At 42.7% G+C, this 62,706-nt stretch overlaps 1 protein-coding gene across 1 annotated transcript; it reads left to right on the forward strand.

Annotated features, from left to right (window-relative positions):
- Window positions 1-6,762: 6,762 nt before the first annotated feature.
- Window positions 6,763-58,297, forward strand: grin2db (glutamate receptor, ionotropic, N-methyl D-aspartate 2D, b). The gene is given in 18 exon segments (XM_085178013.1): window positions 6,763-7,119; window positions 22,644-22,983; window positions 23,285-23,491; window positions 24,545-24,811; window positions 27,864-28,192; window positions 29,353-29,467; window positions 38,663-38,868; window positions 39,482-39,650; window positions 40,996-41,149; window positions 41,609-41,734; window positions 42,627-42,856; window positions 43,211-43,371; window positions 46,839-46,908; window positions 46,999-47,116; window positions 50,989-51,224; window positions 53,332-55,323; window positions 55,325-56,394; window positions 56,396-58,297. Coding segments are annotated over 17 exon segments (5,889 nt in total). The 5' UTR covers window positions 6,763-7,119; window positions 22,644-22,695; the 3' UTR covers window positions 56,547-58,297.
- The last annotated feature ends 4,409 nt before the right edge of the window (window positions 58,298-62,706 follow it).

Here is a 62,706-nt window from a genome sequence, read left to right on the forward strand (position 1 = left end):
GGAACACTCTTGCTGGGAGGCAACAGTACTAACTGTTGCACAACTGGGCTCCCCAGTAAAATAACTCACCCCTAATGTTATTTTATTAAAAATACTAATTGGTAAAAATTATGTTATAATGTTCAAACAATTCACCACCTGGCACACATGTGAATTATTTTCTCCAATCCATGTTTCTCCCTGCTTTCACTTGGAACTAGGAAATCAAATTCATTTCCTAGAAATCTTGTAATCCCTAAATGACAAATCTTACAGAACTGGCTTGGCGACAAATTTCTTGCCAGTGAAAAGTAAAAACAACTCTTGTATGAACACGCTCCTTGTGGGTAGGAAGAGTCTTAAGTAGAGTTTGTTAGGCTTATTGTGTTGGCTGTTAATCTGCAGGCCAGCCATGTTTGTTTATCACTTGTCTTCTGGGTTGGATTTTCAATAAAACAGCCACAGATGTTGGATCTTCCTAACAGCACATAAATGCAAAACAGTGGTATTCAGATGCAGTGCTTGCTTATCTAGTATAATTACCATACTCAAATACTACATTACCAAGTCCTCGATTGAAAATGTTTTAAAAAAGTATCATGACAGTGGCACTCAGTGAAGGAAATATACAAAAAACAAACAAGCACATTAATACATAAAAAAAATAAAGTGTCAAATGCTGACAGCTGGAGTCATGCACGCGTTCTGGCATGAAAAATGGTGATATGATGACAACATTTCCAATTAATATTTTGCCATTCATTTAATGAATTAATACCCGAATCTTTTTTAACATATGCTATTAGTTCATTAAAAACAGAAGCAAATGTGAGAACATCTTTGGAGAAAATAATCTTAAATGATAACTCTTATTCACCTTTACAATATTTCATCGGGTATTCAGACACCATTTCTGATGTTACCACTAAATAAACAGTGCAATACAAAAGTCTTGCAAAAATTGATCCAACCCTCATTTATTTATATCTTGCTAGGAAAATGGAAAACGGATGTTGCAATCTACTGAAATGTGCAAACATCCATGGAAATACAGTATTTAAGGCAAAAACAAATTTTGTACAATACTAACGAGTTGAAAGTCAATATTTGTTGTGACCGTCTTAATTCTCCAACACAGCCTGAACTCCTTCAGGCAGCTTTCTTATAATTTCTTTAATTAGTCTTCAAGAATAGTTCTTCAGGTTTCCTAAAGGACATTCAAAGCTCTTTTTTGGATGTTTGCTGCCTTTTCTTCCATTATAGGTCAAGATGATGCCTCAATAAGGTTGAGGTCTGCGCTTAGACAAGGTAGACAAGTCCACGACTGATAGTGCTCCACTGTTTGTGTTTGGCATTATTTTCATGTCATTTTCATTACCAATTAGACACTTTCCAGATGGTATTGCCTGATGGGTCAGCATCTGATGCTACTTTTCTGTGTTCATAATTCAATCAGTTTTAACAAGATCTCCAACACCAGTGGCTGAAAAGCAGCTCCAAACCATGACTGAACCTCCACCGTGTTTCACAGATGGCTGTAGACCAGGGGTGTCAAACTCAAATACACAGTGGGCCAAAATTCAAATCTGGAACAAAGTCGCGGGCTAACATTAATATTTATTGAAAAAAAAATCTTCCTCCAGATATGAGAATTAATCTTTTCTTAAGGACTCAAACAAGTTTTGCTTAAAAAACTGAATATGGAACAAGCAAAGCTTAATACTAAACAATATATATATATTAGCCGTATAATACCAGTAGGTCAGCTCTAATAGTAATTTGGTATGGCTTCGCGGGCCAAATGTAATTAGGCTGCGGGCCAAATTTGGCCCGCCGTCCAGAGTTTGATACCTATGCTGTAGACGCTCACTGCTGCACCTCTGTCATGACCTTTGTACATATTGATGACAGTTTGAACCCTCACCTTTTGATTTTCAACTCAGTTCTTGTGTAGTTTTGCATACCTCAGTGTTTTCTCCCTGTTTGCCTTCCTTAAAAATGGCTCCTTTACAGCCACCTTTCCCTTCCAGACCATTTGTGATGAGGCTTCAGTGAACAGTAGATGGATCAACTGAAGGATCAGATGCTTCTCTCAGCTCCTGGGTCTTTGCTGGATTTTTTTTACACTATTTCTTAAGGACGTTACTTTACAATACTACTACTATAGATACAGGTCTGCTAATTCTTTTGTTCTCTACTCGTCTAATTTCCTGATATTTTCCTAATATTTTAAGGGCATGATATGCCAAGTTCAGCAAATAGCTCTCTTGAAACCACTTTGTTGGTACAAAAATATTATTTTATGCCTGTCAAACCGTCTTATCTTTAGCATTTTCTATAGATTTGACCATTATTTAGTCTAATCTAATCTATGACTGAATGATTCATAGGTTAGTGTTAAGTGGTTTAAAAAACAGGCAGAAGGATTGGACTGAAAAGTGACCAAGGTTTGAAAGACCTTAATAAAGCCTGGAGAACTATTGCTCAAGACCACTTTAACTATGTACAGGAAAGTCTGGCTCCTTAGAAGCAAGATAAAAAGAGATAAAGGGGAGCTCGAGACTTTTGCACAGCACTACATTTAGTAAATCTCTAGCTTAGAAGAAATAATTTTCTAAAAATTGAAAGACTTTTGTGTCATGGTGGAAATATACATTTCAAATAATGTGTTTATGCACATTATCTATGCACAGCTTGAAGTTTGTAGTTATTTCTATCTCATAACAGTTCTGTATATTATTCTGTACTTTTTGCAAATGAAAACAGACAGCATACTGATGACTTAATAAAATGCACTGTGTTAAATTAATTGCCCAACAGAATATAAAGAAATATATATATTAGCTTCTCATTAGCAAACAACAGGAAAATGCTGCTCACACTTTAATTACATAAGTGATGATGTAATGTGTAATACATAGTAAGGCACTTTAAATGCATTTTTAGCACTGGATCTCTGATATTTTAAATCTGTTTTGTCACAATATGTTTTATTTATGCAATAAATACATAAACTAGTATTTTTTATGTTGTATCAGCAAAACTTTGCCTAATTAAGGACCCAAATACTTCCTTCACCACAGGTTCTAGCCAGATGTTTTTAAACTGATAAACTGTATGGGCAGAAACAGAAAAAACACAATACATATAAGGTGGGACAACAAGTAAGAACTGGTTTACTGGGTTGTGTCTGATGTGTGCACGTGAGCATTTCTGTGTGCATGCTTGCGCCCCACAGTATTTGACAATGAGTCTCATCTGAGGGAGGAGGAAGAAGGGACAAGAAAATAAGTAAGCTGGTACTATTACTGCCATCTTTGTCATCTCCATCGTAATTACAAATGACCTTGTCACGTCAGTCGGGGGAGGAAGTACGTCAGCCACCAGCAGAAATGGTTAACCATGCCCGGTGAACAATAGCTCTTGAGTTTTCTTTATCTCTTAAGATAATCACCATTGGTATGTTTCCTGTTCTTTTACTGACATATTTTGCATGTATGTAGACACGCAACTGCTAGATGACCGACAAAAGATATTCTGGTTTTGTGGCTCAGGTGGTAGTATGATCCCTGGCTCCTTAGCCTTCGTGTTGTTTTATCCTTGAACAAGATACTGAAATCTAATGAATCTTGAAGGTTTAAAAGTGCTTAGGCTTGTAGTAAGAAAGCACTTTAAAAGCTTAAATGGAGTAGAAAAGCACTGTGTAAGTAAGAGTCCATTTTCTTTATTTTTTACATCAAAGCAGCTGACCCATAGATTCACAATAGTTTGGGTTTCATAATTGGACAGATTGATAATCAATTATTATGGGAAGAGCCTGACCTAGTGGGTTTGATCCATTTCAAACCTCTGAAGAGGTCTGTAAAATGTTTTTACCATTATGAAAGTGAGAAATGTCCATTTTTAAATAGTATTTGAAGAAAACAAATAGAATTTAAGGAGGAATCTTGTCATGGAGTCCACCATACTGAAGGCAATTTCATCCTTGCGCTTCTCTGCATCTGTACATAAACTATATGTGTATTTGTTTGTGTTTTTGCAAGAGAGAGAGAGACAGTAAGAGAACGAGGGAGAGAAAACCTTACTGTTTGATTGTTAGCTCAGAGCTAAGCAGATGCGTAAATAGAGATAGGAGAACCTAGTCACATCAGATTACAGCAAACAGCAAAAATCAAACTGTCTCTCACACTCTCACTCTCCAGCACACAAACACACATATGCGGTCACAGACAGTAGTCGTACCCTGGAAAACAAACAGACATCAGCAAAGCAATGTGCCTCGATTGTGCATCCAGCCTTTATTCGTCACAAGCGGAGAACGTGTTCCCATACTGTAACTATCCAGTGAACACATTCAGAAAGCGTGGGTCTTTGTGTGCTACAGAAGCATGCCGACGCGCATTGAGGAATAAATACAGTGATGATGCATACCATCACATGCCTCATAAACCCTAATGTTACCACTCGAACATCTCCGTAGACCCCAGGCAAAACGGAGAGCCCACCACAGGGACAGGAGGAAAGAGCGAGAGAGAGAGAGGAGCGCACGAGCGAGCTGTGATGATGAATTGATTGATGAATGCAAATGAAGATGAATGCATGTGGCAAATACAGATAACAAGAGGAATATGAAGAGCACAGCAGCTGGTTCACCTCCCCCCCCCCCCCCCCCCCCCCCCCAGCAGAAAATAGGAATAGCTGATATGTATCTAGCCTATTAATACCACGACAGCGACAGTGAACACACCACTAAACCAGATATGGCTCTCTTATCGCAAATCGTATGGCCTAGGAACAGCGGCCACCAGTATTTCTATACCATCTGGAGCCTAATCACTGGGATGGGACAAACAGATCAGCTTCATCGCCTAACATCCTAACCTTTATTGCCATATGGAACGTGCCCTTAAACTGACTACACATCAGTGTGCATGTAGATTAACGAGCAGTGGTTTATGTTCGTAATTGTTTGTCCCCAGCGCAGCATCGCTCCATCACAAAACATAAACATACAGAGTGGAAACAACGTGGTGGGCACTGGTGTGCGTGGAGGTGGACTGCGCATGCTTGTGTTTGTGGACTTAGCTTTATGATATCAGCAGATGTCTCACAGAAGTCTATATCAATATTTGCAGATTAATCAGTTAGTAATCACAATAAGTGGGAAGATAATAAATAAAAGACTTAGTTGCCATCCAGGTAATGTGGGTGAACATGTGTGTCTCTTTTCCTAATTTTACGTGTAGAAAATCCGCTTCTTCACCACCAAAATAAAAATCTAATTTTTCTTTTATTTCACCAGCAGTGAAATTAGTTTTGTGTTTATTTCCCAAATTTTTATCTCTGAGTTTTCTGTCTCGGTGTCAAGAGGTAATGTTTTTCCTAATGAAGTTTAGTCTGTGTGAAAACATTTTGCAGCTCCTAATGACGACACAGATTCTGGAAATAGATTCTGTCTCAACATTTTTCTTTCGCTCTCTTTTTTAAAATGTTGTGATTAACAAAAAATAGATTTTTTCTGTCTGGAATATTTTTGGATTTTTTTTTTTGTAACTTACACCTTAAGATAATAAACCAACACTTTACCAACAAAATCTTTTTTTCATGCACATTTGTGATGATGACTGTGTGATGCAGTAGCTTTAAGACCGATTGCTCAAAGTCTGATAAAGGACTTTGAGCCTCTAGACATTTGTCTGAGTCTGCATCTGCACAACTGCAGTTTGTGTGCACACAGATAATTTTCAAATTGATGATGGCTCAATTAGATGGAAGCGAGGAGTGCCTTCATTTACTAAGCTGCAATACTCGAATACATCAATACAAAGAGACTCTTTCTCTCTTTCTGTGGTTTCTTTTACATGCATGTCTACTTTTCCCCCCACAATCTCAAAGTCTGCTGGAAAGGTTAAACTCCTATCACAGCACCATTTCCAGAGCGATCTGAGACTAACTATTGATTAATGCTGATTTGACATTACACACAGATGAGGACAACACCACCTTCTACATTTAACAAATTAATTTTTGGGAGAGAGAGGACTGTAAATAAAAGAGGGAGTAATTTAGTTTATTATTTACCCCACTGTTTCATTTGCATTTCTCTTTGCAAACGGTTGTGAAAAGTTACTTTAATATAAATGTGTAATTTCAGCTCTCAGGCCTAACTCAGCTGCAGTGTTATGATCCTACTGCATGCGTCTTGATCCTCCGCAAGCCGCTCACACATGGTCACTGACATGCTACTGTAGTAAAGATTTCTCATTCACATGCACGCTTGCGCACGCGCGCACATACATTTAAACACACACTCCATGCAATGCAAAGACGCACCAGGCAGGATGACACTCACATGTGGATCCACAAACGCTGGTGTGGCGCCTCCGTTTTGCTTGGAGAAGCAGAAAGAGGCGATAGGAGGCAGGAGGGAGGGGAAAAAAAGGCAGGACGCGAGGGAGGGATGCAGGGAGGCAGCCGGTGATGGATGGATGGAGGGAGGGAGAGAGGGAGGGGAAATGCGGAGGGACGCAAGGGAGGTGGCGATGGTGGTGGTGGGGCAATGAGAGGGCTGAGTGGTTCTAGTAAATATTTATATTGCATTATGATACGCGCGACAGTGAAAGAGGGAGACGGGGAAGGCAGAGAAAGGGGGGAGATATAGAGCGTCCATCCCTCTATTAATTTTATTCCGGACCGCTAAGTTTAGCATTCAACACGTGTCGCCAGTGATGGAGAGAGGGAGGGAGGGGGGGAGAAATCGAGAGAGAAAGGGGGGAGAGAGAGAGGTTGACGGTTGCTAGGTGACGGGGCGCATATACTGAATTTTAACAAAAGATCGGGGAAAGAGGGAGAGCTGGAGAGGGAGAGAGAGAGAGAGGAGAGGAGAGAGGGAGGGAGAGGAAAAGAGAGAGATCAGAGAAATTGAATACATGTAGAACATATATATATTTAGATATATATTTTCACAGCGCGCGTGTCTGTGTGTGTGTGAGTGTGTGTGTGAGTGTGTGAGTGTGTGTGTGTGGCGGCGGCGGCGGCGGCGAGAGGGGGACACCCGCAAAACGGATACCTCAAAAAGGAAGGATGTGAAAAAGGATGGAGGGACCCAGGAAAAGAGGGGGGACAGGCTGCTGAAAAACAGTAAGTACATTTATTTTAATGATATTTGTAATGCGGAGGCATCTTTTCTTTTTCTTTTTTTTTTCGCTGCTTCACTCCACGCACACAGACTCTGTGCTGCTGCTTAGATTAATTGCGGCTCGGGCAGTGAGAGGGTGCTACGCGTCATTGAGACGGGGATAGCGGGCTCGGGTGTCGGCATCTGTGCGGACGCCGGTGATGGAGAGATGGATGGATGGAGATGTGGAAACGGCCGGCGCACCGGGGCTTTGACCCCTCTGTCATTGCTGCGCCTGAGAACTCACAAGCACCTTAACGCATATGTTCCTTACAGCAGATGGGATAGATAGTCTAATGACAGACACAGACACACACGCACAGGCACACACACACACACACACACACACACACACACACACACACACACACACACACACACACACACACACACACACAGTTTACCGGTAGTTCAATTAATCATATGGACTAAACCTTTAGGCTATGATTTTGTCTGCCAGGAAATTTCTGTGCATTATTAATAAAGACAGAGTTTGGGTTCCGTTTAAGTCTTCAAACACCGGCGCTGGCTGCAGTTTCCCCCTCACTTTGCTGCGGATGTATTAATTGACGCGATCATATCTGTTGATGCTCATTTTGTCGGGCTGCGTGGTCAGTGTCAGTGCGTGCTTGTGTTTGTGTGTGAGTGAGCGCGTCTGCTCGCTCGTCTTGCACAGCTATAGCGCTAAGCCCGCAAGATTGCCGATCAGTTTTGCCTCTTGATCTATTTATATCCCGATACGCTGAATATTTGGGCGTATGGCAGCGCGCAGTTATCCCTCTGTTGCCACCGAGGAATCTTCCCCCAACAGGCTGACTTGCCTCAAACATTCTCAGACAGCTGGAACAGGCGGTTTTTTCCCCTCTCTCTGCTTTTTTTTCTTTCTTTGCCCAGCTGCGTAAAGGTGTATGTGAGAGATTTCACTCTGTATGTACATTTTCTGCACCTCTTTGGGTGCCCAAATAACTTTTGTTTTTGCCTTATGGTACTTTAATAGAGTGAATAACAGGCACAACCAACACCATCATCATCATCATCATCATCGGTCATTTTCTAGAAAAAAAATAGGCCTTGGACCAAAGAGACCACCAATGGAGAAGCTCATGCTGTTGACCTGTAAAACGGAGAGGCACAGTGTTGCTTCTATTACAGATTTGCTGCAGTGTTTGAGAGTGGCAATGCATTGTGAGGCCAACATTTATCCTGATGGAAATTGGAATTAATGTGTTTGTTTTCCCCGTTTCTGTGGGGTGTTTGGTCTGTCTCTCTCTCTCTCTCTCTCGCTCTCCCCCCCCCCCCCCCCACACTCTCTCAGCTGAATTCTGTAGCTGATATCCATTTCAATCAGCTCTTTCACCCACAGGTGACGTGCTCGGTACAGTTTATCACTTTGCCTCACAAACCCTGTGAAATCTACGCACAGGCGTACTGCAGCAGTGTGCTGCCTGCACTGCTGCCCGTAAAGTGTTGCCTTCAGTCTCAGTAGAGCCCCCCTTCTCTGACGATCTGTCGTACAGTTGCCCAGAGAGAGCTGTACTGTACCAGCTGTGAGTAGGGGCAGGCAGGAGGGGAGGGGACGAGGATGAGAGAGACAGCAGGTGTGGAGGGGCAGAGAGAGGAAGACAAGGATGAGAGGTGTGAGGACAAGGGGGAGGGGGGTGGAGGAGGGATGTGAGCGGGAGAACTGGGCGAGAGATTGGGAAGGCAGGAAAACGAGGTGGAGAGTAAGAGAAGGAGTTGGTTGGAACTGAATCTTGGGGGGGGGGGGGATTGGAAAAGCACATGAGAAGAGATGAGGAGAAGCAATAGAGTCAACATTTGTGTGCTTGTTTTCTTCAGCCCCTGCTCTTCATCAATTTATCAATTTCATCTCATTGATTCTTCGACTCTGGCACAGAAAACCTTCAAGCTTAGCTCAGTCCCTGCTTCGCTTGTCTCTGCACCCCCCAGTTCCCCGTTCCCTATCGCCTCCATCCTTTCCATCAAAACTCTCACCTCTGCAACCTGTAACTTCCGCTGCAAGGTTTCCTGTCCCCCCCCCCCCCCCCTTCCTTCTGCCCGCCCTATCATTTGCTCAACGCAACGTTAGTGGATGGTTTCCTCAATTCTGCCGCCCACCCAAACCCCTCTCCCAGCGTCTGCACACGTGGCGCCCAGTGTTCTTTTTAATACCACTAATTAAGGTAAAGCTCGTTAGCATAGAACATCAATTAGTCTTTAACGAGATCAGAGGCCGCTGTTTTGGAGCGATTACTGTACTCTCCTTTCTCAGTCTTCTCCTCTGGACACTTCTTTGGGTTGTATTGATAAACGTGTTGCATATTCACTTTGGCCTGCAGCAGTGCAGCTCAGAATTGAATACATGTGGTTGGGAGTGGGCTGTGAGATGCCCTTTTTTGATGAATTATCTGACTGTCTTGTGCTATTTTCATTTGAAAACCCTTCTTTGGCTTACCCGCAGCAATAAATAAATCAAACTCATTAAGGACAAATCTGTATCTTCCTACGATAACACCTCTGACTGGTGCTCATTAAACAAATCCATATAATTTCAGGAAAGAATGCCCTCCATTGAAATCAGCAGGGAACACAATTTATCAAACTGACTCTTCTCTACAGTTTCAATTGATCTAAAGTGTAAAATTGGATACTACAGTCGTCAAGCTTTTAATGCCTAAAATCACTTAAAACATTTTTTTATTAATGATGCAGGTGTTTAGAAATTAAATGATGTTCAGTTATGGCTTAAAAAAGAAACTGCCACTCAACACAAGACTTACAACTAAAAGTCAATTTAATAAATCTGAATCTTTTCAGGAAGTGCCATTGTGAAATTTTGCACAGTTGAGATAATAAATTAACTGCCTGCACAAAAAATAATAAGACATCTTAAAATTTCTATCATTTTAGACCTTTTAAAGCAAAAACATATTTAAAAAAAAATCCAAAATGCTCTCGCTCCAGCTTGTCCAGTGTCTTTTTTTCCTTCATTGAAATTCTGGGTATTTAAAGACAGTAACACACGTCACACTGGACAGGGAAGTTTATAAATCGTTAATGAAGGAGTCAGGCTTCATTAATGAAGCTACAAATAGGTACATTTAGTAGAGGATGTTTATTTATGGCTTTATTTCTAGCAAAATTTTTAAATTTTCAGTTAAAATCAGTAAAAAATTGGAGTATAGTAGTGATTCCAATATATTCAAATTTAATCTGTGTCTGCTAGTCAGATTTAACAAAACAACCTTTTTGGTAAAATCAGTGCAGGTACCTCAAATTTCTGCTGATTAGCTCCGTTACAGCTGCCAAGCTATCAGTGACAACTCAACCAATCTACTAGTAATTAGCTACACAAGTAACATTATGATGCACTTGATTGTGACAAGTGCGAGGAAAAACACAAAAATCATCTGGTTGCACTGGTTCACCATGTTTTAGAGAGCGACGTCTCCCAGAATAAGGTATTTGGATAAACTTGTAAATGAATTAGTAGCTGTTGATGGAAGTGGTGCAAATATAGCTTTCAATATGATTTAAAATAACTGGAAAATCCAATACAGTAGTACAGTATCAAATCCTTTATGCTGATAGAGCTACATAATTGTGTCATTTTAGTAGAGTGAATTCAGAGGTGCATTCAAATACCTGGACTATATCACCTGTATAGTCACCTAACAAACAGATGGGAAGTAGAATCAAGTGGACAGGCTGGCTGACAGACACACTGATAAACAAAATCACACAGACACACACAAAACTGAGGGACAATTTAGCGTGCACTCCTTGCACAGTGTTGTCTAACAGGTGTGTGCACACACTCAAGCAGGCATGCACACACACACACAAACCTGAGCCAGAGCCCCGCGGCTTGTTTTGGGAATACAAGTCTGGAGGCAGAAAGCAGGCACACAGCTTCACATGGCTGCATGCAATACACAGGCACACAAACTCTCAAAAAGTACATTCAGGGAGAGACCCATGGGTATGCAGTCAGACACACATGCACACACACACACCAAAGCATACCCCAGAAATACACACAAAAGGAATACTGGCACTCAAACAGACACAAACACACAGTTTTGGATGAGAGAGGACCTTGGCCACGAGATGCGCACATTTATACACTGTATATATACACTTGTGTGCACACTGCATTGAGACACATGCGCACACACTGACAGACACAAAGAGGAAAGGCAGGACGAAGAAAAGTAATGAAAGAAGATAAAGAGATGTGCAGGAATGTTTTGCGGAGTGCAGCGTTTTGCAGCAATGTGGTGCGGTCCTTCATGATGATGGATGGGGCAGGAAATGACAGCATAAGTGGTTATTAAAAAGAGGAAATGGGGGCATTTATAAAAAAAACTACGTTAGGCTATGTCTGCAGTCCATGTCTCGAGTCATCCTGAGCTATTGTGTCATGCCTTCGGATCTGTGAGTCTTCCCCGAGCTGCATGCAGAGCGAGCTTTGTTAAAACTCAATGTCATTCTCCTTTCAAAGAACTCAGGAGCTGGCATTTATAGTAGACTTTGTACAGTGTGCGATTTACAAGGTGCAGGTCCCAGGTGCGAAGTCAAACTTGTTTTATTGTCTTATCACTTCATATAAAAATAGCTTTGCACTATTTTTATGTTAAGTTTGAATGTGAAATTCCTCCATAAACAGGTGCCAACCATACAGCTGCTGCAAATGCAAATATGTGTGTTTGCACCTGAGTGGAATTTGCACAGTGTGTTATCTACAGTACAACAAGGAGGGGAAGACAAGGAAGGAAGAGGGAATGTCAGCGCAGAGATGGAGAAAAGGCTCTGATGAAGATAGTTTGATGTTGCTGTGCTGTTTTAATGTGCCTCATCTCTGCATAAATAGCTCCAGCTTCTAAAACTGGCCGTGTGATTTGAGACAGTTCTACAGACTCTCTCCTGCTTTTTTTTTGTTTTTTTGACACTGAAAAGAGTGAAATGTACAACGTGCACAGATGCTGTTAGCCTAACTCAGGATTACAATTAATTTGTTTTCATTTCAGGTTGCGATTTTTCATTATTCCTCCTGAATATTTTCTCACATCTAAGTCCTCTTTAGTTTATCTCTAAAGGTAATTAGGACTGAATGCCTTCTTTTCAATTATGTAATTGCAATTTGAATCTGATGTGTCAAATGAGCCAATCAACCACCGTGTCCTTAAGCTACCCTTGTTCGGATTCATCTGGGCGATTGTTATGTGATCTGTCCCGTGGTGAACTGTGGCATATACTCTATAAAAGACTGCAGCTTTGGGAAAAGAGAGACACTTGTTCACACATTTTGCACGGAGCAGTATAGGAGACGGAAAGGAAATCAATTCTTGGCACTATATGCTCCATGTCATCTATACCCAAATATTAAGTCAGCTGTTTGCAGCTCGAATCATGAACTGTCCAGGGCAATGTCACTTTGTGAAGACTAGTTTTTGTGGGATGTGTGTGGATCAGTGTTCACTGTTATGCTGTCATTAGCTTTTAATTTGACTCAGTATTATCACTGACTCAACAAAGATGAATCATCAGTCATATGTTAGTCATGCCATAATGGTGGAAAAAGTGAGTAATGCGATTTTTATTAGAACCTTTCCACTCAGACCAGATGAATCACATTAAGACTAGTTTTTCTTTTTCTTGTGATAAAACACACTTTCACGTGAATGCTGTTTTAACACCTAGAGGGTGTTGAAGACACTCCCCAGTGGCAGTGGCCTCCAGAAGGATAAAGTGTTCTGCCACAACACTAAGGGTCAGAGTTACTAAATTGGGCAACAAAGCGCAATCCCCAAATAGCACTGATAGATGTGGTTAGCAGGTTGTTCACAAATGTTGTCCTGTTTTCTAAACAGAGGTGCAATCAATTAATTTCAATACCAACCGCCAAAAATAAGCTTTAACTATTGGTGCAATTAGGGTCATCTGCACAAACCTCTGAGTTTCCACCTTTTACACACAATCTTGTCACTGTGCTCTCTTTATAATACAGAGAGTGCTTCTTTTTGTATATCTGGCACTCAGAGTGGTCAGGATTGTTGTGAGGAACATGTTGAAGAGCCCAAGGCACTAACCTGAACTCCAAACTCTCCAAATATCCAATCTGATCAAGCATCAGTGGGATGTGCCATCTCTGTCTCCCATCCTTCAGTTGTGTTTTGCTGGCACAATAAAAACCTTCATGATATTGGCTGTAACTTCATTGTTGTGGATTAATGGTGTTATTTATTTACATGTAAATTAGGCACACAGGTCTTGAGAGTCACACAGTTCACTAGGAAAAAATGTATATTCCCTGACTGTTTGGTGAATAATTGCTGAAAGCTGATGGCAGTCACTGTGAAATTGATTGCTGAAGCCAAACGCCCAGTCGCTTGGTGAAACTGGTCAGAAAGAAGAATATGGTGCACCACAGAAAACATCACTGCGATCGCTTTGCTCACTGGCAGGTTGCTCGTACTTTGCAAAGTCTGAGCTGACTTACAAGCTACTCATCGAGTGCTTGTGTAAAGTGAGACGTAAACTGCAAATGAAGACTATTTGCTTTCTAAGTCAACGTTGTGCCTTTTGAAACATGTTGGTTGCAGCAATAAGGGACGACTTTCACTTTTGCAAGCTTTACCTGCACGGTGAGTGATTGCAGACAAGTTCCTTCTTGGGGTTTTTTCTCCTCTAATAGCAAAAGCACAGCTGTCAGAAATTTTTGATATCTCATGACATGAACCATTTTCTCACTGCTTATAATTGCATTCTGTAAACGATAATATGAAATCTGCTGAAAGAGCTGTGGCCATCTCAGCCTACTGAGCACATCTCTGATGAGATACCACAGCTTCATATGTCAGGACTTTAAAAAGAAAACAGACATTTCATATTTGTTACTGTGAAGCAAACACCATAGCATTAGTGAACTCCGAGGGTGAAGAGAACACAGCGGGGCTCTGACATCCCCTTCACTAACCTCTCACCACCTCTTATTATTGAAAATCATCCTGAGTCCTGTAGACTTCTGCGGTAGGTAGGCGGGTAACTTTTGCAGTCAGTGAGGTTTGGTTAATTGGTGATTCTAAATTGGTCATAGGTTTGAATGCGGGTGTGAATGGATGTGTGTCTCTCTGAGTTGCGACAGACCGGTGATCTGTCCAGGGTGTACCCTGCCTCTCGCCCAGTGGCAGCTAGGATAGGCTCCAGGCCCCCTGTGACCATGATAAGGATAAGCGGAAGAGATGGGATAGATGGATGGATTCCGGTGTTGGGTTCAGAGGGGTTTGCGGTTACGTCGTAGGTTGCGGCATAGATTTCCCACTGAAGCTATAAATCAGAATAAATGTTTGCTGGTCTTGATCTTTATATTCTTCTCCCCTTGCTGGTTAGGGTTGCTCTGTCTGCGTCGGAGTACATTTCCTGATCCACCAATGTTCAGACGATAGGCTGACAGAAGTGTTGCTAACACCTTTGGTTATGAGCGCGGGTGGGGCCAGATGTGCTGTGAATGCAACTCAGACCTGCATCTAATATTGTTACGCAGCTTCAAATTCAAGAAGAAGGAATCCAGCTTGATTCAGCAACATTTGGCACCTTCCTTGGAATGAGACAAGCTTAATATTTCTCCCACTTTAAATTTTCCTGAACATTTGGACGCATGTGTAAGTGTCACAGACGAGCTATACACAATCACCCGTACGTGCAAACCTTGAGCATGCTCGCCTGCTTGTGCAACTGTGTGCGTTGGCACTTGCCTGTGTGTGACCTTGTACAAAGACACAATAGTTATCAGTGAAGGTTTCCCACACCGGTTTAATCTGTTTATCCCCAGAATAAGATTGTGAATCATTACTATGCAGAGCCAGGTGCTTTTTTCTGCTGTGAGTCTTGAGCAGCTTCCTAGTTTGTAGTTGTTAAAGAATGTTTCACCTTACAGGTCCTGAAGGGCTGCTGTGTCGGCTGCTTTTCATCTTGCTCTTTTAATTAGTGACTGATTTAGATCTGGCTAGGTGATCCCAGTGTCTGGCCAATCAATGAGGGAATTAATGGAAGCAAAGCAACAGTGTGGCTTTGCGACTACTGGTTCGAGTTAGAGTGGGAAAATAATCTGTTTAGCTTCAATCCTTAAAAACGTGGTATTTGTTCAATGCTTTAATGCGACGCCGCTAAATGGCGAATATTCCGAGGCTTATTTCGACCGCCTCATCACGTATGCTGTGACTCCTTCATCCATTTTGTTCCTAATTTCAGTCTCAGTGCTTGTTAAAAACATCAATCAGTCAAGCATTTCATTCATGAATGTACAGTATGTTATGTAAATGCTCAGTATGAATGCATTTTTATTATTAGATGCATTGATAGTGCTCTAATATTGAAGCTATTTTCCCTAGACCGAAAGCCCTGGGAGTTTCTGGATGCAGGTTGTGCAGTGAGAATTTATTCCTTTTTAAAACAAACGTAATAAGATAATCCCCCAGACTGTGCGTTGTAAGCACATCTTAAGAGATTTGAGGGGGGGAAGGAACTACAGAAAACAATTTATATGTACATTAGAAGGAGTAAATTATATGATATCATAGTCAACCTGGGAAAAGAAGGGAGGGCCAGGCACCAGCACTGCAGTCCTTTGCTGCCTTTTGTGTTGGGAAAATGAAATACCTTTGCTCCTTTTACCAGCATTAGCACTGGACATATAAGCTATGTAGTCTCCCTACAAAGCTAGTATAGGCCATTTAGGCTTATTGAAATAATGCTTTGTAAGGTACAAATTCCAGCTGCAAGCTCCCCAGACGCTGGCCTTTCCACATGAAAGTTTATGACCTCGCTGGTATTTATGTCTGAAAACTCATGAGAGTAGTAGATCATTTGTTGCCGATGTTTACTGAATGGATGTGTTGCTTGTGAGTTTGAGGGAGGGAGAAGATAAAATAGAGAATAGAGAATATTTCTGTTCATCATTCAAACACAAATTGATTTTGTTTATGCAGACTGTGCAGCTCAAAGCACTCTGTGTGTGAGCTTGAAATGCCCCGAGGATTAAATGAATGACGGGGTTGAAAGATAACACATACACACATACACACACACACACAAGATAGTTGTGTTTTCATCACTTCTTAGGACATAGCACTGACTTATTTGCTGTACATGTACCCTTAACCTAAACCTAAGTACTACTTGGACAAAACATAATTCTTAAACTAAGGATTTATGTTAGGAGGACATGCTTTTTATCCCGAAAAGTGAGGCAGGATCTACAAAGTATGACCATGTAAACAGATTTATGTGCCTGTAGCTTCACTTATAAAACACACACACACACACACACACACACACACACACACACACACACACACACACACACACACACACACACTCAAGCACACACACAAAACCAAAGAGAGAGAGGGGGAAAGCAGGAGAGTGTGGATAATTTAAGATGCCTAGGCTTTATTACAGAGAAAAATTAAAGGCCATGAATTTTATCAGCTGATTTTTCCTCTCGGGTTACGTGAGTTAATTTTTTTCTGAGCATTACAGCAATTACCCGGCATGTGCAGGTTCATAATAAGCAAAATCAAAAGGCATTCTCCACTTAGGTAATTATACACTCTGTCCTGAATGCTGCGAGTTAGAAAGATGAGATGTGGATAATGTCAAATATTTCAATAATGATCATCCGTAATGGATGTGATTTTCCCGTCACTGCTTTGTGTGTCTGGTGTGCCAGAAACCACAGAGGGTAAGACTAAGACATTTTCCTTTTTGTTAAAAAACGAGGTCAGTGAATTGTTAGTGCAACACTGAGGCAGGGTCCAAGGTCAGCTTCATCTCATTTCTATCAATCCATAGAGGGACGAGAAACAAGGAGTGTCCTCCCATTCAAGTAATGAAAGTTATCCCCTGAATGTACAGAAGTGGAGCCCAATTAATTGACACGGTCTCTTGGCAGGAGAGTTTAATCCGAAACGTAAAAAAAAAGAAAAAAGCCTGAATTAAAGGCAAGATCCTCTGAACCTCGGAGTGAGGTGCATTTTGTACGACCACATGGAAGCTTGAAATGTCAGAATAAAATGCCGTCTTGCTGTGAAGAAACATCAAAGTGAGATGTCAAGGTGACTGTTTCATTTTGTTCTTCCAAAGGGTTACGAAATATGAAAAGGACATGTGGAGACTACCTGCCAGACACAAATGTTTGGCATGAAGAGCCAAGGGGAGATTTTGCTTTCCCATCTCACATAGTACTGCAGCTTATATGAAATAATATCATATACAGTATATAAATTTGCATTTTGTGGGAAGACAAAGTAGAGCGGCGGCCTTGAGACTTAATATCGAAGAGGTTTTTTTTATTTGATAAAGAGGCCAACTCAATTTATTTCGCATCTTCTATATCACCTAACCTTAAATTTAAACAATCCATATGCAAAGCTGTCTCATAACAAAAGCAACATATTGTGATTTGTCTTTCCTCTTTGAGGACCTGCTGAGCTGATAGATGCCTGTGTGATTTTTTTTCCTTGAATGGCTTATGATAGTCACAGCTCTGCAAGTCCAAGCAGGGCAGCTGTGGCTGCAGCAAGCTTTACTACTGCTGTTTACAGCCATGCAGTAGAAACACACAGAGCACTGTACGCCCTACTGCTGCACGCTGAGCTTCTTGTCGATCACTCTGCACACTATGCACAATGGGAACAAGAGCCGCTCGCCTGCCTGGTGGCTCTTCTACTCGACAGGGATCAAAGAGAACGAGTGCGATAGGGACAGGGAGAGAAATGGGAGAGAGGAAGTAAGTGAGGGAGGGAGGGGAGGAAGCAGAGAGTGAAAGAAGCGCAGGACAAAGACGTGCGTGAAGGGAAAGAATGGGGAGCGATAGAGGAAAACAGAGGGAAAGGAGAGAGGGCAGGAGAGTCGGTTACAGTGGCATGCTGCAGAGTGAGGTGGTAGAGAGACTGAATGAATGAATGAATGAATGAATGAGAGGATGAATGAACGAGTAAAACACCAAAAAATCCAAAGTGACTCAGTGAGACAGACTGAGTGCGTGAGTGTGTGTGTGTGTGTTAAGTGAGAGTGCATGAGTGAGTGGATGAACAAGTGCAGCAGGACAGAGAGGGAGGGGGGAAGGGAAAAAGAGAGAGAGAGAGGGTGCGATATTGGGAAGGGGGGAAAGAGAGGGAGAGAGGATCTGTTCCGTCAGAGAGGACACACTCCAGTGGCTGTGATTGAAGTATGGGCCAATTAACACGAGGAGCATTGAGCTCCAGCTGCACTCTTCTCTTCATTCCTCCGCTCCCACACACTGCCATATTATCCCCCACAACACACACACACACATTGATACACTCACATATATGCACACTATGGACACCACACTGTGCTGGCACTTTATCTTATCTTTTAGTACAGTACAGCTATGTACCAAAGAAAATTATCGAGGCTACACATGGCCGTTTTCTCAAGCACATTGTCGGGCTTAAATGTGGACAAATGAAAAAAAAGGAGATGAATTGAGTCTTCATCTTCATGAATGTGTGTTTCTTAACCTAGGCACTTAGAGCGAGAAGCTGCAATCTCTTCTAATAGAGTATAGCACAGTATTTATTAGATTGCATATATTTCAGATATGTTTTTTTTGTGTGTGTTGGCTGTGGAAAATGGCCTAAGCTGATTCAGTGCAGCTCGTGCCACAGGCAGCTGAGAGCAGGTCCATTACTCTGCGTGACAGCAAGGAATGAAGCAGCAGAGCCTCATTGTGGGCTAAACACAACGCTGAACACCGCACTTCCGCAACTCCACACTGCACAAACTCCAGACTACTCAAACTCCCATCCCCGCTCACGTTTCCCAGCAGATCCGATGCAGCGCGCGGTCTGGCACGCTGCCTCCATTGGAGTTCAGTGTGAAAGGGGCTCAGAGAAGTGTGGATGCCAGCAACTGACATCTACCCAAGAGCTCCCCACCTCTCTCAGGACGTGCTCTTCTACAGTCACCGCAGGCGCTCGAGCATACAGGAGAAGGGGGAGTAGGTGATCTTAAACATTGTGATTGTTTCCCTACCATCGCACTGACACCAAGAATCAATTTCATTTTTGTGTTCGGAGGCTATACAAGTTTTTTGGTCCCTTTAGCTTTGGCAGGAGTAATATAGGCTTCGCTGTTCTCCTCTATAGAAGGATGTACTGTACCTTCAAAGCTGATTTGCCTTCAACTGCACAAAGCTGCAAACCTATTTTGATATTTCACAGACCAGGGAGAGAGTTTTCGCATAAGCTGCACATACACTCGCCATTAATTCCTATAAGTAATGATTTGAAATGGCAGCGAGCGCATTATGCAGAGTAAATCAAATGTTTAAGCAGAAATGTGATAAGATGTGTTTTGATTGTGAAGTACTGGCTGGCAATTTTGGAAGAGAAAGATGAGACTGGCTTGCCTGTGTGAATTTTTTCTCTCTCATCTTCTTGATTAGCTGTCTCTGTCGGCCTAAGAATATGCTCTGCTCTTAAGTACCCGGTAAATATTCCTGAAGGTGTTTTTAGTTTGCTTCTAAGAGTCACTGGCATGTACGCTGGCTTTCTATGGTGCTGTAAATGCCACTTTCTTTGTTTAAAAAGACAAACTAAACAGCCTCAGCAGAAAAAAATTATAATAATTAAACTGTAGCTACAGTAAGCGGCTTATTACAAGATTGATTGACAAACGGAGAGATCAACACTGCACAGTGCACATAGTTTTAATGGAGGCGCTGATGTAATGATTTAGAGAGCTTATAATGATTGAGGGGCCATGATGAATTTAAAGTTGTGGTTAGGTTAAAAATAAAAAAAAAAATCAAAGGAAGCACTTTTCCATAAATTCAGATTTTCCTTTCAAGAGATGAATCCGTTACATATTTATTGCATCTGCAGATGACAGACAAGGACCAGACAATTTACCTAATAATGCACACGTGTTTAAGAAATGACTCTACAATAATAGATAACTTGCCTTTAATGACTTTCAGTAAGAAACAGAAATCTATACACCTTTTGATTAAGTGATCCCTGGATTGTGGGCAGCCTCTTGCCAAGTACATTTGGAGTATCCAGCGCTCGTCTGGAGGAAGCTCCAGGGGACTGAAGAGGATGTTTTTTAAAGGGGGGGGGGGGGTTATACTAAAATATAAGAGAATAAAAAGCATTTTAACTAAGGATTAATTTACGTTAGAAAATCAAATGGAACTGTAATCTCTCACTCGTTCTCTCCCACTCCTTTTTATTCCTCGCGTGTGTGTCAAATGTAAGCCTGCTTTTTTTATTCAGTCTGCAAAATTTCACAGATCGGAGGAAAATCATGAACTTATAGTAAGATATATTTAAATGAGGATTTATTTATAATTAACTTTATTGAAGCACGCCCCAGTAAGATGTTGCAGTTTGCACTTTTGATAACGGGCAGAGTGCGCTGTAAGAAATGTGGATGCTGAATGTAGTAATGCGCTGTTCGCGCTTCCAGCGAGGCTCACCAAACGTGGAATAGCACACGCTGGCTGTGCAGTGCAATGTAAACACCTCGTGAGACTGAAATGCGGTGACAGCCCTAACAGTTAATGGCTGTGAGCTCGGCACCGTAGAATACATCTTTTCCAAATGAAATGATGTACTGTATTCCTGCAGTTCCATTTCTGGCTTTCTCATTTTCTACCTTTGTGCCCGTCTCCGTATGTCCTTTCCTACCGCAGCTTCCTTACCTCAAAAAACACAGAAACCAAACCAAAAAAAAGAGGAAAAAACCCAACAAAGCCCTGTTTTCCTACCTCTCCTCTTCATTATTAGCTTCTCCTTTTCCCTTTCCTCTACTAACAAGTTTGTCTCCCCCTATCTCTCCACATCTCCATCTCTTTTTCTTACCCGTTTCTATCAGCCTCCCTTATTCACCCTCTCATCCCACTGCTTGCTCTCTCTCATTCTTCCTTTTTCTCTCTACTTCCCCACCACACACACCCTGTCACTCAAAACAGAAGGTTTGGCAGTACATTTGCCTAGGCCAGACACGTATACACATCCCAGTGATCAATATTTCTTTTCCTGCTGCTCTCCCCTGTCATATTTTACACCACCTCCAACCTCCCCACCCACCTTCGCCCTCCCCTCTCCCCCACCACCGTGTGGCCTGTTCCTCCACACAGTCTCTCGCTCAGTACATCCTAAGTCATATGCTCCGAATATTTACAGTACTTTTCATTCCTATTCATTGCACAGCTCTCTCTTGTGGCTGCTCCCTATCTTTCATTCCTCCGGTCCTTCTTTTTCTTCACTGCTGTCTTTTTTTATCCAAAAGACTGATCAGGGTCAAAGAATCGGCAGACTGTGACAAAGAGAGGCGAGTCGGATGAAGACAGAGCGAAACAACATAGAGGGGAGGATAGGGCAAACAGAGGCACAGAGAGGGAGAGTTACTGTAGAGAGAATATTATGTCAGAAGGCCCCTGCTAATCAATGCAACTGTGCCTGGTACCTGAAGCCATGAAAAACTGGGAGAAGAGACGGGAATGTGAAAACGGCAGAGCACAAGAGAGTGGGCCGAAAGTGAGGAGGACGTGGGGAAAGGGAGGGAGGAGGGAGGGAGGGCAGCTGGCACCAGGAGCAAATTGAAAATGATTTGCTGTGTTTTTTCTCTTTTCTTTAGTGAGAGTGTGCGTGTGTGCACATATTAACCCTGCTATCTCCCAGGTAGTCATTATCTTTCTGTGTGGCTGTTTGCGTGGATGTGAGCGCGTACAGTCATGCATACTGCATTAACCCTCATATCTCTCTATCATTAAGGTGCTCTACAGGCGCAGTGCTGCTATGAATTTATCTCAGGAATGTTTGTGTGGCTTCAAACGCTTGCATGCTTGTGTATGCGCGTGGACGCGGTTGCGCGTGAGGGCGAGTGTGTTTACAGTTATCTTAATTGTTGTTATCATTCATGCAGCACAATAACCACCTCCGCCCCAATCTTTGTCTCTGTCTGCTATTAACTCTCTCTCCCTCTCACCCACCTTTTCTCTAACGGCCAGTTTCTATTTTTCCTCTTATTGTTCCTCCTCAGCCTGCAGCCTAAATAGCACCCATTTCATCTTCTCTCTGTCTTCCTTTCTTCTCCGTCCTTCATTGGTTTTTTTTCTTATCCTGCATCTTTCGTTCAGTATTTTCTCCAACCAAAACTAACTTTCATTACCTCATGATTGGATTCAGAATTTGTTTCCCAGTCGACTGTATGAAGTCTCTGATCACTTTCTCTCTCTTTTTCTCCCCCCGTTCTTTCTTCTACAACTCTTACTTATTGTGTCCTTCTTGCCCTCTTCTTTTTCTTCAGTTTTTCTTTATTCTCTAATTTGATTTGATGTCCTCTGTATTGGACATGATAGAAAAGTCTAACTTAATGTCTTTGCTCTTGCTTTTTTCCTTCTTCTTCACCTCCCTTTTTTTCTTCTCCTTGCTGTCTCTCTTTCTTTCAGGCACCCTCTCTTAGTGCGATATATATCTGCCTCCCCCCCTCGGCAGGTTGCCATGGTCGCCATACCTACTCTCTCTCTCCTATTGGTCCTGGCAGAGTGGGCAGGTCTGGTGGACGCCTCCCCCCACCTCCTGCTCCGGCCGAGTCCGCGGGAGCGTGATGCAGGGGCCATGATGAACTTCAACATCGCCGTGATCCACGCCGGTGCGACAGTGCAGGCGGAGGCGGCGGTGGCGGGGCCTGGGGGAAGGGTGCTCTATCCCGGCTTTGGCCGGGTCTACGGCTCCCTGGGGGAGAGCGTGGTCACCCAGTGGGGCTCTGCTAACGTCATCTGGCTACAGGTTTGACACTGTCTCCTCTATCTAGTGCTTGTTCAGCTTTACTTGAAGGAGGGGAATAACAATGATGATCCATTATTCATAATCACTCATTATTTTAGCTGAATAGGCAGCACATTGCTGCTGTGTGTATAGGCCCTGCTGAATGAGCAGGGAGCTCTGCTCCTTGACCACAACTTGTATGAGGAGCCAGACATGCCATGAATACTACAGACACCTTCTTTGTGACTAAGGCAAAGTCAAGACACACTGACCCACTGTCTTTTTCTCTCTGTCTGTCTTCGTTCCTCCCTTCATCCGGCAGGTGAATGACAGTAGTCCTAAGACAGTACTGTCCCAGCTGTGTGAGCTGCTGGCGGCGCGGCCCCTGCAGGGTCTGGTTTATGAAGAGGAGAGGCCCCCTCGCACAGCTTGGGGACCTTTGGCCCCCATGCTGGAGTTTGTCTCTGCACAAACAGGACTGCCCATAGTGGCTGTAGGAGGGGGAGCGGGGCTGGGGAGGATGCCACAGGTAGGAGGAGGGAGGTTGTAATTGGGGTAGGTGAGGAGGTGTTTGCGACTTGAGTGTGTGTGAGATAAAGTTAGGAGAGAATTAAAAAATATATATATATGTATATATATATATATATATATATATATATATATATATATATATATATATATATATATATATACAATCTGGCCAGTGTCCCAGATTGTGTAGCTGCAATTGTGAGAAAAAGCAGGCAAAACAATCTTAGTATGATGTGTCGCACACTGAAGCATCTCGGATTGACGGGATTTTTAATGGACTATAAAGGGAAAACTGGTATCCCCATAACAACAATGTCACAACTTTGCACATCCTGTTTGTGAAGAAAAGGTGCCAGGGAAGTGCCTGCGGGATGGAGGGCAAGCTGAAGGTCAGGGTCACTGATCTGCAAAAACTTTACAGTGTTTGATCTGTAAATGGCACCAACTGGGGCTATTGCTATGCCTGTGATGTTTTGGGGAGGGAAGCAGTGAGCAGACACGAGTGTGTATGTCAGTGAGTAAGGATGTGTGTGCAGACTGTACATTTTTTTTTTTTTTGAATTACATGATTGTGTATACATCAGAGAAAACTAGTGCCAAATTTCATCACCAAACAGGGGGGGAAGAAATAAAAAGCAGTGCATTTGTGCTTACAAATAACTGTTTTAACCATTTACTCTTGAGGAATTAAATTGTAGCACTTTGATGAACTTCCTTTGAAGCTGTACCCTCGCCTAATCCTCATTCCCTCCCACCTCCTGCACAGACTTTTTAGAAACACTCCCTTCTGGATGTCATAGGAGAATTCGTGCAACAATCCAAGCTGTTTTAGCCCTGCGGCGGAGCGATTGCTGCTGCTCTGTAACAACTACAAGCCCCGTGATGCCTCGATGTTGTGCATAAAGATGGAGCAGTCCAGGGCATTGTAGTTCTTTTTAGTAAAAATGTTGTTTGTTAGTTACTCATGCTAGTGCAGCTACAGTTTAGACACAGAGGGGGAATTTTAAAGTGAGATTTTTAACCACATCTGCCACTATCTTCCCAAAATTAGGAATCAGGTTCCGTCTTTCTCCAGTTCAGCTCCTCTACCGCACTCCAATTAGAAGTCATCTTTGAGGTGTTGGAGGAGTACGACTGGACCGCCTTTTCCGTGGTGTCCACGCGCCACCACGGCTACCAGGATTTCCTGTCTGTGGTGGAGGGCCTAACGGACGGCTCGTTCATCGGATGGGAGAAGAAGAGCGTGGTGATCCTGAACGTGACCGACGACCCTGGGGGGGCACGCACACGCAGGCTGCTGAAGGAGAACGAGGCGCAGGTGAGACAGGGGGGAGGGAGGAGGGAGAGGGGGAGGAAAGGGGAGGAAGTGCTGCAACTATCATTGGGGGCCCCCCTTTCTGACAGGTGGCTTCCCAGCTTTTTCCTTCCTTCTTCATCTCTCCCTCTGTCCCTTCACGTCTCTCTCTCCCCTCTCTCCTCTATCCCTCTGTTCTTCTCTTCCCCTCCCATCTTGCCAAAGCATAAAGAGTTCATCGGTACAGCGAAAAACCACGAGTCGGTCTGACTTTGCCGACTGGCTTTTGTGTGGCATTGTATGTTCTGTGGTGATGCAGAGCGCTGAAGAAATCCAGCACTTATCGTACAGTTTTCACTCGTTTTCCTTTTAAGGAGCTTTAAGGTTAAAAAAGTGGACAAATGTCTTATGCCGTGTTCTTTTTTTGGTGATTTCAGCCTGTCATACTCGTTACTGTATGAATAGAAACTGGATTGTAAAAACAGGACTGTTTATCGTCTTAAAAAAACAATATTTAGCCGCACAGAATGAGTTTGTAATGAGCGATCAGTTAGCGCGCAGCTGGTTGTTGGAAGAAAATGACCGTAACCGATTTTCTTTTTTCCTTTTTCTAATTCATAATTCATCCATTAACAAGCTGATGCTACACAATTGCTTCCCATTATGTAACTCTCACTCTCTTTATTTTGGCTTAAACTTAAACTGGCTTTAACTTAAAATATCCAAATATTACAAGAAAATCAATCAATTCTAAAGCTTATGCTTCAAATTTTCTTTGACTTATTAATCTCGACCAGGATGATTTGTGGTTTTGCTTTGTACTTCCGACATGTTTCATTCCTTTGTACATCCACACATACATCCACTTTCATCTTTCACTCACATTTTTTTTATACCACCAACCTCTCTTAAGCCCCCTTTTAACCCCCATGATCGTCCTGTTCAGATTTGTTACTAATGTCCGTGTTCTTATGCCTACCCCACCTCCCCTTCAAAGCTCCCTTTCTTCCTCTCTGCCTCCCCTCCTGTGCTTCTTTGCCTGGAGACAAGCTCAGTCTCCTCTGCTGCTTTGCTTTTCACCTCCATCTCTGTATGGCTACCACTCATTCAGTCGCACATCCCTCCTGCTGCACGTCTTCCTGGCCCCAGACTCTGCTTACCGTTGGCTCGTTTTAGTCTGGGTCTCAATGTCATCGCTAATGTCCCAGAATGGCTACTGCAGCATGTGTGTGTGCGCGTGTGTACATTTGTGTCTGTAAGTGTGTGCATGTGTATTGGATTCCTTAGGCTCCACTCAGCTGGTGTCACTGTTAATCTAACATACCGCCTGCGGCGAGTTGCCTATACGGAGAGCTTGCTTTTTAACCTTGCTTTTCATGACAGCTCCCTTGTTTTAGCTTTTCTCTATTGCGGCGGCTAATAAATGCTCGTGACTGGCTAGTGATGTTGTGTGTGTTTGCATTGCGTGCTCTCTCTCTCTGTCTCTTTCTCTTTCTCTGCGCTACATTTATGATAATGTCTTCCACATTGTAGATGGCCCCGTGCAGGTCTGGGTCAATTTCAGCTCGGCTCTCTCGCTGTCTTTCATTTGTCCCATTCCTCTTCCAGCTTCTGCTTTGTCAGTGTTTCTTCTGCTCCTTCTGTCTTCATCTCGCTCTTTTTGTCTGTTTTGTGTTTCGCATCCTCATTTCCTATCTTTAGATATTGTGTGTCTTTTTTTAACAGCTGATTTCATCCTTCCTTCTCAATTAAGTCTCCCAATCTCTATCTTCCACCCTCTGTCTCCCTCCTCCTCCTCCTCCTCTGTCACTCTCATTCCCTGCCTAATTCACTGGAGGTTTATTGGCATACAGGCAGGATTGTTTTGCCAAGCCATTACAGTTCAAAATTCAATGAAGGCGCAATTCTCAAAATGTGCTTTCAGTCTGTTTCCCTGACACCCCCCCTCCTATTGCATGAAAGAGTTGTCTTTCTCTTTTTTGCCCTTCAATTCTGCTTTGTCTCTTTTTTTCAAGCTGTAGTTTTATTTTTGGTTTCCTCATTTATTCTAAACACGTCACTTCTTTTTTGGTATTTGCCCTCACTTTTTTTCTTTGACTTCCTGCTTCCAGATTCTACTTCCTCTCTCCACTTCCTTCTCTCTCCAGTTTCCCAGTAACCCCTTACAAACCCTGTCAATTTCATCCCTCCTTACCTCAGCATTTGCAGCAGGGCGCTCATCCCGTGTCACTTCTGTCTAGCTTTAATATTTTTTTCTCTCTTTCTTCCCAGCCCCACTCAATCATCCAAACCCTTCTTTCACAAACATCTCTTATCTCTCCAGGCACTGATTTCACCTAAATATCATCCTTTGCTTTTCTTCTCTAACCCTCCTTCCCCCCTTTTGATCTCCAAGGACCAACTATTCTCTGACTATCCTCCTCATCCGCTCATTTTGCCCCGGTTGTCTCCCGTCGTCTTTCTCTATCCTGTTTTTTAATAACATGTCAGAGCTTAACCTCTTCCCCCTTGTTTTCCCTCAGGTGTGTTTGGACTTTAACCGCCACCCCTCCTCCTCCTCCTCTTCTAGATCCCCACCTCTTCCTTGCCGCTTCTCTGCTCCACCGCTTATAGTTGTTTGATTTTTTTTCCTTTCCTTGTTTTACTTCTGTTTTTATTAACCATAAATGTAACTTGTTTCATTAGGCCTAAGCTCATCAAGCACTGACCTTTACTGCTACGCACCTCTTAGCACACATCACATGCTGCCCTGCAGTCTTCCCTCTTTTTAGAGCGCCTGCATCCCTCTTGAAGTCTAACACCCGACTTCCATGCACCTTATCACATCAGCTTACAGCTATCGCTCCTCTTACCTCATCCAGCATCCTTGTTATTTGCTGATATGGCCTTTTTTATCCAACCTCCTCCCCTCCCATTCAGGTACACCTCTTCTCCGGCTCTATCTTTCTCCCCTTACTTCTCCCACCCTCTGTCTCTCTCCACGTCTCCCCTTTCCCCTCCTTATCTCACTAGTGTGTATGTGTGTGTGTGTCTCCCCTCGTCCCTGTTCCCTCCCTGCCTTCCTGCTGTCCTCCAGGTACGTTTGCTGTACTGCTCCCAGGAGGAGGCTGAGCTGGTTTTCCGAGCTGCCTGGGCCGCAGGTCAAGCCGGAGCCTCGCACATGTGGTTTGCTGTGGGACCAGCCCTCTCCGGTTTGGGCATGGAGAACCTGCCCCGGGCTTTATTTGCTGTACGGCCCCAGGGCTGGAGGGACGAGCCCCGCCGAAGGATCGCTCGCGGTGTGTCGGTGCTGACTCATGGGGCAGTGGCAATGCGAAAGGAATACGGAACCACGGGCGGGCCAAACTTTGTCACCAACTGCATGACGGATGCCAATCAGACCCAGAGACTGCGAGGCAGGATGAGGTGAGAGAGATATTGGGGAAAGAGTGAAGCTCTAGAGAAATGAGGAGGGGAGGAGGAGAAATATTAGGTTGGAGGGTACAACACAGCTGGCAAGCTCCAGACAAAATCTTTGAAATAGGAAGGAACAGAAATAGAGATGGAACATGGTTTAGTCTATGAAAGGAGGTCTGGTTCTTCGCCAGAATGAGCTGGAAGATATATGGGTGGAGTTGGTAAATTCAGTGTCAGAGAGCAGGCACAAAAGGGATATCTGAATTTGGAGCTGGCTATCATCCATGCAAAATAGATGTTGTTGGTGCGTGTAGTTGTGAGTTGGCGAAATTACCACAGCATCTGTAGCAAGCAGACCATGTCTCATGTATATTAATGAACTAGCTTTAATATATTCCTCGTAGGCTGTACAAACGCACAAGCAGCACACTCTTAACAGGTATCTCAGGTGGCTGTGGTTGCCCCGGTTCATATATAACATCAGTCATTCTCACTCTATGTGCACATTGAACACAATATTGTATGGAGAGAGTACTCTAAGTAGTTTCCAAACATGAAATTGATTAGTTTATTTGCTGTAATTTTTTTTGTAAATGATCCTCAGCACAAACGGTGAGGCAATTATTGGGAAATGATTAATGGATTCTCCGCTGTTTGTTTATAAATTATGTCTAGGAACAGAGCAGAAAGATGTTTTCGTTTCCATTTTTTTTGCACCGCTACCTGCTGTTCACTGTCTGCAACTACAAGCTGCTGTTCCATATGAAGCTTTCTGTCATGCATTACAGAAAAAAAAGAAACGCTCTCATATTTTGTGTTTTGAAGCCAGCAAGATGACATAAGGAGACAATTAGAAAGCCTGTCCTGCGTGATTACCAGACAAACTATAGAGCCCGCAGCCGATGCCGAGAGCAGCAGTTGTTTGACTTCAAAGATCCTGACAATTCTGTGTGTCTGATCATTTGTCTGTACATTTGATTAACAGACAAGCCCTGACTGTCACCACAGAGGATCTGTGATTTAGTTTCAAGTGAGAGCAGGGCAGGCATTCTGTTGCATCAAACACAAGTGACGTTTCTTTTCTCCTCATATCTTTAAGATGAATGTTAATTCATTCGCTGATATTATGCGCTTTCTGTCCTCTCCCCTTCTGCCGCTCTTCAATGCAGATATTTCAGCAACATCACGCTTGGTGGTCGAGATTACTCTTTTAATAGTGACGGTTACCTGGCCAACCCCTTCCTGGACGTCATCTCGTGGACACCTGGACGTGGATGGGAAGATGTAAGGACATGACATAACTTCTTTGAATCTTTTATTTGCAGATTTATTGAGGTGTAAAAGGATAATTGGTTTTTTGTTGACAGTCTTGAGACTACAAGTAGGGAAAAAAACAAAAGCTCTTAGCTGCTGACCCCCAGAGCAACTGGTTTTTTTGCTGATTTGAGCAAAATGAATAATATCTCTACAGTATGCGAGCAAGTAGAAGAGATTCATGTTCCAGTAATAGGCACATAAACTTGACAGTGAAGATATGCAGGTCACAAAGGTGCATGCTCATGTGAAGTTCACGATTTCGCTGTTGGTGCCTCAGGAGAGAGAAGCTGGCTGCTGCTGACCATCTGACTGCGCTTTGTGAACGTGCACACTTGCTGTACTCTGCCTGTTTGGTTAATGCTGCTTATTCAGTTCATTTCATGGTTACAGTGCATTCACGTAATACCACAAACAAGCTTGCACACACACACACGCACGAACGGACACACTTATTACTCCGTAATGATCGGAGCATTGACAAACATCTAATCATCATCAAGTTTGATGATTATAATTTTTTGAATTCACCTATTAAGCAAAACATGCACGCTCTCCAGCTTCTAAAATGAAATTTCCTGCTTTTTTTTATATATCACTTTAAACTGAATATTTCTCATGGTTTTTGTTTGGTTTTCTTTGGTTTGACCAATAAGCAACAATGGCCTCCCCCCATGACCACAGGGAGGCCATATTATTTGATAATTTTACTGAAATTGCTTCAAAAGGCACCAATAGAGCTCCAGTTTAGCGACTTGAATTAGTTGTTTTGAAGTTGTTGGAAAGGGGCATGGAAACATATCGCCATGGGAGTTTATGAGGATTGACTTGAGTGGCCGCTGGTGGCAAAGGTTTTATTCTTGGACTCTAACAGAGCAGTGTTGCATGATTCATGTTTCAAAATAATCCCTGTTTATCTTCAACATGGTCTGCAGTCCCACAGTTCATCCACTGTCTGAAACAAGCTGTTTTAGCTCCCTTTCCTTTAAGCCATCGTTCTGTTTGCCCCATAAAGAACAGACTCTGATGAGCACCACCTCGTTCTCTTGCTGGTGTGGCGGCTCTGGAAACAAACTGTAAACCTACCAAAAAATACCAATTCCATTCCACAAAAAACTAACTTTGCAAATTCGTTCCCAGATGTCAGTTTATATTTGAGCATGAATCTAATGAAAATTAAGATTGGACTGCAGCAAAAACATTTCAGTATTTAATCATGAGCTCCTTTTTTGGAATAAATAAATGGAATCACCTGACACTTTATTAGTTACATCTTTCTGGTGCCAGGTGTGTTGCCTCTTGAACTGTTTTAATTCTTTGTGGCATAGATTCACCAAAGTGCTGGAACCATTTCTCTGAGATTTTGCTTCATGTTATGATGATATTATTGTGCAGTTGCTGCAGATTGGTTGTGCATTCATGATCTCACATTCCTATTGGATTGAGATCGTCATATTCAAGAATCATTTAAGAGATCATTTAAGCTTTGTGACATAGCTTGTTATCAAAAGATGGGCACACTGTGCTCCCCATGGTCAGCAACAATACTCAGGTAGGCTGTGGTGTTTAAATGATCCTCAGTTGGCGTCCAACCTTTGCCAATAAAGTATCCCCTATATAGTCACACCACCAAAGGCCTGAACCATTGGTACAAAGCAGGATGGGTCCATGCTTTCATGTTGTTTATGCCAAATTGTGATGCTACCACCCAAACGTGGCAATCAAAACTCATCAGAGCAGTCTCCTATAGTCTAATTTTGGTGAGAATGTGCAAATTGTAGCGCCACTTTCCTGTTGTTAGCTGACAGGGGTGGTCTTCTGCTACTGTAGCCCATCTGCTCCAAGGTTCTGTCTGTTGTATCTTCAGATGTGCTGTTCTGCATATTTTGGTTGTAGCAAGTAGTTACTTGAGTTACTGTTGCCTTCCTATTAGCCCGAAGCAGTTTGGCCATTCTCCTCTGACCTCTGGCATCAACAAGGTATTTTCACCCAGAGAACTGCTGCTCACTGGATATATTTTCTCTTTTTTGGACTATTCTCTGTAAACCCTAGAGATGTTTGTGTGGGAAATCCCAATAGAGGAGCAGTTTCTGAAATACTCACACCAGCCTTTCTGGCACCAACAACCATGACACTTTCAAAGTCACTCAAGTCACTTTTCTTCCTCATTCTGATGCTTGGTTTAAATTTCAGCAGGTCGTCTCGACCATGCCTACGTCCCTAAATGCACTGAGATACTGTCATGTGATTGGCTGATTAGATATTTGCAGGAGTTGTTGAGCAAATATACCCTAATAAAGTGGATAGAGAGTGTATGTAGCCGATGACTGATGTTTCTATGTGTCTGCATATGATTGTACTTGAGATTTAACATTTTTATACACGTAGTAACAGCTGCAATTATAGAATTATCAGAATTATAAGGTTCAGTAAAGCTACACTGAAATATTCCCATTGTCTTTACAGAAAGTATATTAACAGGCTATTCAGTATGATCATTAAGATCAACATTTCAGTGATATGTTAATTATATCTCGCCATTCTCACTCACTATTCCCCTAGATGAAACGCTTTGTCTTTTATCTTTAATGAAGCAAAAATCCAGCTGTATACTGAGCTTTGTGAACAAACAAAGCTCAGTATACAGTCTGTGCGACTTTTGTCTGTTGATGGCCTTAAAAAAAGAAACTATATCTTAAGTTAAATGTAAAGTATTCTAGCTGATGAAATTTATTTATTTATTTTTTGCTTAACCTCCAAAACTCATGAGTATTTCAGAGTGGTGAACAAACTTTTCAAGTTAGACTAGAACTGTGTGCCCGACAGGAGTGTAATTAAAATATCCTCAATTTGATGTCATCCAGGTCCTAGAGTAGAAGAAATTGACTGTTTAGAGCAATTCTAATAGTGTTTATATATGTGTAAATTTATATATGTATAAGAGAAAATAAGTAGAACTATAAGAGAATTTTATTCAAATGAAAATGCAGTTAAACATGTTTATTTACTTTATTCTTTGTCCATTCACAGAAAGCGATTTCTTGATGTTGTTTAGATTAATAGTTGCTGATTTGTTTTTTTTCTAAAATAAAGTGAAAATCCGACTTAAATAGTCCTTAAGGTTTCTGGGCTTCATCTGCATCTGATTGTAGCCTCACCATTGTTTTGTGTGCACATCTACCGAGCACCTGTACGCCTGGCGTGTCATGCATATTCTATAAAACAGCATTTGTTCAGGAATCCTTAATACGAAGCCTTGTCACCTGTTGGGGATGTTTTCCCTTTAATGCGCTGGGATTTTCCCCTCGTCAGTGTCAGAGGAGAGAGAACGAGGCTCATTTTCACACACACACACCTGCCTTTCTTTCCCACACTGCACATGCATAAAGACACAAAAATCTCAGAACATTAATTCTGCGACTGGATTCAATTCTGCACAAATACAAACAGCAATGCACCAACATACGCTCACACACAACCACAAATACACACATTGGTGGTTCTCAGCCTCCTGCTGGTTTTAACAGCCCACCAGAGTCCAGTCTCAGCATGTCGTAACATGCTGACTCCTGCCATATCCCTCAAATCCCTTTCAATTAGAAGCTCCTGCGCTAGTCCTTTGACTCTGCAAACGCAGGGTGCGAAACTCGCCCACATACACACATGCTTAGAGCTCACATGCAGACATCTACGTATGTGCACACAAATGAGAGAGCATAGAGTATGCCTACACCCTTCTTGCACAATCCTTATTACACACACCCACACACACACCCTCAATAAGGATAAGACGCCTGCATCTGCCTATTATGCACATCCACGCTGTTGGCTCTCCCTGAATATTTAATGTTCTCTTTACAATGACTGCACCATTACCTAGAGCATGGGAGCACCCAGCTTAGCACACTGAAACACTGCAGACTAGTACTGAAGGTTGTCCAGTTTTTGCACGGCTTGTTTCGCATATGAGAAAAGCACAGAGATACAGATTACTAGAATGAACCTTTATTAATGACAATCAGAACTGCTAAAGAAGAAGGTTTGAGTTTAAAGTGGCTCCCAGTTCCCGAACTTATGAATATATTCAGCAATTTTAATTTTTTACGTTTTTTGGCTGGTCTTTTTCGGACATTTGCGCTTTTGCCTTTTGGGGTATGTGTCTTGTAGAAAGTAATGTGTTCTCCCATAAGCTTTGTCTGTTTTCTCTGCGTTTCCTGAGTGTGTTTTGATTGAATGTCTGCTGTGGAGCCTTGGTCGAAGTGCTGTCGAAATACAGTCATTGTTGTCACCGCCTCCTCTTCTCTGCCAGTGCTCGCATTATACAGACAGGAAGGCGGCACAAAGCTGTCAAACTTTACAGTACTGGCCTGCTAAAGCACTCACATTTTCATTTCTTATCTTTTTTTATGTGACTGTGTGTGTGTGTGCGTGTGTATGTGTGTGCGTTTAACGGCATATCTTCTTGTTTGTGCATGTGTTTACAGTTTCCATGTGCACTTTCTATTAGGTTGTGTCTTTTTCACTTGTCACGACACTTAGATGTGACTTTTATTGGGTGATCATGCCGGGAATTGTCAAGAGAGGCAGCTAGAGGAAGTTTCACAAATAAACTCACTGTTCCTGGGTGTGGTTCATCCTTGTGCTGCTTAAGAAGTGTGAATATCCCAGGCACCCAGGCAGAGGCATCCAGTCCATCCCGGCTGCATTGCTATAAATAATGCTAAGAGAAGGAGACAACGATGATACTAGTGAAAAGATGCTTGATAGACATTTTCAGGTCGATAGTGGACACAGAACAATCTGGTCTCATAGCTTCATGTAAGATTATCAAAACGATTTATATAAAAAAGATTTATCAAAAATAAAATGTTAGGGCCAGTTTTTTTTAAATTAAAAAAAAGTCAAATGAAAGCATAACTTTGGCTCCAGGCTGTTAAATGTCCAAGATGTTAAAGCTATGGATTTAAGCTCAGCACAGTTAGCCCCATCTCAGTAAAGCTCTCCTTCTATTTGAAACTTAATGGCACCTCTGATTGAAGTCAAGTTTTTAACCTTTTTCATATGGTGTTTTATTTATTCATTCATTTATTTTTGGAAGTCGGATCATGAGTAAAAAAATAAAAAATAAAAAATCCAGTCAGAGTTGAGGCTGGACATGTAACAAACCGATCGAAACCAGTCCTGTGAACTTGCTGCATCTGGCTAATTTATCAGAGCAAAGTTTGTATAACATCAGAAAGACACTATATCAACTGATAAATGACATCGTGAAGGGTGATACTGTTTAAGGGCGCCTTTTAAAATTTCCACTCAGTGTGTGAGTCTTCTGCTGTTTCACCACAAGTGTGAAAAGACAGGTGAAGTAAGGATAACATTACTTAAGTCGTCAACAAGCTTCCCAAGAAGAGTTAATCCATCAAAATGCTTTATTTGTGATTGCAAACTTGTTTAGTTTTAACACTAAGCCTTAGCATCATGTAGTGTACTCCTGGAACTGGATGCAAACCTTGGTTTTGTCTTTCCTCTGAAACACAGAAACAACATGTGCTTTGGACATCCTGATTTATAAATTAAGCACATTTTACTCTACTAAACAACTCTAACAAAACATGGACTTCGGCTGTGTAAACCATGATGTATTTAATAAGAGAATTTGTAAGGCAGATGCAGAGGGTGAGTGGAGATGGTCTGCAGGCAGTTAGCTGAGGAATGATGTTAATTAAATAAGTTAAAAGCACAGAGTTGCATCTAAGGCATTTTAAGACATGAAGGCTTTATTTTCAGGGGGGGAAATGAAATTTGTCATTTTAATGAACAGAGGTGAGTTTTGGCAGATTTAATCAATGCCAGGAGATGGATTTTAATTGCTTCATTCTACTCAGAACCATTACCATGAATAATGTTCTTATTTAGTTTAATGTCTGATTTGACATGATGTAAATTATTAGTACAAACATATGTGAGTAAGAGCTGCACCCTTTGCACAACCACAGATTGGCCACATGACAGTAAATATTAAAGGCTCGGTTTTCTAAAACAGAGTGAGTGAGCGCAGCATCCAGTATAAGTTATTAACAGTAAATATGATTACAGCCTTTCACAAAGTGCTACCTTTATGACCCCTTTAAGATTCAGTTTTTATTGAGACTGTCAAACAGATCTTCATTGTAGCTGCAATCATCTGGTGCCACTATTTTGTGTGGTTGCTGCATTGGATTGTTTTTTCTGTCTTTTTTTTCTATTTTTGTAATACAAGAATTTCAGAAAACAAGCAAGCCAACAAAAACTACAGATATAAGTGTTTTTAATAAACATGTCTCTGTTGAAGGGCTTTCTGAGATTCTTTGTTTTTATGCTCTGCCCTCTGGTTGTGATAGGTACTCTATTACTTCATACAAGCATACATACAGTTAGGTCCATAATTTGTTGGACAGAGATAACTTCTGTAAACCACAGCAGTGGATCCAGCCATCGATATGTGATGGAAGTGGAGACTTTGAGCTTTAATTCAAGGGGTTTTTGTGATGAACACTGGGCAGAGTGGACCCAATCGCAGGATTTAGAGTGGTGAACTGGAGTGCATTAATTAACAGTGAAATACCAGGGTGATACATACAGATAGTGATCATGACCTACTAATTTTATTCAGGTGTGTTGCAGCAGGGACACGTTTAAAAGTTTCAGGACACCAGCCCTCGAGGACTGGAGTTTGACACCCCTGATATAGAGGCTTCTGAGGACAACGCTGGGAGAGCGTTGCCCATAGTGAGACTCTGAAGCGAATGTTTGAAAGAGACATTCTGGTTTTTATTCCAGTCTATGTTTGGGTTATGGTGTCTCGACCAGGTGTGACTAACTTCGAGAGGAGTGAGAGGGGCCTCAAGAAGACAGACAAAGTTGTTTTGAGTTGTTGCCAGAGAGAATGAGATGATGATTTAAGATGATTTCTGCTGATTTCTGCTGGAAACATGAGCCTGGGTAGGGTTGAGCCATTTCGCTACTCGCTCGCCAGTATCCCTACTACTACTTGCGAGCGTGGTCTTTTGGGCGCACAGGACAGGCATAAATGAAATGTCCTTTCACTCCAAAATAAAGGCACTCGCCAGCTGAGAGCTGTTCTGCGAGGGAGAGTCGGCCCGCGCAAGTTGCACGGGTTGTTCCTCGTTGTCTTCACTAACGCTCCATTCCTGGTAGCAGGTGCGTTCAGCCAGAGGCAAACCGCAATGAGTCCCGTCCATGAACACAGACACAGAAAATCAAGCACAGAGAGAAACAGGAGGACTGAAGGGGCCATGACAGATTTACAAACATTTTGCATTAATTTTTTAGCAGTTACAGCCATTTTTATATAAAATGAATTGTTGACTGTTTTTAATACTTGGAAAAAAAAACAGTAGATTCTCAACATTTTTATCAAAACTCTATAGTAAGTGTTCACATAAAATAATATTTGTAGTACCACCTGTGCCTTTAGACACTTTTAAAATGAACTAGTCTCTTTCAATAGTAGTTCTCACAAACTGCTGAATGTAAAGGCACCATCTTGTTAAAACACAACTAGAGTTCAGCTTCTTGCTGTAAAAAAAATCTTTTTTTTTTTACAAACCTCTCTATCACATGTGCTCAACTGTTGACCTGCAGAAGAAGAACGCCATCTAAGTTACTGCTACTGTGCCGCGTGCATAATTGCGAGCATTTATTTTACAGGCTGTGTGAGTCTGCAGGTAAATATTATAAACTTCAGATAGCGTATTATTTCTTTCTTTTAAATTATTATTTTTTTAAATGGCATATTATTTCTAAGCCCCTCAGCCAATACTTATTTTTGACCGACATTTCACTATGATTTTTTGTTGTGTTTGTGTTTGTTTTTTAAATATTAAAGTGCTCTAAAAACCACTGCTGAGAATAGACATGCAGAAACTATTTTACTGTGAATTAGTCTGTGTGTGGAAATGTGACCATTTGGTCCTAAAACACTGCAGTCCGCTCTGCTCACTGTTAAAAACAATGTGGCTGTGTGTGTGTACCAATATGTGCACCTCAATGTGCGTAACTCGTACTGGGTACTCTTCCTCTGTGATCAAGTTACTGGGAATAATAATAATAATTTGCAGTGAATTATGCCTCAATGAATAGTCCCAATTTTTTTAATCAACACTTTAGTTAATACCAGCAGCAGCTTTTTAAACAGAAAATCTCAGCTGTAGCGCAGACCATTATTAAATCTCGTCTTAAACTTCATGAACAGTATTTTCTGAATGAGAAGTCCTTTCCATGCCCCTCCTCAAGCCAGCTAGACATCAGAGAGATATCTCGGGAAAGTCCAGGAAAGAAGCAAAGCAGACCGATAACTGGAAGTTAATAACAATTCATGATCTGACAGGAATGAAACTCGGCCGTGAATTTCGGAGAAAGGTACAGCCGCAGTCTTCAGTCAGACATTGAAAACTTCACAGTGCTACTGGGAAACATCCACAGGTGCATAAAACACAGCCTAACAGAAATACTCTGAATTTCTAATGCAGATTATATGCACATGGACACACATAAATTTATAAAGTAAATGGGAAAGAGAGTGAGTCTAACACAGTTCTCTGAAATATTTTGTTACTTGTTAAGGTTAATTCAACCCTCCTGGCCAATCAGAATCCAGACTTAATTTGAGATAACTCATGAATGAACTGGAATACTGCCATCTTACACCTCTTGCTTGTCTGCCAAGGTCACACATTTTTATCAGCCTTTCAACCAGATGCCCAGATACAAGATTAAAATCAGCCCTTGCTTCCAACTTTCTTGCAGATCGGTGAAAAAGACAACCCCAGAAATGGGCCTGAAAAAAACCTTAAAGATAGCAGCGGTTTGAGCCAAATTATCTTCTGAGATTAGTGAACATTTTGTTTCCAAAAATGGTTACACGAACTGATTCTGTTACACATTTGGAAAACGCTTGTTTGAATTACTTGAAACATTAATCCAAGTCAATTTAGCTTTTACTTTCCAACAAGTCTTGAGACAATGTGAATATGACCTGTCTAAGTTTTTTCTAATGCTTTTAATTCTATATGGAAAAGATTACGTGCTTATTTATCATTATAACTAAAGGTCTTATGCACTAGAGTACTGCACTTCCTCTAATGTTTCTCTTGTCTGTTCCCCTAGGTAGGCTGGTGGGAGAATGGCGTGCTGAGGTTACGCTACCCAGCCTGGTCCCGCTACGGGCCATTCCTTAAACCACCCGATGATGCCCAGCACCTGCGTGTTGTCACACTGGAAGAAAGGCCATTTGTCATTGTAGAGCTTGCAGACCCTGCATCTGGAACCTGCATCCGTGACTCAGTTCCCTGCAGACGACCCCTTAATGCCAGGTTTGAAAGCCTTGAAAGGAAGAGGGAGAAATGTAAAAGAAATAACTCATGTATTTTATTATGTATGTGATGTGATTATCTTTTCCATACCCTATTTTTGGACACTTTCATTTCAAAGATGGAGGTACTTTGGGAAAAGAAATAACGGAGGGTAATCTAATTGAAAGGAGTACTAGAGACCGCTTTATTTACTAGTGTTTGGAATGGAGTTCCTAAGCTCTCATGATGCCATCCAATTGAGGTGACATCAGTCACCTATCAAAACTGTGGTCTCTTCACTCCCTGGCCGTAATCAATAACAGACTGCTCTCCAGAGGATCAGTGGAATGACTCAGGGGTCTGGAATCAGATATGACCACAGTGGAGCTTTATGGTTCATCAGCTTCTGAAGGGATGACAGCACCTATCCTGCACAGGTCGATCAAACCTGTCAACAAGTGCTTGGCCACAGTACTCCATTTTTGTGACCATATCCAACTGTCTTCCTTTCCTTTCCTTTCCTTTCCTTTCCTTTCCTTTCCTTTCATTTCCTTGAAGATTTTTGCCTTTAAAGTTTTACTATGATTATTTTTTGCTATTATCTTTTACTCTCTGTGCTGTGTCTCTTTCATAGTGCCATCCATGAGGGTGTGGCTCCAATGAAGCAGTGCTGCAAGGGTTTCTGCATTGACATCCTCAAGAGATTGGCCAAAATTGTCGGCTTCACCTACGATCTTTACTTAGTGACCAATGGGAAACATGGGAAGAAAATTGATGGGGTTTGGAACGGCATGATTGGAGAGGCAAGTCTTTGTGAGTGTGTGTGTCTGTAAGCCCGTGGAAGCTCCCGGTTCTGCCTGTCTGCCTTTGTGAGCAATGTGTTCTCAATGTCGCTCCCGTATCACTTGTGCATGTGTGAAAAGGGTGTGTGTGTGTTTGTGCCTCTGCATATTTGAGTTGCATTTTCGGTGAAGTAGTAGCATTCCTCAGTGTGTGGTCTCGCGTCCTGGGTGACCAGTTAAACGCTAAGTGTCACATCAATCGCTGTGAGAGTTATGGCCACTTAACCACTGCTAGCAATCAGACAGCTGTCATTTATTACACACTGCAGCAGGCATGCACACACACACACACACATTTTAGGACCAAATGGAGAGAAAATAACTCACGCTTAAACAAATTAGAAGGACAAGCATAATGTGTAACACATGCAGTGAGCTCACTCTCCTACAAACGCATCCCGACAGTGTGTTATCTGCAGAGACACATCCTTAGTCACAAATGCGCACACACAAACACACACTCTGTCAGATACCCCCTAGCTGGTAGTCCTTGATATTTTCATGGTAATATAGTTCATGATCCACCATCAAGTAAAGATACAGAGATGCTGGCAAGAAAATGAAAAAAAAAAAAAGGCATGCACAGACAGACAGAAAAGCATGCACACATCCTCACACACCAGCCGAGATCGATACGGGAGCTGCTGTTTCATTGAAGCGCCCTGCTGTTTCTATCTTTGTCCCAGAGGGAACTTGCCAAACGCCAGTTGTCACAGGTTCCAAAACAGTTCCACTGCGCTCTCCTGCTCTATCATTTATAACTTGAGCCCGTCTGTCGAATCTATTTTTTACATGCAAAAGGGCAAGCGAATTTTGTTTTCTCAAACTAATGTCTGTCTTTTGATCAGATGTTCCAAAGCCTGCCATTCTTTGATCAGGTAATCCAGAGACTTGGCAAAGTTGAGAGGAGGGTGCTTTGCTTTCCACTTCGCTTCATTTTTCTGCTGATTTGCTCTGAAGAGCGAATGTGCCATGTCTAATGTAGATTAACATTTCACTCATACAATCAGCGGACACAGCGGTTTTCAGGTTTTTGCTAGATGGTGGCAGGGTTGAGAAGCGTCCTAGCTCATTTTGTATGCTAAAGGGATGCTGAAGAGACACGTGTTCAGTATTTGTACAAGACCGAGTTTCTCATGCAGGCAAATTTAATGATGTACAAAGGGTCAAGGTGTGACTTGTCAGCACCTTACCTGAAAACCTTCTGGACTGAAAAGGATGGGCTTTGTCTAGCTGTAACAGGTACATGATTTATTCATAATTACAGCTGATTTATTTCTTAGCGCTGCTCTTTGTCTCCCTTTAGGTGGTGTACAAGCGGGCGGATATGGCCATTGGCTCGCTGACTATCAATGAGGAGAGGTCAGAAGTTGTGGATTTCTCCGTGCCCTTTGTGGAGACGGGGATCAGTGTCATGGTCTCCCGTAGCAATGGGACTGTATCGCCATCAGCTTTCTTAGGTAAGAGGCTGTGTTTGTGGGCGGCGTGTAGCTGATGTACAGAATCTAATCTAATTGTGGAGCGCTGAGTTTGCATAAAACGCCCCAGCCTTTGGTTGCTAGTTCTTTACATCAAGATTAGCCATTAGTTTTTCTTAGGTTCACGTCTTCTTAACTTTTACTTTCACTCCGTCAGCAGACTCCAGGCTCCAGCGGGAGAACAGTGTTATGGGCCTATAGACTGCATTGAGATGATTGTAAAAAAAAAAAAAAAAAAGAAGAAGAAAGAGAAGAGAGGGTGTTTATGGGCTTTTGGAGAATATATTTGCTCCAGTGGTTTTTATTTCTCTGCATATATAGTCTCCATTATGGGCTAGATTTATGAAACATTCTTGTTTCTTATACTGATAATGACAGTTACGATAATTTAATAATGCAATAAGAGTACAAAAAAGTGCATGTTTTTGTTTTTTTCCACAGAGCCCTACAGTCCAGCGGTGTGGGTGATGATGTTTGTCATGTGCCTGACCGTCGTGGCTGTGACCGTCTTTATTTTTGAGTTCTTCAGCCCCGTAGGCTACAACCGCAGTCTCCAGACCGGCAAGAGTGAGTGATGAGTCCAAGCTGTCTGTGTTTTCCAGTGTGATTAATGCATCTCTGTGAAGTCCATCACTGTTGCCAAATGGATCAAAAGAACAAACATTAAACACACTCCTGGAAAACTGGTTCAAAAAAAAAATCTTAGTCACAATGATCTTATGAAAGCATCTGATTGTTTTTTTGTTTTTCGCTGTCTCGTTAGTTAGCTGTTACATTAGATGGGGAAAAATCGATGTGTATTTTGAATCAGCTGCCATGAATCTTTAGCTGTGAGTGTAGCAAAGAGGAAATTATACCTACAGTATACTGAACTCCTTCCAAGTATTCTCAATACCGAAGAAGCCATTTATTATTCAGCAGCATAGTTTGTACCCCTGTGATATTCAGTATGCCTGATGCCTTGGTCCAATACCCAGCCTGGCTCGCCTCTTTTACTGCATGATTGCTGTGTTCTACATAAATTTACTCCTCTGTCATCCTCCCATATATCCCTCTTACTCACTCTCGCCTCTCTTCTTCCTGCCTCCTTTATTCCCGCTGTGTAAAGGCAGGAGTGTTTGAGTCCTTTTGAATAGTGTTTTTGCACCAGGTGTTTTGTTTGATCGTGTAGCAGATGAATTGATATCTGCCATCTACGTAACGTATAGGCGCCACCTTATGAGGTTTGTTGTCAAAAGAAAATCTGCAAGGTTTCCTTTTTCATATGCTCTGAGGCTGTTTTTCATTCAGACGCGTGTAATTTGAGTCAGCCGCGTCATTTACAGATGCCTGTGAATACACTTGTGCTGAGTACCGGCTGGATTACTTCCTAGAAGTAAATATAGTGTTACAACTGCTCTTTTTAAACTGAAAGGTCTTCTTTTTAATTCCTTCTTTTCTTCCTTATCTTTCTGGACAGAGGCTGGAGGGTCTACTTTCACTATAGGAAAGTCTGTCTGGCTTTTGTGGGCCATTGTCTTTAACAACTCTGTGCCAGTGGAGAACCCAAGAGGAACCACAAGCAAGATCATGGTGCTGATTTGGGCCTTCTTTGCTGTCATTTTTCTGGCCTCCTACACTGCTAACCTGGCTGCCTTCATGATCCAGGAGGAGTACATTGACACAGTGTCAGGCCTCTCGGACAAGAAGGTACTTCATGGCTTGAATACTGATTAAGCAGAAAAAGCAGAAGGAGAATTAAAGTCTTAGAGTGAGCTAAATCCCATGCATTTGAATGTTAAATTGATTAAAGCGCAGGAATTTAGAAATGAATAAAATCTCATTTAACAGAACTCAATTACCACAGTTCTCGAATACTTAAAAGACAGTCCTAAATACTAATTTAAGTCCACAGACTGCTCTCTTTTCAAAGATTTGACTGCGCATGGAGTGTTGTAAGTTAGTCTGGAGAGTGGACAGAAATAGGTCAGACAGATTGGTGCACAGCCTGGTGTGTCTCATGCCCCTTCCGTCTCCCTCCCTCGTCTCCCTTTGCTCTGCTAGTTTCAGCATCCCGAGGAGCAGTACCCACCTCTGAAGTTTGGCACGGTGCCCAACGGTAGCACAGAAAAAAACATCCGCTCCAACTACCCAGACATGCACCAGTACATGGGAAAATACAACCAGAAAGGAGTGGAGGATGCCATACTGAACCTCAAAACCGGGTCTGTCTGCCATGAACCTTTACCTTTGTCTTACTCCACTCCTCTCCTTACTTACTCCTCTCTCTCACTCCTTCATCCATCCGTAACTGCCTATCTAAATAGAGTAGCAGGGACAGGGTAAAAGGAGGGGCGCAGCCTGTCCATCACAGGGTTAACGTGGAATGACACATCCACACCTGCAGCCAATTAAGAATCACTCACATACTTGTCTTTGGGCTGTAAAAGGAAACCAGAGTACCTTAAGAAAACCCGCACATGTGCAGATACCCCACTCAACAAGCAGACTGGAACCCAGAGCCTTCGTTTTGTGAAGTGACATCCACTGGGCCAACATGCCACCTGGTTTGCACATGTGCTCATTTTTGTAAAATGTCCTCAAATTTAACATAAAATTATTTGCCTAAGACTTTAAGGGGACAACAGATAAATCAATATATATTATTACATATCAAAGTAAGTATACAGTGCTCTGAAAAAGGTTTTGCCCGCTTTTTTTTCTTTTTGTATATTTGTCACACTACATATTTGAGATCATCAGACAAAGTTTAATATTGGGCAAAGACAACCCGAGTCGATGCAAAATTCAGTTTTTGAATAAAGATTTAATTTATTATGGAGAAAAAAGCGATTCAAACCTGCCTGAGCTTATGTGAAAAAGTAATTTCCCCCCTTGTTAAATTATAAAATAACTGTGACTAACCACATATTTAGAAAGCTGGATTGGATTTCACTAGCCACACCCAGGCCTGATTACTGCCAGACCTGTTGAATCAAGAAATCCTTTAAGTTGAGCCTCTCTGACAAAATGAGGTAGGCTGAAAGATCACGATTCAAAAAAGCAAAAAAGCACTGTGTCACAATCTAAAGAAACAGCTGGGAAACAAAGTCACTGACATCTATCAGTCTGTAAAGGATTGCACCACCATTTCTAACCACTGTAAACCACAGTGAGAGCCATTATCCACAAATGGAGAAAACCTGGATGGTGGTAAAGCTTCAATGGTGAAAAATGGCATCCGTGTGAGAGATCCCAGGAAAAACTACTGTTTGAAAAATATTCTGTGGACTGATGAAGAAAAAGTTAAACTTTCTGGAAGGCTTGTATCCTGTTACATCTGGTGTAAAACTAACACAGCATTTCATAAAAAAGAACATCACACCAACATTCAGGCATGGTGGTGGGAGTGTGATGGTCTGAGGCTGCTTTGCTGCTTCAGGACGACTTGCTGTCATTGAAGGAACCACAAAATCCTGAAGGAAAATATAAGGCTCCCTTCGTGCAATGAAGCTCAAGCACACTTAGATTATGCAGCAGGAGAATAATGGGAAATACACTAGCAAATCAACCTCTGAATACCTCAGAAAAAGGTTTTGTTGTGGCCCAGTCAAAGTCCAGACTTAAATCAGATTGAGATGCTTTGGCACAACCTTAAATCCTTCCAGTGTGGCTGAATGAAAACACTTCTATAAAGAAGAGTGGGCCAACATTCCTCCACAGTGAAGTGAAAGACTCGTTGCCAGTTACTGCAAACTCTTGATTGCAGTTCTTGCTGCCAAAGGTGGCACAACCAGTTATCAGGTTTAGGAGGCAATTACTTTTTCACACAGGGCCAGGTAGACTTGGATAGCTTTTTTCGATTAATAATTGAAAACCTCCATTATGTGTTTATTCAGGTTATCTTTGTCTAATGTGATATTCTGTTAAATATTGTCTAAAATTAAAATGAGTTGGATGCTCTGAAAGATTTAAATGTGCTAAATATGCAAAAAATAAGCAAAGATGAAGGGGGCAAATACTTGCCCGGTATACTTAACTTGATTTTTTCGATCTTTTTTACTGCACTTAGATTAAGCTTAGATATATATTATATCATGAAAATATTCTACTACATGGGATATTCAGCAGCTGTTGTTTATCTTTAAATCTCACCAAAACAGAAAAAAAGGCCAAATCAGTTTGTTTCCTCAAGACGATAAAAAAAAAAAACAAGCTTTTTTTCTCCAATTAGTGAAATCTTTTAGTTAATGTTACGTCAAGATCATGGAAAGCATGGAAGGCAGGAGACCAGCAGCGAGATCCTTTACAGAACAAAACAGGCATCGGTAGCCATGGATGATATTTATAATTCAGAATATCACAAGTGGCATGAAATGGAGGAGGTGGTTTGCAAAGTGGTTTGCAGAGAAAACAGCACTTCTGTGCAGGCTGAAGCATCTCAGATAGCGTGTCCCAAATTTGCCAGTGAGATGTGCAGCAGGCCAAACAGCTGTGCTATCAGCTGATGGGAGTTTGAGCTGGAGTCAGTGGCCTGCGTTTGCATAAATGCAGGTTCCTCCTTGACCTGGGAAGCTACAGCTGACATTCAACAAATCCGTGTGTTTGAAACGCCTCTGGCACGTTTGTTTGCGTCGGACGGAATGGAAATAATTGCAGCAATGAACGACAGCAGATATGACCCGCTGTCACTGTTTGCTCCGGGTTTTTAATGTTCTCCGTCTCACACCAGCAGGCCATCACACACAGCGGCATTCTTTTCAACTCCAGCTAACGTTTCACATCTTTTGTCACACTTCATGCTTTCCCGCAAAGATTCTCTCACCTTTACTCTTTCCCTTTCTCTCTCCACCTTTGCCGCTATCTCCACCCACCCACGCAGTGCAAACAGCATTTCCCTCTTCAGTTTCTAGTAGAATCTCTATCACCCGTCATGTGTTGGATAATCCCAGTTTACTTTATCCTAAGCTTCTGTCACCCCCCCTCCCCCATCAGCCCCCACTGAATCTTGCCTTGACACCGCAATTATAACTCAGTGTTAACATGCAAAAGAATGAGGAACACCTGCTTTTCTCCAGCAGCTTTCTCTTCTGCTCCTCGGTACTTATCTTTCCCTTCTCCTCTTCATCTGCCCTCCTATGTCGCCATGTCTTTTCTTTCTCCTCCTTTTTTTTGGTCCATTCTTTCCCCTCCCAGTGTGCTTTCTCAGTGTGTCTGTATTTAAACTTTATAATCCTCATCACTCTCTAGCTCTATCCCATGTCTTTTCCCCCCTGAAGTGTGTAAATCTCTCCCCCCTCTCTCTCACTCCCTGTCACAACGCTCTCCGCACCGTATAAATCCCCATCCTCCTCGTCCCCTCCGCCGCCTCCACCACCATCCCGCTCCCTCTTACCCACACATCTTTTCCTGATCTCTTCCTTATTTTATTCTCCTTGTGTTTTCACTCTTTCCGCTGAACCTGCTTTACTATTCCACTCTTCTTCCCTTTTCTTGTCATGATTTAACTTTTTATGCCCTCTCTATCATTCTGTGCGCCTGTCTGCTATATATTTTTGCACCCTAACTCTCTTCCCAGGTACATTGCGGCGCTATACCTTTATATCCCCTCTCTTGCCTCAGTCAGTCTCTCCATCCCTTTGCTCTGTCTCCCATTAAATGATGAATGAATTCTCCCTTCATCCCTTTACAGGAAACTGGATGCCTTTATTTATGACGCTGCAGTACTGAACTATATGGCTCGGAAGGACGAAGGTTGTAAGGTGAGGACTTTTTACTCACACGTATGTGCATGCGGCATGCATCCACCTCGGTGGTTTTCTCAAGTTCTGCTCGTTGTCCTCTCTTTCAAGGTGATGACCATAGGCTCGGGGAAGGTTTTTGCCACCACAGGCTACGGTATCGCCCTGCACAAAAACTCACGCTGGAAACGTCCTCTTGACCTGGCCCTGCTGCAGCTGGTGGGAGATGGTGAGGACTGTGAGGAGGGGAGGGGTTCAGATGAAAATAATTAGGACAATGCAGGAGCAAAGAGAAGGTTACAGTAAAAATGAAAAGGATAGAGAAACGAGCCACAGAGTAGCACAAGAGTGTGGGGTGGATGGAGGACCCAGGGGGTAGATGAATGAGAGGATGTGGAGTGGTGGACGGGGGGAGTGTAAGGTGTGTGGAGAGGCTGAAGGCTCTAAGGTGTTTTGATTGTGACACAGGGAATAAGAGTGTGTAGGAGAGGGCCGATGGCGCTTTTAAAGAGGTTTGCACATCTCTTTATTGGCCAGAGGAGAGGAGGAGAAACAACAGAGCAAGAAGAAAATTGTTTTGTTTGTTTGTTTCTTAGCAAAAATGACTTGATTGTGTTGATAAATGTCTGCCTCCCCCACTGTCTCGCTACTCTCGTACAAACCTGTCTGAATTTCTCTGGCTTTGCTTTTCCCCCTGTTTGAAAAGATACCAGAAAAAAAAAAAAGATTTACTTGTGTGAGTCACTGTTGTAAAAAAAAAAAAAGAAAGTCACAACTTGTGTGGTGGTGACAGATTTATACCTATTGCAGATTAGCTGAAACTGACATACAAAGTGAGGAAGTGTGGCAAAAAAGTGAAAAGAAACACCTGAAAATGCTCTGAATAGGAAAGTAAATCAAGGTATAAAAAACAACTATCATTAAATAGAGATGTTATTATTGCGCTTTGTCTACTTTACACACTCGTGATTAGCACATGAGAATCTGTTTTTAGTCGTCGGTACACTAATGCTTGATTGTCATTTTACACAGTCCGCCACACACGTTTATTGTCTCAGTCGGATGCCGCTTGTTTGGCTTTTTCTCGTGTTTTAAATCAGCTTTGCTTATGGCGTGGCGGACAAAGCCCTTTAGCTGTTTCTGGCATGCAGACGCTTTAGCTGCTTACACACTGATAATGCCAATTTGGTGCCAAGATCTATTAAATAAGACTGGCGTCTGGAGCTGAATAGCTGGACCTGGAAAAGGATGCGAGTGTGTGTGTGTTAGCTAGAAAAATAGGGAGCCCAGACAGCCTTGACATGCAGTGTTTGTCATTTCTTTTAATTCTTGATAGATTTCCTTGTCCTTGCTTATGTTCATTGTAGCACAAACCCTTAACAGCTGTGCACGCTGGATGGATCTAGTTACAGGGTGGTGTTGAATGCTGAGAATTGTAGTTGTAGGAAGGCATTATTGGAGTGGATTACTAAGGAAGAGGATTAGTTTGTTTGGATGCGGAGAGCAGCAGGGGGTGGGGTGGGGTGGGGGGCTCGCATTCAGCGTGCCCTCAAAGGCTGCATCTCAACAATCGCCCTGCGGCTCAAGGACTCAGCGTCGCACCTTCAGCGGGGCTAAGTCGTGTCACAGTGTTACATCATTATTGTACCATGCTGTGTTTGAGTGCTATCATTTTTTTTTACAACTGAATTAGAGGATAGCAGAGCACCCGAGATACTTTCCACTGCTTTCTCCAATGTGAGCGCATTGTTCTCCTTGTTGCCACCTCTTGTGATTCATACCACAGCTTTAAGTGCTGGTCCATTGATCTCACTACAACGTTTTTTCGTGATAAATCAAAACTGCTGAGTAACAAGATTTCCCTTTCCCCTTCTTATCAGATCCACTCCTGTATTTTGCATAGTATCATGATTTTGATTCTAATAATATATTATTCAGTGAGTAGATATTAAAAATGTGAGAAGCTGGGTTTTTAGCTCTTGGCTGGCAGATTTTTAATTTTTTTCCCCCCAGAAATCTTGCAATGAATGCAGAGAGGTTTGTCATGTTGCGATAAAAGCATGGGATTGTACGGGTCATGGTTTGCTGCTCAACAGCTGTGGAGCTCAGTGTCTCTGGACATGTCTGGCATCATGCCCCATCTGGCACAGTGCAAAATGCAAATGTACACTTGCACATTTACATATGCACACTCGCCCACACACTTAGACACACACACACAAATACAGTTTTCTCTTATTAAATAATGTCTTTGTGGTGCGCTGCCAGCTCCGTGTTTGCAGTGTCGTCAGCTCTACCTGACCTGACCTGCCAGAAACGACATAGGTAGAGTGTGGATTTGACACACCTGTCAGATTTGGCAGACCTGAGCTGGCTGTGACTTAGAGGCAGAGACAACCGCCATCATAAAGGTCTAAGGGAGAGAAGAAACATGCACATTGAAAAAAGAGTCCAATTCATGAGGGAGACGAAGAAGCACAAGATGAATCACTCGGAGTCAAATGGCAGCAGAGCCAGGAAATGAGAGCGAGAGATCGGAGAAAGCATTCAGCTGAGACTTGTGAAGTACAGGACACTTGTGGAACTACCTGTTTATCTGCACCCTCAAGCTAGATATTTGATGTTTCCAAATCGGGCTCCTGTTTGGACACACAACTGCCACTGAAGGTCAATAATTCCAATGTGAGAATTCCAATTCTCCACAGTGGGGACTACATTATAGAGTTAAAAACAGACATTGTGTCTAAAAAAGTGTGAGCATAAGATAAGACAGTGAGTTGTTACCTTAAACTGCCAGCGGGCTGCAGTAGCAGTGTGTCCATCTGTTGATGTAGCTGGAGGCTACGGCCTGTTGGCTGATGATGTTCTACAGGAGACACATTAACCAGTTCACACAGATGACTGCATCAGCTTCATCTAAGCTACGCGAGCAGGGCTAATGATGGCGCAAATGAAAAGGCAAAAGGTTGAGTTTTCGAAGAGAAGTGCAGTGTTATGACTAGATGTGTGACTTGTCAGCTTTTAAACTCTGCTCTTGCTTTTCATTTGAAATAGTTCAGAGTGCAGTGTGCAGTGAAGGCAACTTCATACCTGGTTATCGCAGCACTGCTCATCGGGCCGTTGTTATTAGTGTGACAGAAAGCTCTCATTATGACTTCTGTTAGTCATGATATAACTCTAACATGAATCATGCACCGCATCTTGTAAATGATCAGCACTATGGTTACATCAGTAACCCCTGCAGACAGTCACACATTTAGCCTGGAAACTCAGATTTGTTAAGAAAAGATATAGTTATGGGTAAAAAGTTGGTTCTCGGTAGGTTATTAGATGGGGATCTTAAAACCCCCTGAGCTTACCACCTGGGTGAGGATCCTGACCATCCCTCCAGCACAATTAACTGATTATGATCTTCTCTCCCCGTCTCTGCCACTTTCTATCAAATCTCTCTCTTCACATTTTTCCTCTTTTTCTCTCCTCTCATCCTCTTCAAGCTGAGGAGCGTTCCACTGTTTGTCATGATGACACAATCTCACACAGTCCTCCATCTCTGTTTTCCTTCTTGCAGCCCTCTCTAACTCTGTCTGTCTCATTCTCCCTGACACGTTCGTGGACGGAGAGAGAATGCCGTACCTTCTCTCTCTTTCTAAGGCTCCCTCATTACCTCTCTCACACTTTTCCATGCTCGCTCAACCTATCCAGCCATCTCACTGTGGCTCCTGGTCTCTCTTCTCTTCTCCTCATTTACTCTGGGTTACAATGTTGAGATTAGGTTGTCGATGCCATTTTGCTTCTCAGTGCTTCTTCATTGTTTTGGACCCTCTCTCCCTCTCCCTCCCCCTCTCTGTCTCAGTCCCCTTTCTCTTTGTTGTTTTGGACTCTGTTCTTTGTATTGCTGACCTCTGACCTTGAAGAGTCACCTTGGATAATGGGCAAAAAACAAGCCTACAGACCTGTACTTCAGTGCTTATCTATCTGTCTGTCGGTCTGTCTAACTCCTTAAACTAACTAAAATCCTATTGTCTCTTTCCCTTCATTCCCTCTACTTTCACCCGTTACCCCCCTTCTCTTCTATCCTTTATCCTCATCCTTCCCTTACAGATGAGATTGAGATGCTGGAGCGCCTCTGGCTGTCAGGTATCTGCCATAATGACAAAATTGAGGTGATGAGCAGTAAACTGGACATTGACAACATGGCTGGGGTCTTCTACATGCTGCTGGTGGCTATGGGCCTCAGCCTGCTGGTGTTTGCTTGGGAACACTTAGTGTACTGGAAGCTGCGCCACTGCATGGCCACTAGTTCTGGAAAATTGGACTTTCTCTTGGCAATCAGCAGGGTAAGTGTTTTCCCCTTCGTGTGTGGGGTTTTTTCTTAATGTGCAAACATGTTAAATTTCTTACTGTTTTGAAGACATTCTGGCTGTCAATGTGTTTTATGTCCATGTGTTGACGGCCATTTTCACCCTGAAAACCTCTTTTTGTGCTAAATCTGGCAACATGATGGTAGACAGAAGGCTGTGCTTGTCACCATCTGAACACACATGTGTAAGCATGATCCTGTGTGTGACCTTTCCTGTTACTAAGCGTGAGTGTTAGAAATTGTGAGCTTTGGGGTCATTTCAATTCCCCTCTGTCAATTCGGGAGATTAATTGAAATTCAATTCTGCTCACATACTGGATATCCTCTTCCTCTGACAGTGACCTTGACAGAAACAACCCACTCCATGTATGTAATTATTGTAGCTTCACTGACAAATTATCCATTTCCCACTACTGTGGTCTCAGTTTATGCATTTATGAATGCATTTTATTAACTGTGCAGCGCACAGCTGTTCTTATAAATAGTAATGAATGTAAAACTGAAAACGGCAAATTTGCATTTCTTTAAAACACCGTAAGTTTATGGATAGCTGTTTTATTCTTACGCCCTCCATTCTTATTCTGTTCTGCTCTTCCTCGCTCCTTCATTATCTTTAATGTAAGCTACATATACAGTAAAATACTGTGCCTTTTGTAACTTTGTAGCAGTCACTTTTAGGGGGTTTAGTCAAACAGTTTGCAATGTAAACTGCCATCTTTCTTGAGGTCCTCACCCACAGGAGCATTTTCAGGATTTTAGAGTAAAGCAGCAAAAGCAAATTAGAATATTTAATCAGAAATAAAATCAGTTTAGCAAATTGGCACAGAAAACATTGGGCATGATTTTCAGACTGCACCCCTGTGTGCTATTACAGATTTGCTAAGTGAAAAGTGATGATGCACAAGTTTTAAAATATAATTTTGTGTTAGATAATTGTTTTGCAAAATGTGGGAAAGAGTATTTAGACTTGTATTAATAAAAGTTATAATCCTACTTAAGTATCTTAATAGTGCTCAAGTTTTATAATCAAAATATATCGAAAGTACCGAAAGTAGTAAAGCTCATTATGTAGAATGGCACTTTTCAGATTACTACATATGTATCTATATATGTATTACTGGATCACATTTATTGATCATTTATGTGTGTATACATCTCACTGATTTTCCAACTGCTGATGATTTAATTGCTTATATATATGATTGAACTTACTTAATATGGCTGATGTAAAATTGCAATGATTTGAAAAATAATAAGAAACTAAAGGTTTAAAATAAATGATATGAACTACAAAGTATAATATTTTTATCCAAAATATAGTGGAGTAAAAGCAGAAAATAGCACAACATAGAAATAGTTAAGTACAATTACAATAAACCTTTAGTAAAGTAGTCAAATGTAGTCATTTCCATTCTGCCTGGATCTGTCCATGCTGTTATCCAGTGGTGTTGGGCATTATAAGATTAACAGCAAGTCAAGTGACATTGGAGGGGAGCTTTATTGCTATTATAGCGACATAATAAGACACTGAAAAGAAGCAATGTAAAAGTGGAATGCAGAGCGTGGATGTAAACGCTGAAGTGGGTTATGGGACAGGCTACCCTCAGGAGGCTTTTGTGACAGCCATGGTGGAGAAATGGAACGCTCACTTGATCAATAAGCTGCTAAGCTACCAGATGGTAGCTATTGGAATGTTAGCCAAGCTTTCTGGTGAAATTCACAGTTAACAGTTTAACATATTTTTGCGGTGTTGTGGCAAGCATGTTGGTATAATAAGAATTGAGAAATAGCTTATCTGGGTGTTGAATGGAATGCTAATTAGCCATGTGGAGGTGTGGCGTTTAATACCTGATTAAAGCATTGCTAATCTAGTGACAGCTTAAATGTTTAAAGATGCTTCAGGTGAGGAGGTATGAAACAAAACGTAAATTTAAAAAAACAGTTACATCCCTAATATACTTACATTTATTCCCTCTTCAAAGCAAGATTTAATTAATTATGTCCTGATTTTTATTTGGGAGAATACATTTGATTCTTTAGCCTTTTAAGTGACTAGTTTTGTATTTGTTCTCTCTTTGTCTTAGGGCATGTACAGCTGCTGTAGCTTTGAGGATGAAACGGCAACAAGTGGAGCTAAAAGTCTGCCAACGCATCACCACACAGCAATGGTTACAGTTCCGTCACAGTCACATGTTGTCTCAACGTCTTTGACCAACCCAGCAATTGCAATGGCGCAACAGCAGCAACAACCGCAACCGCAGCAACCGCAGCCCGTGTACAAAACACCTCTACCGGGCTCTCCTCCCACCGTGGTGCATTCTGGGACAGCACTGGGTCCAGCTAACACACCGATAGCTGGTGCACCCCTACCTTGCTCCACCTTCCTGCCACGACCAGACCGCAGACTGGCTGTGGTGGATCGTTGGAGGCTGCCCAAATCTGCTACAGCCACCAACCCAATGGCTGTAAGGGGGGGTATCAGTGACATGGGACCCTTTGCTCAGAAAGTCCCACCAAACTGGGCTTCCACTGCTGGAGGGGCTGGGGGACTTGATGGTTATAAGCGTTACTATGGTCCCATTGACCCTGAGGGACTGGGGCCCTGCATGGAGCAGCAGGCAGGGTCCCAGACCCCCAAGACTATGCCCAGGGGCCACCCTCAGCCCCCTCCAGCCAGTGTGGCCTTCTACTCAGAGAAGGGCATCGACCATGGGGTGGGGAAGAAGGTGGTAGGAGGTGGCAGCGGGGGTCAGGGGAAAGGGGCTGTTAAACCTCTGGGCACTCCCAGACTGCCTCCTAAGAGTCAGGCACCTCTACCTCCTACACCCCCGCTGCCACACCCCTCCCCCCCTCTCCCCTCATCCTTCTTGAGGAAACGAAGGCCCAAGAAGCCCAAAGAGTCCGGGGGGCCACTATATGAGAACATTCTGCCCCTAGGGCGGAGGGGAGGAGCACGAGATGGTGTGAGGGAGGGAGTAGGGAGGAGGGCACGCCCCCTCTCTCCCCCACTCTCACTTCCTGTACCGGTACCCCTCAGCCCCTCCTATACCCCTCCTTCTCCCTCTGCATCCTTGCACTATACATCCTCGTCCTCTTCGTCAACCACATCATCCACATCCACGTCGTCATCTGCCTCATCTTCTCGCTCCACCTCTCCTACTTACTCTTACAGCTCCTCCAGGAGCACACGGGACAGAACTGGAGGAATAGATGGAGAGGATGATGATGACGATGAGGAGCTGACAGAAGAGTCAAGCCTCCTCCTTGGGAGGGGAAGAGAGAGGGAGCGCTCAATCATCCGGCCTCGTTCTCTCAGTCACGGCCGCCTGCCACCACCCATACCCCCCAGGAAACCACGCACGTCCTGGGGTGACAGAGAAAGGGAACGAGGGAGAGAAAGAGGTGGGAGCCAACTGTCTCAGCTCCAAGAGTGGTGGGCAAGCTGGAGTGAGAGAGAGAGGAGTGGAGCAGGTGGAGATGCTGAGCGGCAAAAAAGGGAAAAGAAGAGAAGAAAAGAGAAGGAAAAGGAGAAGAAGAAAAAGAAAAAGAACAAAAAGAGGAAAAAGCGAGAAGAAAGGGAAAGAGAGCGAGAGAGAGAAAGGAAGCGTAGAAAAGTAAAAAAGAGGAAGAAGAAGGCCCTTAAAACAAAGAAAAGGAAGAAATCAACAGGGGGAAAGCGGTCTGAGACAGAGGAGGGTGATATAGACGCAGACAGGGAAGGAGAGGCAGAGGGAGAGAGGGAAGGAGGAATACAAGACTACTCTTCATTTTCTGCGCAGTATCGGAGCTCATTTGGGGAAAAGGGGCACGATTCATGGGAAGGAGATAGGGAGAGATGTAGAAGAGAAGGAGGAGATGAGGGCAATGACAGGGAAGAGGAGGACAGTGGAAGAAGCAGGGATAGGCGCCCTAAATCCTCACACTCTCATTCAAGGCATCGTACACCCAGTAAGCGCTATCCTAACCTGAACAAGCTCCCTGCGTCCGTCAAATTTTGGGTAAATGGAAGAGGAGGTGACTCTAATGCTCCTCCAATATCCCTCCATCCGCTTCTTCCATCCTCTAAGCGGCGAAAGAAGTGGGGGTATGGATAGAGATGATAGCGGCAGGCTTGGAGAACGGCGTCCTTTGTTAATGCGTTATGAAAAAGAGAAAGCACACACAAGAGAAGGGCTATCCTTCCATGAGTGGGACTCTGAAGACGACGATGACGATGATGAGGAGGAGGAGGAAGAGGAGGAGAGGGATAGAGTGAGGGAACGGGTGGAGGGCAGGGGAAGGAGGGCAGGTAGGGGGGCCGTCTCTGAGTCAGAGAGGGACAGGGCCAGGGCAGAGGACAGTTACTCAGATGAGGGCTCGTCGGGGGAGTTTGGCCGTTTTGAAAGATACTGGGAGGGAGGTTCAGGGGGAAGCGTCACTGGGATAGGGGGCATAGGAGGAGGAGGCTGGTTCTTTGGTACCTACCCCTCCAGAGAGAAAGGGGGCAGTGTCAACAGTCGAGATGATTCATTACTAGGAACTAGAGCAGAAGGCTGGATTGGAGCTGATTTCTGGGGATCGGGACCAGGTGTTGGTTGGGGTTCTGGGGGAGGGAGTGGGGGTTTGGGTTCGCAGTGGCCACCACCTCCAGCAGCCTTCCCTCCACCTCGACGATACTGGTCTATGGACAAAATTCCTGTGAAGGGTGAGAAAAAGTGGAAAAGTGGAGGAGGGAAGAACAAGGGACGATCTAGGGAAAGGGAGGAAGAAGCGCCACGGGCGACCATGTGTTCCTGTAGCCTTTACCCCCAACCCCATCCTTATCCACATCCCCACAGCCGCTCACACACCTCCCATTCCAAGAGAGGATCCACAGCACTTTCCCATAGCCAGGAAGAGCTTCTCCCCCACTGCCACAGCTTCAGCGGTGTCTCTCGTCCTAAGCCGCTGCCCCCCAAACCCGATTCCAGTCAGGCCAAATCAGGCAGCCAATCTAACCTCAGCCTTAGCACACAGCCCACAGACCATCCGCCTCAGCCCTCACCGTCACCACCACAGCAGCCGTCCATGTCTCCCACGTCCCTCCCGATGCCCATCCCACCTCCACCCTCCTCATCCTCTGTCTCGCCACCAGCAGGGGTAGGGATGGAAGGCCAGGCCCAAGGCTCCGGCTTCAGCCAGTGCCAAACTCCAATATCAGAGACTGCGCTCTGTGCCACAGCCACGGAGGTTCTACTCTCCCCACCTGCCACTCAAAGCCAAGAGCCTGTGCTCACGTCGAGGGTCGGCCCACTTCTCTAGCCTGGAGAGCGAGGTATGACAGGGGGAGAGGAGAGAGGGAGACGTGAGAGCGAGCACCACTGCTGTTGAGAACCGTGGTGCCATGGCAGCTGGAGCCAGGGATGACGTCGGAGATATGGCTGCCCAGGTGACCACAGGTAATCAATTAGCAACTACCACTGCTGGAGATGATACGGACAGTAGCTCTATTGTTAACACGAGCCAGTGTGAGAGCAACACTGCTGCCACCCGCTCCATCGTACGCGTTCTAGTGAGGGCGACAGTGAGACGCCATACCAGGGTGAGCTATGTGCGCCTGGATGGTTCCCACGATGATGATGAGAGTGAAGGCGAGGCTGCATCTCCGGGGACAGCAGCCCCAGAACTTCTTCTCTGCTCAGAAATGAGCTTTGTGATGTCATCTTCGGTTCTCCTCCCCTCCCCGAGTCACAACTGTGGATAACAGTAGTCTCCAACCTGTGAGTAATGATGTCATGTTTGTACACACACAAACACACACGCACGAACACACACATACACAGATAAAATGCTCAAAACGTCTCCCTCCCTCTGGCTTTGAGAACACACCTCGGTGGGATGAGGAAAGACCCACCTTCTCCAAAAAGATGCCAGAATAGTTGTCGTGTCTGGCTTCCTCTCCTGTCTGGCTTTTGGCTTTTGAACTGGACTGGAGGACTGCTTGTCATGTGTTGGAGAGACCACTCCTTCCTCTTCCCTTTTGTAAATCAGATGATATGAAAAGCAATGCAGTCACCTCTCTCATGCACTGTCTGCCTGATCACCTTTCACTGGGCAGTGAGGACAGTGCTACTTATTTGCCCTTTGACCTCATGACACCATCAGACCCATCTAGCTCTACCCCAGGACCATCTACGTGATGTCATGTTTTACTAGAAACCCTTTTAACCAATCAATGAGAAAAGGAACAACTTCTCCTCTTCCCTGTTGGAGCTTGTAATGCTTGAACACAGTTGAGTATCGACATATTTGAATAACAAACTGGAGATCAAAAAGAGAAATAACAATAAGAACAAAAAAGACATGTAGCAGATTTTCTTTCATGTCTGTCTTTTCTTTTCTTATTCAGACTTTTCTCCCCATGCCCTCTTTTTTATTCTATCAATATCTGATTGTGTTAGTGTTTTAATAAAGAGGAGGCTGGATGTGGCTAGTGTTGGAAGTGGGAATGATTCAACAGCTGTGCCAAATTTAAGTGAAGAGCTTTTAAGTAAAATTGGTTTGCAAGTTATCCGTCTTCACGGATGAAATCCCATTTTTTATTTCCACATGCAAACTGCGCATAATTCACCCTCATGGAAGTGGATCAAGAGGATGATTGGTGCAATATCTGTAATTGGCACTAGATGGCTGCATAATATTCAAATAAGCTTATGAGACAATTGTGCAGGAGGCAGGAGTTGGAAGCAGGAGTTGTAAGTACATGATACGGAGGAAAGGTTGTTTAGCTATAAACTTTATTACTTTTATGAAAGTGGCCAGTCAGGATTTATTCTGAGGAGCTGAGGAGAGTTAAAAAAAAAAGTGCAGTGCATTGGAAAAAGCTCTCTTAGGATGTGATTTTATGTTGCTACTCTATTGTACCTTGGCAGAGTTTGTAGGTGATGGATTATAAGAAGCACAATTCCTCATTATATTTTTTTTCAGACACGTGTGCCACACTTGTGCATGCACAATCTCCAGGTACCATATTTTGTTGGCGTAACTATTCACTTAATGTTGAAGTCATGTTGCTATAACGGAGAATAAAATCCACTGTAACCAGTGTTTAAGTACCACGACTGTGCTGAGGAAACTGCCTGCTGTGGCTGTTTCCTTTTGGCAAATAAGACTGAACGATATATATACTGTGAACGTTTTGAGGTGCACCTACACTAGCTGACACTTCACTGAATGCAGTCAGTGATAACTCGCGTTATCAAGATTATCAGATGACTGTTTGACTGTGAGCAATATTCCCACCTCCAATGTGACATGGATGCAATAGCACATCTTTTTGCATCGAACACATTCAAGTTTTATCTCTATTTTAAAATGTAAAAAATCAGAGGTTCCATTCGTTCAGTTATTTTCTTATTGGTAGGACAAATTTCATCTAACCTGGTCAGATACGATTGTGATCAGGTCTGTACGTCCAAAGCACCAGGCTGTAGCTGACCAGTATGACTATTTTAAAAATGTGTTTCAGAGAGGGTAGTGTTGTGTAGCATTGCACCTTCTGTGAGCTGTGCAAAAAGCCATCTACTGTGTAAACTGTGCCAATAATGCAGTGCTTAGACTCTGTATTTTCATAATCCACCTCATCTCTCACGCTAAGACCAGCCACAGCCCAGCTCTTCTTCTGTTGTAGTTGAATGTAGCTTTGACATGATGTAGCAAAAGAACACCTACTTTTAGACTTTGTAGCTTTTCGTTTTCTTTTTCTTTTTTTGGATGCTGTTGATAAGGGTTAGAAGGAGGGAGGGGGTTGACCTGCTATGTCATGGGCTGTGCGTTGTGTTTGTGCATGTCGTCACAGATCGAAGGGTTAGTCGACCTTCTTGTATCCCCCTTTTTAACTCCTTTGCCTTGCAGTGAGGCCAGACTGTACCTTTTATCTGCACATGGATTGCTTTTTTTCTAAGTCTGCGTGGGGCAATTTTTAAAAACAATCTGTCGCTGTTTTTAGAGAAATGCTTTTGCCGTTTCCCATTCTTTGGAAAGCCCCGGAATCATTGCATGTTTAGCTGAATGAAACCTCAAAGATTTGTGGTGGGAGGGTTGTGTAGTTCAGTTTTAGCTAATGCTTAGGACCCAGGACAGCCACCTTTCAGTGAGATAGCAAGCTCGCTCTACTCTGCACCCCAACAGTGGAAAACACGTCAACAGTGCGACTGCTTCCTGCACACTAGAACAAGGTTCTTTCCAACCAATCAACAGGGTTTAAACCTGGTATGTCATTGAGCATTATTGATTTCTATTGAGGCGCTAATACTTAAGTCTGTGACTGCATGAACAGAAGTGACTCTTAAAAACCCTCTGGCTTATTTTGTTTTACTTATTTTTATTTTATGCTGAGAAAAAAAAGAATATATTAAAAATATACTATGTTTTTGAGAATGTACCATGTTATACTGTGATTTAACTGAGATATTTTATTGTATTCAATTATCATTTGAATTCTATCATTTATCTATAAAGAAATATATATGTACAAATAAATATATACATATATATACATACAGGTATATATATATATTAGTTAAGTTTGGTATATTTGGAGGAAGTGTTAGATGAAATAGTTTTAAATGTTTTAGCTTTGTAGCGATTCTAGACACTGAAATCATTTTTGAATTTTGATTCCTCCTATATGACTGTGAAGACATTAGTGCCTGTGACAAAAAAGACAAGTAAAAGTCGAAACTCTCTATTCATCTGTATCTACTATAGCTATCAGTCTGTCACTCCTCTACAGTACTACCTAACATGACTTTTTTGGCATTTGCTGCTTTTACACATCAGTATGTTTCTCCCACACAGTCTGCTGTCTCTTTTGCTTTTTACTGCTCTCCTCTGCAGTTCCTTCTCCTGTTTTTTATTAACAAGCTATGAACACTCTCCACCTCTCCTCTTTTAAAGCCGCATCTCATGGTGATCACATCTCTTTGTTAATTAACCCATCCATTGACCTTTGTTTTTGTTTCCTTTGATCACTTTCTTTTTTTTTTTTGTTAAATCAGCTCATTACTCTGTCTCTCACTTAGCAAAAAACAGAGACCAGTAGATACTGTGTTCTTGCTCCTTTTGACTGATTGTTGATGATGATGATCAATTAATTGATTGATAAAAAATAATTAATGAACAATGTTGCTATTACTGATGTGACTGAAGTGTGTATCTGACGACCACACCACTGTAGCGAGTCTGGGCTGTACCACACCACCAGGGAGCAAATGGGGCCACAGTTGCTATGGTGTTGCCATGGCATTTTCATGGCGTTGCCATGGTGTCCTCTGCACCGCCACCACCTGGTGCCTGCTGGGTAATATAGCATAATGTCCTTCACTTTCCCCAAAGTAATGGTCATAGTTCCGCTGTGCTTCCCTCTGCATAGCTTAAGACCTTAAGATGTAGGACTTGGAATATTTAAAAAGGGGCAGCATGGTGGTGACATGTCTGCTGTTAATGCTGATCTAGACTGGACTGGTTTGGCTCGAAATGGCTATGAGTGTCAATACTGAGTTGATCACCTACTCTTTAAATCATCTGTGTGTGCTGCTCAGCATGTTCTCCCTTCACCTTCATATCACTTATAGCCTGAAACCAGTCAGGATCCAGATGTGGCTCCTTTGCCATGTTCACACTGCAAGCCTCGGTGCTCAGTTTGAATTTCTTGTTCACAGCTGCCATTTTTTTCTTCTTCTTCTTTTTCTTCTTTTTTGCTTGTTTAAATTAGTTTTTGGCCCCTGTATGAATAACCTGCATGGTAGAAAGAACAAATCCAAGGGCATTACAAGCAGAATGTTGCTGTAAATATAGAGACCACTGAACACAGCGATTAGAGCATCGTTAATAGGCTGATGAGCAGTGGAAGCTAGCAAATTTGTGAGCAGATGTTAACAAGGGCTAGGATGAGAAGAAAGAGACTTCTCAGTTCTGACATTTTTGATGCAGCGCCACTTCTGTAAAAAGAAGTGTGTGGAAGGTAGAAAAATGCACCATGCCAAGAAGGGGCAGGTGCTAGGTTGAAAACAGGCATACAACAGAAGAAAAAAATCAACAGCTTACACACTGCAGGGCTCCAGTTTTACCTATTTACTGCACCACAAAGAATGCCACGTTTCCAACCACTGCTTTTCATCAGAACTCTTCAGCAGTGGTGCTTAAATGTCACATTCTTTGTGATGCAATAAATAGGTAAAAATGGAGCTCTGCGGTGTTTCTTTTGTTGCAAGTGCAGTTGAAGCCAGGAATGGTGAGATTATGAGGTGAATAGCCTCAATGAAACAGATTTGGTCAAAAAAATTAAGGATTTTTTTTTTTTATAAACTATATAGCAGTGTACCTCCATCCCAACACAGTGAAGTAGAAAAGTGTGTCATTTCAAATTCACTGCTCAGACTGAGTAAAAGTAAAAATCAGATTTGTATCCAATTTAGCAAAACGTGGAGTGGTCAAAATTAGAATTGAAAAGATAAGATTGCATGCAAGTTGTGCAGATACACACACACACACACACACACACGCACACACACACACACACACACACACACACACACACACACACACACACACGCGCGCACGCACGCATGCACACACACACACACACACACACACACACACACACATAAATCAGATCTAAATCACAAATGAGCAGAAAAACAACAAAGATCAGAACACCTTTGCCTGCAGTCTGAATGTAGCCTTTATCTGCAATTTCACATTTCTGATTTAAAAGGTTTTTGTGTCATGGTGACATATATGCACGTGTATCATGCGCATAAATGATCAAAAGCATTATTTCGAAATTTTCCTGTTCCCGCTTCACTCAAGCAACAATCTTCATCTTCTCCTAACCCTCACTGCAAATGAATCATTGCCACAAGTAGTCTGGTGATGTCACACAGGTAGATGTCTGGCTTTGAAAACGCTCAACACACACTAACACACCCTGTAACTTATTTCTTAAAAGTGTCTTTTTTGAAAATTTAGCTACCCTGTGGAGGTTAAGTACATTCACAATGACTGTTCTCCTTGTTTTAAGCTGTCGGTCTCTTGAGTTTGCTGTATAGCCCTGCACTCTGCTTTGCTCTCTAATCCTTCAATTCTTGTGTTGAATAGCCAAGTTCAATTTGTTTTACTTGCTCTTCCTTTGATTTACCCCGCTGGCTTAATCTGCTTTGATTCATCAGATTTTCCGTTTGCTCAAAATGCATGCATTCAACAGTCCAGTCCAGCCTAGTACAGTGTGCTGTAGTGCCTGAGTTTGTAAGAGATCTTGGTGCAGCCTCAAGCTTATTCCCTCTGTCTATTGGCCCGTGACCTGGGAACTAATACGTGTGGCGCTCCAGAATTCAAACAGGGTCCTCATTGGCTGAATCGGCCATGAATTATATCACGGAAATACCGGAGTGTCACACGTTAACACTCGTCAGGTCTAGGGTCTGCATGTCGCTCTGTGA

This window comes from Neolamprologus multifasciatus, chromosome 11 (assembly GCF_963576455.1).
Source record: "Neolamprologus multifasciatus chromosome 11, fNeoMul1.2, whole genome shotgun sequence".
Classification (NCBI taxonomy): Eukaryota; Metazoa; Chordata; class Actinopteri; order Cichliformes; family Cichlidae; genus Neolamprologus; species Neolamprologus multifasciatus.